Genomic DNA, 72089 nt, shown 5'->3' on the forward strand with positions numbered 1-72089 from the left:
GACTATAATTATTTCTAGCCTTTTTTCTAACCTTATTTCACATTCACATTTTGTCAGAGGAATTCAACACTCTGCTGTGAATATCCATGGGCTTAAGTCAAGGGAAGAGCTTATATTAATTATTTCCTGTTCTAACAGCATTCTATGCTATTCCTTTTTGTTCTCATTCCAATAAAGGTAAAATTCTAAGATTTCAGTGAGCCTTTTATCATTTGGACTTGTTTGACATCGCTGAGGATGTGCCACCTCAGGTGTGAAAAGAGAAAGGAGCCAGATACTTACTAGCTAGGAGAAATGAACAAATCGCAAGCCTGTAGTAATCAGAAGGCAAATTTTACTAGCCTAATACTACAGGGAGCTGTCTCAGATTTAAAGGGCCAGCAACCAGTGTAAACCCAAATGAGGAGCTCAGCGATGACATAGCACTCAGAACGCAGGTCATCTGTACATGAAAGGGGCAAAATTCCCATCTTTTGTGAGCTAGAGATCTCATATCCTAATATTTGAGGGCTAGGTATATTTTTCTTTGACATCACATAGAATTACTATTCCGATCCTTTGTGGATATCATTGATGTCTTACTTGAGGCTTATCACCATAGCATCAGACTTTTTTGTAAACAGTTTTGTCCAATATGAATTAGAGTAAGTGTTTTGTCAACAGTCCTCTCATCTGATGATTTCTATCTAGTACAGGTAGTGGTTGCAGTACAGGTAGTTTCAGTAGCATTCAAGCAGAGGTACCGATTACCACTGTCATGTTAAAAAAAGTGTCCCTAACATCTTAACTGCAGAGTCTACAGAAAAAAAGTTAGATCTTCATCCAAGACTATACCATGGCCAGCAATATCTTTAGATGTATATACATTTATATCCTCCTATTAGCATATTACATAGTGCTATTTATCACATCCCAGCTAATACAATTTTGATTCTTTACCATACAAAAACATATATAGACATATATTCCTTTGATAATCCCTATCGTGTGCAATACTATGTTTATTGAATAGCTGTTAGTCTCAAGTGTTATTATAATGCACATTGCAAAGATGTAGCTCACACTAGTATCTTAACTGTAGAATATTCCTTTTGTCTCCGAGTGTTGTCTCTTGTAAGATATCACATCTTGTAGAAAGGCCGAGAACTAGGTTACTACTTGTTCTCTTGGCATGCTGGAGATCACTTCTTATAGGAAGGCTGAGTGTCTTATCTTTGTAAAGTGTTCTGGCTACATACTGTAGATATATCTCAACTGGATCTTATTTTAGAGAATGTCATCTACTCTTACAGTTGCTAGCTCTTCACTGGGATCTCATTATCCATAATGTCACCTTTAAAAAAAGGTGAACAACAAATCAAAACAACATTCAGGTAGATTGATGCCATAAATGAACCTTGAAAAAGAAAATGCACCCTCATACTAGGAGGAAGGAAATTCAGCAGAATTTTTAGGTAATAAAAGTCACCTAAGCCCTGAGAGTGACATTTTTAATTGATTATTTGAAACCAAAGCTTCCAGCTTTATTTAATCTTAGCTGTACCCTCTGAGCTTTGACTGCTGGCACTGAGTATGCTTTAACTACATTTTAAAGTCATTCCTGGACAAAGGCTACCAAATCTAGTGATTACTACTACCACAAATAGGCCCACTGAAATCAGTAGTGAACAGTATACTCAGCAGCTATCTGCAAGATAGAAGATGGTTGAATAAGACATACTACAATGAAGACTAATCATCAGAAACAAAATTTCTGAGTATAAGGAAACAATCTGTGTTTTTAAATTGAATTTCATCTGAATTGCCATCCCTCAAAACAATTTTGTTTATTATTATTTTTAAACTAATTGAGTGTCAGGATCCCAACCGGGGCAGTTGGGGTCAAGGGTGAGAGCAGGTGCAAACCTCAGTCTGGCAGTAACTGTGGAGTTCATAGTCAGGTTCCTGGCTAGGGTCAATAACAAGGGTCAGAGTCAAAGTCAGGAGACAAAGTCCAAAATCAAGCTGAGGTCAAACCCAGGAATTCAGGAGCAAGGAGCAGATACGGTCACGGCAGCTACAGGAAATCCACACTGTTGCCTGGACACTTTATGGAATACCCCCTTAGGTTTATATAGGGTAGGGAGCCAATTAGGAGCCATTAAGCTGTTGTCTGTCAGACCCTTGAGGTGGAACTTCCCATGGTCTGTATCCAAGCAACTCATGGGAAGTGGAGCACAAGTTGCTGCAGCTGCCCCTGGGTGGCAGCCTAGAGATACTAGCTGCGTGGTGAAAAGAAAAGGAGTATTTGTGGCACCTTAGAGACTAACAAATTTATTTGAGCATAAGTTTTCGTGAGCTACAGCTCACTTCATCGGATGCATCTGATAGCTGCCTGGTGGCTCTATAGGCCTGGATTCTAGACCTGCAGGGCCTTACATTGAGTTTGATGCTTCCTACTGAATTTGTTAATGCCAAATCTCTGATTTACAACTGGAGACATTGTATGGTAGGTTCTTTTCTCTACTAATATTTTTGCAAGAGCTGTTTGTGTTAATATACACTAGACAAGAAATGTGGTTTCATTCCTAGGTAGTGGGAATTAGGGCATCAGCATGAATCCTTCTCTAATGTTTTCTTTGCTACTTTGTCTGCACATTTCCAAATATATCTGTGTGACTAGAGGCCCAATCAAGATCAACAGCTCCAGTCAATTTAAACTATTCACTGTAATGTATGATTTTAGGGCATCTCTCTTGTCTATTTATTTGGATTGCTAGCAGAGACCCAATAACATTCTGTAGGATTTTATCTGCTTACGTATAACTGCATCATGGGTAAATATTAACTAGCCATTTAAGGCTAGTATAATGTTCAGCTATACACACACGTGATCACCCAGATCATGCATCGTTCACGCTGGTGAAGACTTACATAAGTAATTCCATTGACTTCAGTGGGACCACTTGAATGAGTAAGTGCTCAAGCATGAGCAGAGGACATACAATTTGACCTTTCTGAACCTGCACAATTCAACTCAATGGAAGTTTTGCCATTGACTTCATGGTAACAAAAATGGACCCCTATTTAATGTATATTCTTTGACTACATATATATTGATAACAGTTATATTTCCAAAACTCCTGGCCCCATTCACATTAAACAACTATTCTGTTACTTTTTTCATGATTTAAAGTTACATATATTAATGTGTATATTATACACCCCAGCTATAATCTAAACACACAATAGACTACCATTACAACTGTGATAGTGCACTCACCTTTTGTGACTGAGAGTGCCTCCTGTTGGCTGGTGTGGTACTGCAATTTTCTTTTTCTCCTGGGAACTTTTATAGGTTGTTGACTTCATCAGGTGGGTCTTCAGTGGCTCAGCCCTCCAGCTAAGTCACACAGTCAACACTGCTGAATGAACCCTTCCAGGGTAATCAAGATCCAACAGGGCCTATCACTGTGCCCTGTTAGTGTCTTTAGCCCATCGCTAAGCTCAGGTCTCAACCCCTTCTGAGCTAGCTTTAAGTCCATCCCTGCTCTGTTATAGAGCTCTGACCCCAGGGCTTTCTCACAGAAGGAAAAAGAGTCCTGACCTGTTGCTGCCCCAGCTCTCCAGCCAGGTCATCTTTTAAATTCAGTCCCCTTTCAGGGTAGCAAAATTCAGTAAATGGTTGGCCATCTTCAGGGTCTTCAGCCCATCTCTGGGCCTGTTTAAACTCCAGGCCCTTTCTTGGGCTTTTAGTAAAGAGTCGTATCCCCTTCTCAGGGCTTAGGCCACTTCCCCTGTAGCCATGCCCACCCACTACTCCATGTAACAACCACAGGAACCCTACAAATAGCAGCCATGTGCTGCTTCCTTTAACTCCTTCAATTAGCTGTTACTGTTTTCCTTGTGCTTCTTCCTTTTCACCTGGTCCCTTTTCACCTACCGTTTCCAGGTCTGCTCTCTCCTTGCAAAATGCAGCCAGAACTCAACTTCTAGTTCTCTCTTAGGTACCTACGGCCAAGAGCAAAGCACCCTTCCTTGTCACTCAGATGAACTGCCACCACCCTTGAACTGCCCTATTAAGCCCCTACAGCTCCTTTTAACTGAGTCTGCGGGACTCTGATTGGCTGTTTCTTATGAGGCCCCTCTAGGAAGGCCTGGAGGACCCACCTTTGCTGCTGTTCTCCTGGGTGGGGTGTAATAGGGCCACAGGGCCTCCTCCAGGGGACCTCAAAGGCCAGATACATCCGTTACAACAACAAACGGAATTCTAACTGAATCTACTGTTTTTCCTCTTTTCACTCAAGAATTTAAAATTGTCACGTGCTTTTTGGAGTTTGTTCTATGTGGTCATTGCTACATCAGCTACTCAATAGTATACAATAAAATCATACTTATTTATAGCCAACTATTGGGAAACTTTGCATTACTTTAAAGAAAGTGATGCTAATGGGATGGGTATCTTATCAGTGTCCCATTTCTGAGCACACTCTGAGAATGGGCTCTAGATACTATAATATGTTTAGTGAAGATTTCTATAGGATTAACAATTAGCTTCATGCTGATGAAACTTTTAGTCATATTTGAATAACTTCCACTTCAGTTACTTAAAATTTCACCTTTACTTTTTTATCAATTACTGCTAACATATGCAGAAAAAATCCTTTAGGGAAATGATCAATTGCTAGTGGATCTTTTCATAAGACTCTCCAGTGTCACTTGTGAGCTAGGTCTGCTTAATACAATTCTACATCAATAAGATATAAATGGACATTAATTAAATTCATTCCTGATATGCTCAGCGTAGGTATCACTAAATTGAAGTAATTAATCAGATCCTCCAAACATTTATCATTATGGTCTAATTTTCAGCAATCACAGATTGGACTAAAATCATTAAACTCTACACTTACGACAAAATAGCTGTGAAATCATTTATGACTTCCCACTGTTTTTCTGATTGTAAGCACAGACAGAGGTAACACTGCACTGTATTCAGATTTACCAGGAATAGTTTAATTCCAAAATCAGTTACACCAGGCTGTATTCACTTGCAAGTTGAAGCTCCTTATAACACATTTTGACCTGATTGACTATTGCCTTGCACCTTATGCAGTCAGTTACAACAATGCCAAGTAGGTATAAAATGCTATCAGATCAGAAGGGGAGCATTTTGCATACACTTTGTACGTGAAATGGAGAATCAAGCCCTCTGTCTCTAATAAAGAAGCATGCACGGTGTCTTAATCATATCATTCTATTTTCCCTGATAACTTTAGAGCCTGGAATTTTATAATCTAAGCTTAGTTTTAACTATGTTTCTTGAACACTAATTACTTTAGGGTTTCATATTCTCATATGAATACACATATGAAAATGTGTGTGTGTGTGTGTGTGTGTGTGTGTGTATTTACCATTTGAGATTAAATTAAGAGCACTGAATAAATACAACCATTATAAAGTGTACTTGATGTAAGAAGCTTGTGTTAATTGTCACTGGAGAAGCAATTTAACAGTAAACGCATAGATGGCAAGCTATATGGGCCAGTGGTGCCCGTGCTCCACCAATATTCAGGAACGCGGGCCCAGCTCCACCAATGTTTGGGCTTATATTTTCAGAGCTCTCCTGTCCATAGGATGGACCGGGGCAACTGCCCCAGGCCCTGTGCTTCGGGAGGCCCCATGCTTCAGGGGGACACGGGGTCCAGGGTGGCCTGGGGAGTTAGTGGGGGGCCTTGCTGCTGCCAGCAGCAAGCAACCAGGCCCCAGCCCGCCCCACTCTGCCCCTTCCCACCCTGACCCGCCTCCACTCCATCGCTTCCCCCAAGCCTCCACCCCACCTCTTCCTGCCCCTGCTCCGTCCCCACCCTGGCTCCATTCCACACCTTCCCCCGTCTTCACCCCCGCCCCACCTCTTTCAGGCTTCCACCACCTCCCCCAAGCAACGCCAGGAGCCAGCGGGGTGGAGCAGAGCGGGGCAGGCTGGGGCTGGGTTGCTCACTGATGCCTGTACCAGGCCCCCCGCTTACCCTCCAGGCCACCATGGACCCCGCATCTCACTGAAGCATGGGCCCCCATAAAACATGGGGTCCGGGGGGTTGCCCTGCTCCGTCCTATGGATGCGACGGCTCTGCTCGGACCCGCTCTGGGCATCACCAAAAATTAGGCAAACCTGGCATCCATGACTAAATGGTTTTCTGCAGCTTTAGAGATAATTTTAAGACTCATTTTTTCTGGTGTCAGAGAGAACAGCAATAAGCTGGCTATTATAAACCAGCATGAGTTTCCACTATGTTTGCAATATTTATCAGGATACTTCTCCATGACTGCTGCTTCCCTTATTGGCCCATGTTTTATGGTTAGTATCACTTATTGTGCCAGAATTTTATTGCACCATCCTACTGTTACTGGTCCAGACCATTCTCTCCTGCAGCAAATCCTACGGGATGCATCTGAAAGGGAGGCAATCTGCATGAGGATATACTCTACATGATCACATCAGGGAGCAGAGTTTGCTCTAGCATGAAGTCACACTTTTCCCCCAAACCTGGCTGATGCCCAGATAATCACAGGGAGGCCAGGAGACAGTACACACAAGCACTGTGCCTCTGAAATGCCTCTGGCCCCTTGCCATCCTCTCCCACACGCACGCATCCTTATAGCAGTGCATCTGCATTTAAGCCACACTATCCAGGGCTACCTCTCAGAAGTCCTGGGAGGAGAGAGGAGCAGCACCCAGAAAAATGGTACAAACCCAGGTTATATTTATCCTTTTTTTGTTGGTTTAAATAACAGTCCCAGAAAATACTCAGATAAAATCTGATGGTGCCAAAAGGGGAGATTTTTGCATCCCACCAGTGTGGTGGCTACTGACACCTCCCAGTCGCCAGACAACTCTCCACCCCTCCCCTCCCCCAGTGCAGACCCCAGCCCACACAGAGGCCAAATTTGCATACAAATTTCAGAGGTGCATGCTCATGCAAAACAAACAGCTGAAAAATATGCACTAATTTTAATGAAAGTTTTTCACTACTTTTGCACATCTACCCTTTAAAATCACACTAGATGGTGAAGTGGTTTATGGAGAATGGGCTATAACAGGCCAAAAGCAGGAATTAGAGCAAAAAATAAGCTGCATTTTGATTCCTAGTTGATGTCTGCTAGGAAATTCCAACAGACACTTATTCTGAATCATACACAAGAACCAAAGGGGAGAGACACTTAGAAGTTGAAACCCACAATAACTAATAAAAAAAATTTAGTTTTATCAGCTTTGCATCAGTTACCTGTACACTGGGAGTTGGGGTGTGATTCCCAGCTTGCGTAGATGTACCCATGCACTCTCTGCTCAAAATTTGCATGCTAAAAAGAGCAGGGTGGCCAGGCTATCATAGGCAGCCTCTCGGGCTAGCTTTCCAAGTACATACGCGGGGGTCCAGGCAGGTACTTGCATGGAGTGACTAGCCTGAGCCATCACCTATGCTACCCCAGCTACATGCCACTTTTAGCTTAAGCAGAGCGAGTCTGGATATATCTACGCAAGCTTGGATTCACATCCCCAGCTCCAGTCTAGACATAACCATAGTGTCACATCTGTTTCGGTGGAAGGTATCCACATACATTGTTAATCTATTGCCAAGGGTGTCAAAGTCTATTGATAAAGGGTTAATGCAATTTAACCCAATTGCTAAATATGTTCCTGGGGAGAAATCTGGTAGTAACAGACACTCTGTCATGGAGCCCAGTATCGCACTCAACTACCCTGGAACTCAAAAGTGACATAAAGGCATATGTGGATGCATGCAGACCAGCATCAGAAAAGAGACTACAGCAGCCACAGAAAGCAACTTCAGCAGACACACCACTTCAGAGCTGGTGGAGGGAACAGCGGGGAGGGATGCCCCAGCTGGTCGTGGGGCCGGGGCATTGGGGGCAGCCCCTGCCATGGAGGGCCTGGTCTTTTTAGTGGGGCCCTTCCCCTTCTTCTTACCCGGCCCTTCCCGCTGGCTGCGGGGGGGGGTCCCCCAGAATCTGAGGGGGGGAAGGACGTGGCAGCAGCGGAGGTCACCCTGGTGCCCGTCGCTGCTGGCGCCCCAGCGGGGGTGGTGGCAGATGATTTGGCAGCGGCAGCAGAGGTAGAGGCGGGGGGGTGACGGAGGGGCTCCACCCGTCTTGTCCCCCGCCATCGTGAGCAGGGAGGGAAGGGGAGACACCAGAAGGAGGAGGGGAAAGGGGAAGCAGGTTGACCACTCCTCCCCGCTAGGCTGCAGGCAGGGGAGGAGGGCGCCAAAAGGGGTGGGCTGGACATGGGGGCAGTCAGGGGTTAGGGTCAGCCGCTGACACAGGGTGGAATTCCGGCTCCTCTAGCTGCACTAGGGGAGGGGGAGATACAACAACATTGGGGGTGCAGTGAAGAGGGTTGAAACTAAAATGGGGAGTTGCACAAGTGCATGGGAGGGGGCATGGGCACACAGAGCAAGGGGCTAAGCAGGCTGGAGTTGGGATAGGGAAACCAAGGGGCTAGCTTCAGAGGCTGGGGCAGGGCAAACAAACAGAGGCTTCAGAAGGAAATGGGCGGGGCAGGCAAACAAACTGAAGCTAGTAACAGGGGGCTGGGGCATAAGGGGGGGCAAAAGCTGCAAAGGGCAAATGGGGCAGGTTGCAAGGGCAAAGCTGTGAGGTAGGCAGTCCAGGGGGGGAGGCATGTGCACTCACGTGCGCTTGGACAAAGTCAATTTGGGCTGGTTACTGCTTCTGGCCCTCGGGTGGAATCAGGGCACGGCAGGCCAAGCAAGCAGCTGAGTCCAGAGGCAGGAGCCGAGGCAGATGGTATACAGCCAGTGGGGGTGGTGGAGGGGGCAGCAGTGGTGGTAATAGTGGTGGGGGTTGGGGGGGACACACAGATGGATTGGGGGGCAGCTCCACACCACACCCCGTGTCCCTATAACCACAAGAGCACAGTTTGAAAGTTACTCAGTCTTAAGGCCCCCTCCACGGTGGTCTGTAAAGTCTCTAGGTGCTCCCCCACTGGTAGATGGTCCCCTTCTCCTCTTTGGGGCTTCAGCAGCTCCAGGCAGCAGACTCTGTAGCAGCAGCAGTTCCAGGAACTCCAGGTGGTGGTCCAGGCAGGCAGAAAGTACCCTCTCAGGTGGTGGTGGTGGTGTCCACAGCAGCAACAGCTGGGGTCCCTCACTCTCGCCCTCTGGGGAGCAGGCCAGCAGGCCCACCCCCAAGGGGCTGCAGTTGGAGCAGTAGCAGCATCCAAGGGTGGGGAGTCCAGCAGCCAGCCAGCAACCAGGTAGCAGAGAAGGGGTGTGGGTGGTGTCTGGCCTCGCCAGGGGAGCAGCTAGAGCAGCAACAGCAGTAGGAGCAGGCAGAGTCCAGGGCCCAGCAGCAGCAGCAGCAGCACACTCACTCTCTCTCTCTCTCTCTCTCTCTCTCTCTCTCTCTCTTTCCAGACCAGAGGGATGCAGGAAAGTAATCAAAGAGATATCTTGGTCCCAAGTTAAGCTGGTCCCTTTTCCCAGGATAAGGGAACAGGGAAGGTTCCAGAACAATCAGGAACCTTCTGGAGACAATTAACACCTACAGCCAATCAAGAAGCTGCTAGACTTAATTAAGGCAGACTAATCAGGGCACCTGGGTTTAAACAGGAGCTCACTTCAGTTTGTGGTGCACGTGTAAGGAGCTGGGAGCAAGAGGTGCTAGGAGCTGAGAGTGAGAACATGGACTGTTGGAAGACTGAGGAGTACAAGCATTATCAGACACCAGAAGGAAGGTCCTATGACGAGGATAAAGAAGGTGTTGAGAGGAGGCCATGGGTAGCCCAGAGAGTTGTAGCTGTTGCACAGCTGTTCCAGGAGGCACTCTGGACAGCTGCATTCCACAGGGCCCTGGGCTGGAACCCGGAGTAGAGGGTGGGCCCAGGTTCCCCCCCAAATCCTCCCAACTCTTGGTTAAACACAGGAGGAGTCGACCTGGACTGTGGGTTCACGAAAATGGCCAAACTGAGGGCTGCCGTGAAGCTCCAAGGCGAGCAAATCTGCCAATAAGTGCAAGACCCACCAAGGTAGAGGAGGAACTTTGTCACATTATCTAAAGGACACTAAGAAAGTGACGAGACTACTTTGTGGTACACAGACAATTAAGCAAGTCAAATGGACTCATGATTAAAGATGATTACACTGTCATTCCAAATGAAATAAGAAGAGAAATACTAAACTTCATCCATGAAGGACACCAAGGATTAACTAAATGCCATGAGCAGGTCAGACACAAAGCCAGCCTCTTCCCAGTGTATGTGTTTGCAGGGGCTGAGGTGGGGCAGACAGAAAATTGGGATGGATGTGCTCCCTCCCCCACCCCGCACTGGCCATGAGGCTGCACCCTTAGGTTGGAAGCCAGAGCCAGGCAGCAGGGGATTCTGCCTGCTCACAGACAGTAAGAGCTGCCCTGGCAAGGGAACCTGGCTCCAGGGCTGGCAGAGCCTTTGGGAGCAGTGACTGTAGGAAGCAGGGCCCAGGAGCCTGGTCTGGAGTGGGTCAGTCAGGGCCACTGTGTGGAGCCACAGACTCTCCACCTATCCTGCGTGGTTTGCCCCAGTGGCCAGGGACACAGGCCACAGGCTTCTCTCAGGCACCCCGGCCTGGGCTTAATTCTCTACTGCTGCCAGCAGCCACTCTTTCTACTCTGTCTTCAGAGCTGGGTGGCTAGAGTGTGGCAGCTGCTATGGGGAGAGGGTGGGGAAGGGGGAGCCAAGGCAAATTTTGGGATGGCTACAGCCCCTGCAAGTCCTCTTCCCTCCCCACCCTCAACCCCAGTATCACCCCTGGTGGTGGCAGAGTATCAGCAAGGACATAAAGAATAAAGTATCTGCATCTGAACATTGCCAAACTAACAGACCAACAGCACCTCTACCACACAGAACTTGGACAAAACTAGCTTTATGTGAATTCAAAGGACATCATTGCCTGGTTGTAATGGACTATTTTTCCAAGTATATAGAAATAATATACTTAAGACATATTATATTGCAGTGTTAGAGGAGCAGAAGTGCATTTTTATTCATGTTGATATTCCAGAACGACTAGTGATGGACAACAGACCACAACTCACTGCAGCAGAATTTACTAATTCCAATGGGATATGATTTTGATCATATTACTGGCAGCCCAAGGTACCCACAAATGAATAGAGAGCCTGAAAGAGCTGCACAGAGGGTCAAGAAAATCCTACAGCAAGAAGATCCATTCCTTACTCTTCTGAGCTACAGATCAACACCACCAGCAGCTACTAGTCTAGCACAACTCCTGATGGGAAGACAACTCAGGTTCTTTTCCAAAGTTGAACACTAGTTCTGTCTCCAAAGTGGCCAGACATGAAGAGACTGGCCAAATTGGATAAAAAAGGAAAAAGATCTTAAACATTTTTACAACAGATGTCACTCAGTTGGAGAATTGCTGGGTCTAGAACCTGGTGACTGTGTTCATGTCGAGCTGGATGGAGAAAAAGGAGAACTCCAGCTGTCGCAGATCATGTGTGACTGAGACTGATAGTGGAGCGTTCAACATCTACAGTTTGTTCCTCAGAAAGAACAACTGACAGAGAAAACCCCACAGGAGGCAGATACAGAACAAGAAGAAGATTCAAGGGACTCCAAACCGACCATAGCTCGTCATTGCCACTAATGGCTAGCCAGATCACCGAGTTGTCACGCATTCAGGATGTGTAATTAGAAAACCAGTATAATTCAGAGAAGTTTGACAGACACTGAATTTCAAAGACAGTGTAAATTTTGTACATGTTAGGAATATAGGACTTAAAGGAGGAGATGTAATGGAAAGTTAAAGTATATTATGTAGTTCAGCCAATAGGTGGTGCCGTGTGCAACATATATTTAAGCTAACCTCAGTCATACCAGGCAGAACATTAAAGATCTTTAGTGAAGATGTCTGGTGTGGATTTCTCTAAGAAGGAAGCTCTGTAGCCACTCCATATGCAGTACAGAAGCCTGACCTGCTAGTAGAAGCACTGCAGCCCACCACGTACAAGAAATGAATCACACCCACCATCCTGGTAGATCATGGCTGGACAACTACAATACAGCATGAAGGCATCTGCCCTTAAGATACTCCAGCTAATTCAGAACAGTAATACATCTCCTCAGCCACACGGGCTACCGTGAGCACATCAAACCTATCCTCCTTTCTCTGCACTGATTTCCCATAGAAGATTTAGTCAAGTTCAGTCTCAGCCCTTAACCTGAAGGTTCTCAATCACCTGGGCCCAGCATATCTAACAGCTGCAGGACAAAGTTTCTGGTCAGCAGCTCTGCTTCTCTGCCGCAATGGAGCTTTCCACCACAAGAATAAAGCGTGTCTGTCCAAGAGACAGCTTTCTCGGAGGCTGCTCCTAGACTGTGGAACAAACTCCCATAGAAACTAAAATTACCATGAAACTCACCATCTTTGGTTCTAAGCACAAGACACACTTCTTTGACCCTGCCTTCTACAGTATAGACACATAACACTGTGTACGTGTTTTTTTTTTAAATCCTACCGAAGTGTTACACGGTACACAGAATTTTCCCCCGGGAAAGGATGAGAGAGAAAACAAAGCATGATTAACAGATGTTAGTCACATCGCTTAATGCCTACTGGAAAGTGCTAAGATACACTAGTGATGAGTGTGATACAGGAGCTTATATACAATACATAATAGAATCTGAAAATAAAATTTGTATGCATCTTTCTGCTGTTCTGAATTTTCTTTTTGTGGTTTTGAACTCGTTCTTTATGATAACTGATGGGAGTGTAGTTGGTTTCAATACTCTCCCTCACTCAGCAGTAGAATTGCAGGGAGAAGATAATTGATGGATTATTGGACAGTGTTACGAGAAGGTTTGCAATGCTCCTTGTCGCAGAGAAATGAATTATTTGCTTGTCCTTTCCCTTATTGTATTGTCTATGGTTTTCTTCGGAAGGTGAGCATGCTGGAAAGAGGGTAACCACTCTATCCTGACTTTTGTTTTCTGCATTCCCAGGTTCTCTTACAATTTGCCTGCTCTGAGTTGCTTTTGGTGGCCTTGATCACCCTCTTCCACCCAAAATCAGCACAAAGGGGCTCTCATGTATTCCCCTTCACACCTCTGCACATAAGGGCTGGCTCAGCAACCTTAGCAGCAACACCCTCTTCTCCCTCCACTTCCTGAGTCTGGGTTAACACTGGAGGAGGAAATTAAGTTGAAGCAGGCTAGGAGGAGGCATAGAGGGATGCACTTCGTATCCCTTCCTGTTGCTTTAATCAGAAAAGATAAAACCAATCTGTGGCTGTATATTTTTTTTTCCCCCCACAGAGCTCCCTTTGGTTCCACAGGGGCAGCCACAGGCAGGTAAAGTTCCTGGTTGAACAGCTTCAATTGAATCACATTGCCCAAGAGCTAGCGGGGACATAGACTACTGCTGGTGCAGAGTTCCTGGACTACTGTCTGGATAGCCCTGTCCTCATGCGGGTAACACAGAATTTGTGGATTCCCTGCGGGGAGGGGGTGTCCTGGAGCTTTTTCCTGCAAGATAGGGAAGCAGGATGATGGATGGGCAGTCTCAGTGAGACTAGTATTGTAGAAATGACCTCCGAAGAAGCCTCCCCTTTGGGTTTCACAATGGGCACGGATGAGCTAGCCCCCTCCGAAGACTGTTTGGGTCTGCCTGTATTCATGCTATTTTTAATTATGTATATGTATTACAGTTGCATCTAAAGGAGCCAGTCAAGGATCATTACTTCAGACAGATCTGTTTTTCCTCAAATAACTTCCTATGATGTTAATAGCAGATTGTTGACATAAGTGTGGCTTTGTAGGCGTCCATTCCCACAGGGGATGGTTCTATTCCCTAGTCCCTAATTTTGGTCACCAAAAAAAAAATTCTCACATTACTAAAATTAGTCCAGTGGGCGACTTCTCTTTCCTGGATCTAGTCATTCTGGTGCAGATGCCTCACAACTCCTTACGAGACCAATTTCATTTAGAGACTTGTGACTTCCTACCATGCTAAAAAAGAACAGGATGTGGGGGGAGGGGTCAAATTGATGTAATAAAGGAGACTGTATTAGAGCGATGCACATGCGGAAGAATATGTAACCACTCAGGATTTAACCTTAAGCACTAACAGGAAGTGTTTCAGGACATGATTATGAAATTAAATGCCTGATTGTAACAGAGACAGCAGTCAGTAAACAGGACTGCTGAGACTTTCCTGTAATGTGTCTCAATGTTTGAGCTTCTGAAACCATCATCTCCACCCAAATCCACTGCTTGAATTTTCTGGAATGTTCACCTTTTACCAAGTCCAAACACCATAGGTATTGATTCCACTGGGCAGGGGATAGAAGGTTAATGAATCTCCTAAAGCACTGGGCACAAGCTACCCTTCTTCTCATCATAAAAATAAAGATATACCTAGACTGCTTTCAGCACATTCCCAGGATATGGTGACCAGTCAAATATTGATTATGCTATCTTAAATTTTGCATCCTTGGCTATTCTTAAAGGACCTCTAATTCCCATCACATTGCAGTAGCTGTAAATCCTGCCTCCAGAAAAATGTATTTCATGTGAGTGGAATGTCAGATCAGAGCAAGAAGCAGGAAAGGCTGCACCTAAGGTAATGGGGCCAGACAGAGAACTTGGAAAGAATGAAATAAATCAAATAAAACAACTGAGAAGAAAAAGAGGGAAGAGAAAAGAAGAGTGGAGCAGAAGGTGGTGGATACTGTGAGGATAGGAAGATGGAGGGAAGAGGAAAAGGTGGGGAGAAGAGTTGTCAAGGGGAAAATGTGCATTAGAAAGTCAAGGTCAGACACAGGAGCTTTTGGGAGAAGAATGGAGTGGCACAACCCATCTCCTAGGAGTATACAGCAGAACATTTATACAAATGTACACTTCAATCCACGTTGAATGTGTGTCTGACCACTGATGAAATTTGAAAACTCAGCAAGTAACTTAGCAAGTATGGGCTTTTGAAGCTACTGAAGAACAATAGTTACAAGAAAAAATATTTCAAAATACTAGCTTCAGGAAGACAAGGCTTGCAACACTCGGGCTATGTATCTCTGTAGAGTTAACACAGGCAATAGGCACCTGGATCTGAGTACCTGAATTAGCTTAGTGCAGGTGTGAGCAGCCACACTACAGAGCCAGATTCAAGTTACTGCATCCTCACTGGTTCTGCACTCCCCATGTGTATTGCTAGGACCTCTGGGGACAAATGCCATGATTCTTTCCTAGTGAATTGTGGGTGAACGTGTTTGTCCTTATGGACACATAGGGGAAATCCTGGGAAGACATTGGAGAACGATCTGCGTTTGGGTGATTTAGCCTGGGTCCTCACTGCAAAATGGGTGGGTTACCTGCCTAAGGTGAAAGCAGAACCTGAGCTGTAGCCTGTACCCTTGCAATGCTTGCTAGACTGGGTTGAACAATGTCTATCTGCTTTCACTTGGGTTGGTAACCTGCCTACTTTGCAGTGAGAATGCAGGGAAAACCACTCCAGTGCGGATTGTCCTCCCAGGCCTCCCTACAATCCCACCCCCCACCCATGTCTCCAGAAGGACAGACAAATTCTTCCACAATTCACTGGGAAGAAAGACTCACAGGGCAGCACAAAGAACCATGGGATGCGTTCCCAGACATCACAGCAACACACCTGGGTGAGCGCAGCACCGGTGAGGTAGCTGTAACTCAGGTGGGTATGGCTTTGCAGTATTGCCGCTCACACCCAGGCTAGGCTAACCCAATTGCTCAGATATGGGTACCACTCACTCAGTCTAACGCACACATATTTTACCTCTATTTGGCACTGGAGCAACCATACTGGAATACTGTATTCAGTTCTGGTGCCCACAATTAAAGAAGGATGTTGATAAATTGGAAAAGGTTCAGAGAAGAACCACACGAATAATTAAATGATTAGAAATTATGCCTTGGTGATAAAGAGCTCAATTTAGTTTGCCTGAGTCTAACAAAGAGAAGGTTAAGGGGAGACTTGATCACAGTCTGTAAGTATCTACATAGGGAACAAATATTTAATCATGGGCTCTTCAACCTAACAGAGAAAAACTTAACATGATCCAATGGCTAGAAGTTGAAGCTAGACAGATTCAGACAGGGAAATAAAGGTGTAAGTTCTTGACAGTGAGGGTAATTAACCATTGAAACAATTTACAAAGGGACATAGGGGATTCTCCATCACTGACCATTTTTAAAATTGGGAATGGATGCTTTTCTAAGAGATCTGCTCTAGGAATTATTTTGGGGGAGTTCTTGTGTGTTATACATGATGATGATGGAGGATTATAATGGACCCTTCTGACCTTGAAATCTACAAACTCTGCAGTGAAGTACCACCATAACTGGGTTTCATTGTACTAATCCCTTTGGAATGCAGCAGCTGTGGTCTACTCGTCGGGGGATAATTGATGCGTTTCACTGGAATCATCACCTTCATCCTCTCCCTTTTAATCACAGCAGAGAAGTTGGCACATCCCCACTGGAGGAGGGGGCAAGGAGGAATCCCTAGTTCCCAACTTGCTACAGCTACTCCCCCGCTGTGAGAAAAGATGGGCCCTTTCAAAGAACATGTTCATAACCCTGCTTGCCATTGTCCTGAAACTGCAGGTCCTGGAGAGAGGCCTTGACATCACACTTGGGGTGTAATAGAGAAGGGGATCTTTTGTCAGACAGGTCCTTTCCTATCCTAGAGAAACTCAATTTATAGCAAATAATTTTTGTGACGAAAAACCATATCACTAAAGGAGGGTGTGACGTTCCCCTGGTGTTATCTGGACTGGTGATCTGTTAGGTCATTCCAATCCTCGACTCTGGGAGCCAGCCTTACCCTGCTCTGCTGTGAGAACCCGCACTCCTGGGCTGTTTACGCACAGCCTCTGGCATGTAAGCTGCTCACAGCTACGCGAGTGAGCACTTTTGGCCAAATGCTGCTTGGATTGTGCAACCGAACAACACTAGCCAATATCTCCGGTCCCAGACACAACCCTGGCAACCTCCGTCTTGTGTCCAGTTATGCCTGCTGGATGCTGCAAGCTTATATGAATTCGTCAATTTAACAAGAAATTGATATGCACCAGGCTTATTATCTCAAGGCGAGTCTCCGACATGCTTCAAACCAAAACGCACTGCTTCAGGTAGAACAAAAACAAAAGATAGATTTTAAGTGATTATAAGTCAAAGCAGAACAAGTCTGATTTGACCAACTGAAATAAAAGCAAAACGCATTCTAAGCTGATTTTAACACTTTCAGTGCCCTTACAAACTTAGATGCTTCTCACCACAGGCTGGCTGGTTGCCCTTCAGCCAGTCTCTCCCCTTTGATCAGTGCTTCAGTCACTTAGTAGTGGTGTCTGTATATGGAGATGGGGGAGAAAGAGAGAGAGCATGGCAAACGTCTCTCCCTTTCATCATGTTCTTTCTTCCCTCTTGGCTTTGTCCTCCCCCCCCTTCAGAGTCAGGTGAGCGTTACCTCATCGTGGTCCCAAACTGACCAAGTGAAGGGGGGGTGACTCACTCAAGAGTCCAACAGATCCTTTGTTGCTGCCTAGTCCAACAGATCCTTCCTTCCTGTGATGCTGGGCTGGGTTTGTCCCATACCTGCCCTGATGAGGTGTGAACTGACCCTCTGCTTCAGGAGAGTTTTGCCTGGACTTGTTTTAAGCTATGAGGACACATTTTCAGCTTCATAACTATATACATGAAATTACAACCTATCACTATAACAACAATGTTCAGTGCATCATGAGCCTTCTGAAGACACCCGACATGACAAACTTTGCATTGGATACCACACAATCATATTATAAGGATGAACATGGGGGTGCAGGGTGTTCCCCTGAGAGTTCCAATGTATATATTTTGAGAGAAATTCGTAATCCCTAAATCAACTAGCAAATAAAACATTTTGAGATCTACTAATGAATAGCACTAAATAAGAGCTAGATATTATTTACTTCACTGTTCTGGTAATCTGATCACTATATTTCATGTCTGAAAGGTCATAAACATTATTTTTAAGAGAACCCAGAACAACCTGTACAATATTTAACAATAGGGTTGCAGTATTCAAATGAACTTGTCATTTGTATGATAATTAGCTGAATCACCTCCAATGGCACAAACAAAGCAGTGAGTATCTGTCTTGAAATTGAACTGTAAACTTAAGAGAATAGTATTCCTCTAAATGTCCTGAATGTAATTTCAAAAAGTCAAAGGACAGTTTTGCATAACCATTTTAATAAACATGCATCTGTGACATAATTCAATTACACCACACACTAAACACAAAGAACCTGAAAGGTGACTTGACACATTTCAGAGGTCTGATGACATTAGAAACCACTCAAGCTCTATCCTGGAGCTTATCATGCTGTCATCAGAAGTTATTTACCCATCCAAGTATAGTTCATTTTGGTCTTAATATGCATAGTTATCTATGCATTACAATCTGTCTCTGCAATTAACTGTGCTATCACAAAAATGGCAAAGAGTCCTATGGCACCTTATAGACTAACAGACATATTGGAGCATAAGCTTTCGTGGGTGAATACCCACTTCTTCAGATGCATGTAGCAGAAATTTCCAGAGGCAGGTATAAATATACAAGCAAAAAATCAGCTAGGGATAACGAGGTTAGTTCAATCAGGGAGGATGAGGCCCTCTTCTAGCAGAAGGGAGAAGAAACTGCTTTTGTAGTTGGCTAGCCATTCACAGTCTTTGTTTAATCCTGAGCTGATCGTGTCAAATTTCCAAACAAATTGAAGCTCAGCAGTTTCTCTTTGAAGTCTGGTCCTGAAGTTTTTTTGCTGCAGGATGGCTATCCTTAAATCTGCTACTGTGTGTCCAGGGAGATTGAAGTGTTCTCCTACAGGTTTTTGCATATTGCCATTCCTAATATCTGATTTGTGTCCATTTATCCTTTTACGTAGGGACTGTCCAGTTTGGCCAACGTACATAGCAGAGGGGCATTGCTGGCACATATTACATTGGTGGATGTGCAGGTGAATGAACCAGTGATGGTGCGGCTGATCTGGTTAGGTCCTGTGATGGTGTCGCTGGTGTAGATGTGGGCAGAGTTGGCATTGAGGTTTGTTGCATGGATTGGTTCCCGAGTTAGAGTTACTATGGTGCGGTGTTTCGTTGCTGGTGAGAATATGCTTTAGGTTGGTGGGTTGTCTGTGGGCGAGGACTGGCTTGCCTCCCAAGGCCTGGGAAAGTGAGGGATCGTTGTCCAGGATGGGTTTTAGATCACTGACGATGCGTTTAAGAGGTTTAGCTGAGGACTGGATGTGATGGCCAATAGAGTTCTGTTGGTTTCTTTCTTGGGCTTGTCTCGCAGCAGGAGGCTTCTGGGTACATGTCTGGCTCTGTTGATCTGTTTCCTTATTTCCTCGTGTGGATATCGTAGTTTTGAGAATGCTTAGTGAAGATCTTGTAGGTGTTGGTCTCTATCTGAGGGGTTGGAGCAAATGCGGTAGTACCTCAGCGCTTGGCTGTAGACAATGGATCATGTGGTGTATCCAGGATGGAAGCTGGAGGCATGAAGGTAGGCATAGCGGTCGGTGGGTTTCAGTATAGGGTGGTGTTAACGTGACTATCCACTTATTTGCACCTTGGTGTCTAGGAAGTGGACCTCCTGTATAGATTGGTCCAGGCTGAGGTTGATGATTGGGTGGAAGCTGTTGAAATCATGGTGGAATTCTTCCAGGGTTTCCTTCCCATGGGTCCAGATGATGAAGATATCAGTGTAGCATAGGTAGAGAAGGGGCGTGAGTGGATGAGAGCTGAGGAAGCGTTGTTCCAGGTCAGCCATAAAAATGTTGGCATATTGTGGGGCCATGCGGGTGCCCATAGAGGTGCCACTGGTCTGGAGGTATATATTGTCACCAAATTTGAAATAATTGAGCATGAGGATAAAGTCACAGAGCTCAGCAACCAGTTGTGCTGTGGCATCATCAGGGATATTGTTCCTGACAGCTTGTATTCCATGTGTGTGTGGGATGTTTGTGTAGAGAGTCTCTATATCCATGGTGGCTAGGATGGTGTTTTCTGGAAGATCACCAATGCATTGTAGTTTTCTCAGGAAATTGGTGTCACGGAGATAGCCGGGAGTGCTGGTGGAGTAGGGTCTGAGTAGAGACTCCACATATCCAGACAGTCCTTCAGTGAGACACACAATAGCAGATTTAAAGGTAGCCATCCTGCAGCAAAAAAACCTTCAGGACCAGACTTCAAAGAGAAACTGCTGAGCTTCAGTTCATTTGCAAATTTGACATTATCAGCTCAGGATTAAACAAAGACTGGGAATGGCTAGCCAACTACAAAAGCAGTTTCCCCTCCCTTGGTGTTCATACCTCAACTGCTAGAAGAGGGCCTCATCCGCCCTGATTGAACTAACTTCGTTATCCCTAGTCTGATTCTTGCTTGTATATTTATACCTGCCTCTGGAAATTTCCACTACATGCATCTGAAGAAGTGGGTATTCACCCTCGAAAGCTTATGCTCCAATACATCTGTTAGTCTATAAGGTGCCACAGGACTCTTTGCTGCTTGTACAGATCCAGACTAACATGGCTACCCCTCTGATACTTATCACAAAGATATCATCATATACCTGTCCTATTGAAATTGACTAATGACATCAAAGGAATTACACTAGCATTGAATTTGACCCTATATCTTCATCTGTTCCTACTGCTTGTTCCTCAGTTGTTTAGAACAGTAAACAAAAGAAAGGGAAATGTAAAACATATGTGGTCTGAAGAACTGGCAACAGAATAGGATATTTTTCATGAAACTTCAGCCTTTAACTCCTTAGTATCAGAAGTTCCCAGCAAGAAGGCTAGTACTGAAAATGAATTTTCCAGGAGTCGATAGCAAGATAGATTACAAACAGTAAGCTAAATACTGTACTGTACATAATCAACAGATCTTTAGTTTGATTGCCTGGTCTGGTTTTCATTATATATCTTGTTCAAAATGTAATTAACTTTTTTTTTTTTTACTATAGCTTAAGTTCATTCACTACATTTTAGCTTCAAAGCTGCTAAATATACAACATAAAATATTAACTGTGGTTACTGCAGCAGAAATACACATTTGTGAGAACTTATACAGCACAAATATTGAGGGGGGGGGGAAAGTTGCCAAGTGGCCTCCTGCTCAAATATAATTAAGTCATAATACAGAAATTTAAAAATTTCTGTCCGATATCAGAGTCCTACCAAGTGAGCTGGTTTCAGAAAATTATTATGAAGAAACAGGCATAAAATCCACGGTGAGATGGTTGGCTTTCCACAAGACATCCCATAGTAACCCTGTCCAAACACAATAGTATTGCTTTGTGGAATTGACATAAATCCAAATAAAGGTATAAACAGGAGGAGAAAACACCAGCCTTGGCTCATGGACCTTGCTGAATAAACTTTAGGAAAAGGCCAGATTGATAGATATGTTAGGATAGTTTATGGCAGCGGGGCCACAGGTGGGCCACGAGGCTCCGCGCACCCTTTCAGGTGGGCCACGGGGCTCAGTGGCTAAAACCCAGAGGCCGAGTCCCAGCACCTCCCACGGGGCTGAAGCCAGGAGCCGTGGAATTGAAGCCCCGATCCCCAGTGCCCCCCGCAGGGCAGAAGCCCTGAGCTCATGGGAAGAATTGGGGGGACATGGGAGAGTATCCCCCCCAAACTACAATGCAAGAGCTTAGGTGAGTCAGGGGGTAGAGGTGACGCTCCCTCCCTGGACCCTGCTGTGCGGAGCTGGCTCAACCCCCATGGACTCCTGCCCACCCAGAATAGAAGTCAAACTACACCTATGCCTGAGCACCCCAGCCCAGAGTTCCCCTCCTCCCGTGCTAGGCCCTGGAGTTTTTATAGTACATTGTGGGGGGGCCTCAGAAAGAAAAAGGTTGTGAACCGCTGGTTTAGGGGACACCTCTAAGCAACTATTCAAGTCTGGTCTAGGCTGAGAGAAGCTGACAGAGTTTACTATCTGTTCAGAGGTCTTTATGAAATAAGTCAGCCAAATAGCCATTCTCATTCAGTCTCTCTATTCTGTTGGACATGCAGTCACAAAACAAAAATAATTTGCCTGAATCTGTGAGGTGCTCTGCACCCATTGCTGTCATTGTCCGGTGATGTTGCTCAGCAACTTCCAGAACAAAGCACTTACAGTGTCAGACACCATCACAACTACACAATAGCTCACATCCCATTGCAAAAAAATGTACCTTTCTGCACCACCAAGAGTAGGTCAAGCCTTCACAGCCTAACTCTGCCCCTGCCTATCATTTTAAGAATTTTTATCTATATTTTATGTCAATTATTTTCTTTCATTTGATCTCTTGGTGATGATGCTATTCTAGTGAAACTTCAGTTACAGGTATTTTGGTTTCCACCTGAGATTAAAAACACACACAACTTTAAAACTACCCATCAGACAAGATACATAACTACCATGAAATATAGGTTTCAGAGTAGCAGCCGTGTTAGTCTGTATTCGCAAAAAGAAAAGGAGTACTTGTGGCACCTTAGAGACTAACAAATTTATTAGAGCATAAGCTTTCGTGAGCTACAGCTCACTTCATCGGATCCACCAAATGCATCCGATGAAGTGAGCTGTAGCTCACGAAAGCTTATGCTCTAATAAATTTGTTAGTCTCTAAGGTGCCACAAGTACTCCTTTTCTTTTTACCATGAAATATAATTTCAGGGGGTTGGTAAAACCTAGAGATCACTTTTGTCTAGGGTGTCAGTTATTTTGATGAGGATGCTTTAGCATATTGGCAACCAATGTAGTCTGCAGAGGGCATATTCCAAGAAGCAAGAGAACACCCGTGTTCTCCAGTGTTGTAGCCTTGGAATAATTGTCAAGGAAAGACTAATCAGGAGCACAACAGTCAAGCCTGGATGTGACAAAAGTATGTATGATTATGGCAAGATCTACATCGCAAGAAACACTATTGGATTTTCAAGGTAAGACAGACTTATCAAGCATGACTTTTGCCTATGGTCACAACATAATCATATGCTGAAAGAGAAAGCAATGGTGATGACAAATTGCACAGCCGTTCCAACACTGGGAGACCTGACTTATGATTAAGGGGCAACCACCACCAATCAGTATCTCACACTGCAGCATCTCACAACACAGCAAAGACTATATAATGCCCCAATGGCCACTAGTTAGTCTTTGCTGCATTGAGTTTTAACCAATTGTCTTTAATGCCAATGAAAAAAAAAGTTGGCTGGCAAAGAAACAGCCTAATAGCCAAGAAACAGGCAATAATAGAATTGAAAGTGCTGCATGTAGTGCTGCATGTTGCCATCCACATACTGATATTATCGCAGATCAGTTTCATATGATCTCCTCCACTAGCCTTTATGTATGTTTAAGAGTAAGAGAATACTATGGCACTCTATAAGTACAGATGAACAAATGCCTATGAACACTCCTCCTTTCCAGGAATTATCAGAGTCATTCAAGAACAACCCACCCATTCCCACCAAGAACCACAGCCTCAGACAGACACTGTCAATGGCTGTTGGAAGATTTAGCCATCAGCAATGGCAGTTTATCAGTGTTGTTGTTGTAGTCCTGTTGGTCCCAGGATATTAGATAGACAAGGTGGATGAAGTAATATCTTTTACTGGAACAACTTCTGTTGGTAAAGTTGGTCCAGTAAAAGGTATTACCTCACCCACCTTGGCTCTCTAGTTCCTTTGCCCACAGTCTGCAATGTTTAGACTGTGTCCTGTTCCCCTTCCCAGCTCTCTAATTCGTTGTCTTGTGATTGGCATGAATCCCAAGGGAGCGAGTTTGGCATAGCATGCTGCTTCAAAGTACTTATTATAGCAAACAGGAAAGTACTCAGACATCATTGGTGTCCATTCCCTTACTGTGTCAGTTTGATTTTGACAAAAAAAAAAAAAAAGTGTCCCTCTTCTCTCCCCCTTACTTCTTAAATGCTGTACTTTCTCCAAAGAGAACAGTAACACCTTTTATGTTCTGGGTCAGTGACCAGGTTGGGCAAGACCAGTGATTTATTTAGAGGAAGGTAGCTGGAAAAGTCACCCCCTCTCTCCAAAAGAATGAGCTGTTCCCTGGCTTTTAACATTTGATAGCTCCCCACACTCTCTGTATATTAGTCTTGGCCTGCATTATCATTTGTTCGACACATTACAAAATGTTGTTTCCTTGGATCTGCAGCTTCAGGACATTTGCGTAACACAGCCACTCCAAACAGTTCCCATCTAGGAGTTTTACAAATAAATCATTGGGCAAGAAACAGACCAAAGCCAGCCAACTTTCTGGAGCTTGCACATAGTAGTAACTGGGAAATTCCAACAATATCGAAATCGCTGGTATGTGTTCACAAACCAAAGCCTCTATTCTGATAGAATGCCCCTGTGCTTTCTGGCAAGGCAGCTACAGAGAAGATTTGGAAGGCTTGGCCCCTACATGGGGGAATTATGGGCTAAAGCCCCCCCAGAAAACAAGCTGTTGCTCAAAGCCAGTCGACTAGCGGTTATCTTCCCACACTCTCCTGGCTCCATGGTGAGGCTTCCCAGCAAGGGGCTTGACAGGTGACTGCTGCTGCCTTCCAGCCAGGGTGGGCCACAGACACCTGCAGATCCTGCCACTGAAGGGCTCGAACTGAGGGTAGCTCCGCTGAGTTTGGGGAGGGTGCAAGGCCCCATCTCAGGGGGCCCACCCCTATTTTTAAAGGCTCAGGTTCCCACCGGGGCTGGGCCTGGCGCTGGGGGGGGGAGGGGCAGGGCTCAGGCCCTTTTGAAGCCGCCAAGTCACTTGCCCCTGTTCAGGACCCAGGCCGAGCCCGGGCACCAGTTAGGCCAGTTTCAGGGCCGCTCTCCTGCCCCAACGCTGGCGGGCAGCCGCGATCAGCCAGAGCAACACGCTGCCCCTCCCGGCCTGAGCCCAGAGCCAGCCCCGTGCCTAGGGCCCCGCCGCAGGGGCCGGAAGGCCTAGGGGGCCCCTGCCGCAGCCAGGCCCGGCTCGTGCAGCAGCCGCACCCCGCAGGTCAGCCAGACCCGGCCGGGCGCCAGGCGTGTGGCGGTGCCAGCATGGCCCATGCATCGCCCTGCACGGCCGCGGGGCTTTCCCGGGGGTGCTGCCGGGAAATGCTCACTGCACCGGGGACACACTTGCAAAATCCCTTCCTCCCCTCCCCCCATCGCCGCCGATTGATAAGTGCCTGGGACGCTCGCCAGTCCCAGAGCGCTTCCACTCCGCTCCAAGCTGCGACCCGATCCCGGCTGGGGAGGCGCGGGTTTGCCTGCCGCAGGCATCGTCCCTCACCGAGAGCCGCGCGCGGGGGAGGTAAGCAAGTGTCTCAGCTGTCCCTCGCCTCCTGCAGCTCCAGCGGAGGGGGGACTGCTCGCCAGATTGCTCCCTGCCCTCTCTCTCTGAGCCGAGGCAACTTATATTTTTGCCCAGCCTGCCCTATTCAGCTGGCCACGAACTCAAACTTCTACAGTGTCCCCTCAGAGCTTGCCCTGACTTTCCCCCGTGACATACCTAGAGACGGCTTGCTTCCTTTCTTCCTCCTCTGTTAATCACCTTTCACAAAAGGTGCCCCGCCAACAGGTGATGGAAAGGGGCAGCACCAGAGATTTGTTGGGACTTGTTTTGGGAGATAAAAATTAATGGGGAGGGGGGTAAGAATTCAGTTCAGTCTGTTACAGAGTGCATAGTTTTTTTTTTTAAAGACACAAAATCTGATCCCAAGTTTATTCAGCCTTGTAAAGGTATTCATCATATTTAAAGGAAGTAAGCAAAGCACCCAGAAATACTGCTTTTGTTAAAAAAATAATTACTGACTAGACTGAAAGGAAGAAATTCTGCTTAACTTAACCAGAAATTTTGGTTTTTAGCAATCAAAGCAAAGACAGTCCCATGCTATTTGATTTTCCTGATCCTGTAGTTATAACTCATCAGTTGTTGAAAGAAGAGCTAAATACTGCAAATTTCTTTTTCCTTCTGCAGATTCAGATATGGACATCATTGTTTCTATGCTCAGAAATCAGTGTTCCAATACTGTATTAGTGTTTAAAACGTATATTTTATAGGTTGATAAGCAAATGTCTCCATTGTTGCAGAAGGAAAAGGATTTTCCCTTAACAATGACTTGTACCAGACTGTTAATTCAGAGACCACTTGAGGCTCTCAGAAATATTCTTATCTTTGATATATGAAAAATTTCATATTCCCTGTAAACCTGCAATCATATAAAATATCACTCAAAGTACAGCAGATGTTTTTCAGATTCTTGTTTTTATAAAAAACACATTCATTTATTTTTTTGAGATATCAGTTTTCCAAAGTTCCTAGATTTGTTGGTAGTAATGATTCAGAATTGCATGAAATTATAACAACTAAAAAAAAAGTACTCTTCCTGCACCAAAATATTTCAATAGTCTGTGTGAAATCAAGTTTACTAGTACTTTTTTCTTCCAGAGTGAAAAGTACTTAACATGTTTGTATAGCAGTGGGCCAGACAGAATGTTCCAGTTACTTCCCTTCTTAGAAGACTGAAGGCACGTAGTTGGCTAAAGTAGCTCACTTAGTGATACACAGGAGAATTACAAAGTACATTAAGGATGATATCTTAGATCTGTACATTCTCAGCCTACTCTTTATCCAAATCCCTTTTCTTAGTTAATTTTGAGATTGTCTTAGGACAGAACGGAAGGCGAGAGCAGCTCCAAAACATACTAACAAATGGTAGAATGTGAATTTTTTCATTTGATTGTCAAGAGATTTTCTGGACGATATGATTTATCTCATTTTTATTTTTGAAAAATGAGCTTTCCTGTTTTAGGGCATCACTCCTCATAAACACTTTGTCTGCCTTTATTCTTTGTCACTGAATGCAATAAAAACAAACAATATCCAGGAACTTACCCTACTCCCACCCACACTCCTTTTCCACTCCAACTTTTCAGAACTTCTCCAACTTTGGAAAAGTTACCAAGGGTCAAACAGAAAAGTGAAATTCAAACTTTGCAAAAGTTATCAAGTTGGAGAAGCTCTGAAAAGTTAGGTTGGGGGGGAGGAGAGAAGGAAAAGGGGGAAAATGAAGACATATGGGAGGGTGTAGCACCTCTTGCTGGTCATCTTGGGAATTAGCTCTTCCAGCCCAGAGTCTCGTTTGCCACTGGCCCCCATGTCCATCACAGACCCCAGTGCCCTTTATCCTGGAGTGCTGCCCCAGCAGTACCCTCACACCCTGGGTCTCCCCACCCTGGGGAACCCCCAACCCTCTAAACCCACCTTGCCTCAGTGGCTACTGCCAGTCATCATCTAACCCTGCTCACTGGGGCAGACTTCAGTGTAATGGCCACTCATCATTGGCAAGGGGTTAGGACCTGCTACCTTTGCCTATCCCCAGGCTGCCCCTCTGCAGCCCCAGTACCTTTCTGGGCCTTTAACAAGGCCTGCAGCCTGGGGGTTTACCAGGCTGGAGCTCCCCAGCCCTATTCCCCAGTACTGCTCTGTCTCAGGTACCCTTCTCTCCCAGGCAGCCAGCTTCTTCTCTCTCCAGAGCTAAAGAAACACTGCACTAGGTACCTTGCTCCAAGGCAGCTCATCCTTCCTACTTCAGAGTTACAATAAGACTCCTTCAGCTCCTAGCCCCCAGCCTTCTTATAAGGGCCAGCTGGGCCCTGACTGAGCTGGCCACAGCTGTGGTCAACTATTCACTCAGCTTTTCCCAGCCGCAGCCCTCTCCAGGGCTGCTTTTAACCCCTTCAAGGTTGAAGCAGGGTGACCATCCCGCTACAAAGGGCAGCCTTTGACATTATTTGTATTATTGTACTCAGTCACTAAAAAGGAGGGGCAATGGAGATGGGGGGCAAAACTTTCAAATTCTTTTCATCTTTCAAAACTAAAACAAAATTTCAATTTGAAATGTCATTTCAAAATTTCCCCAGCAAAAATAGAAGAAAAAAAATAATCAAAAGTGATATTTTCCTACAGAAACACTTTGTTTTCAATGAAACCTCATTTTTCAACAGGAAAAGTTTCAGCCAAAAAATTTCAAGCTGTATTCACTAAACACACAGGAAAATCCTGCTCTCAAGTGAGGCCAGGGGTCTTTATGCAACAAAATCCATCTCAAAATTAACTATAACACTGGATTTAAAATCACACACACACACACACATCCTAGTTGTAGCTAGGCTTGAAAATCTGTTTTGTGGTAGAGGGCATGTAAGGAACAGCTTAAGATCAATTCCTGCATGGGAGACTCACTAGCATTTATCCACACCAGCCATAATAAAGTTTCTGAACCTTCAGTCATTTTACACATAAAACTCCCATTCAAACATTACTGTTTTTTACTTTGCATTGCAAATGAGAGTGAATTGGAATAATAAGAATATTGCACCTGATACCACTCCATGAGGTTGGCTAGTCATTCATCATGTTATCATGGAGAGGAGACCTAACTTTCAGAGTACTGTACCTCCAGAACTCCTGCAGGGCTTAGAGCTGCCACCAAAATGCTAAGAGCAGAACAAACCCAAATCAGCATTATGTCTTATGTATCATGTTCTAAAGTGCATGGAAAAAGGAAACGTGGTGTTTCTATAAATCTCTATTGCCTTAGCACCATTATTGGGCGGCAGCAGTCTTCAGAGGGAAGCCACCGTAGTTTCTATTATCTAATTTAAGTAACTCGTGGTCTCTGAGTAAGGCTCATCCCTGGTTTAATTCCACTTATTTCTTTCTACCTGAAATGTGAGAGATTGTGGGAGAGGTGATGCTTTTGGTCTTAGAAGGTTGAAGTTAGTTTATACCACACTAACAGGGGGCTTTAGGGGCTATGAGTACAGTTGTAATGAAGAAACAATGAATTATATTAGAGAATGACAGGGTGGCTGGAAAGCCTTGATTTATGTGCACAGACACCTTTGTGACTGACCTTATTTGGTCAGGAAAGGAGTAAGAACAAAAAGATTTCTTTTTGATACCTCTAGTCCTTCTGATTCACAACAGATTAAGAAGAAAAAAACCCACAAGCCTGCTGCAGGAAGTAATTGGTTGTTATTTTGATAGGCAATTTAGATCAGAATAATTTTATTTTAAATTAAACAATGGCATATTTAAGAGATTATTGTTTTTCTAAACACTCTTCTCAATCTGCATTTTATTAATCAACATGACCATTGACTGGGGCATTTCTCTTAATAAAACAGCTTGAATGGTAGTGCTTTACACTGTTGTGTCAGAGACCTGACTACAGTATCTAACAATGGTATTTAAGAGCAAAATTCTCTTTTCAGCTTTAAGTGATGGAAGTACTGACTGATATTCCGGTGTCCCTGCTGGAACAGACCTTCCATTAATGTTAATGGGAAAAGAGAATATCAGAATTTAGATTTGCTGTGTGTATTTTAGAAGAATTGTCCCCTAAACATCTGAGCAGTCAAGGTCTGAGAGCAATTCCAACTCATTGACGCAAATTCTGCCCAAACTGTTTATCTTCCCTGAAGTCAATTGAGATCCATTGGGTGTAAATCAGAGCAGAACTGAGCTTAGTCCAGCTGCCTGGAGGTAGAAAACAGTGTGCCACATTGCTTTGGGACTGTCCACCTGGACACAGAACTGGGTCACCCTCTGCTGCTGTTTTAACAAGGAGAGGCAGGAGGAAGTAAAGAACTGAGTTGTTGTCATAAACATGTTGTTAACATTATGTTACTGCTTGATTACCAACCAGATATGAATAGCCATGTCGTCAGCTCTTCTTGTTCCTATATTGTGGGACACCACCTTCAGAATATCCTAATTCCAGTGATGCCAGCAACTGTTTTGCTGTCCAGCATGTCCAGCAGACAACCTCTCCAATGTGTAGTGTCGTACAGCCAGACCTCTAAGGAACTTGTTCATAGTGTTGACATCACTAATGGACAGAAGAAGATAGATTGTAATAAAATACATAGGGAACTATTTACACCATTTATCAATCAGTTTTTAACAGGTGATCTCATTGGATCTAGTGTATTATAATTGCTGCCATATTTATATAAGTGGCATGGTTTGGGCTGTGAGGGGTCCAAAAGTATTTATTATTATTCTCTTCTTCTTGAGTATATTATGCTATTTTTGGAAATTGCACATTTTAAATAGTTTTTCTATACATGCAAAATATTTGCAAGTGTTGCTGTTCTGTTTTAGAAAATATATTCAGGGGAAATATCAAGAATTTCAAATAAGAATTGATTTAACCCTGCCACTTTCTAAATTGCAAAGTAATTCAGGAGTTCTGCAATTTCAGACATACAGATTAAGAGGCCCAGGTTATTCACTCCATTTTGTGTTTGTGCCTCCAGTGCAAAGTAGTCTGAAAACCAGCACGGTCAGTAACTGAAGGAGAAGCCAAAGGGCATTGAGCCTGCATAGAAATATAAAGGGTTGGGAAATGAGTGTGACCAAGATTTCCCTGCAGCACTGACCTCTCAGAGCCATTGGCAACTGCCATAATTTAGAGCAGTCTTCAGATGACCAGACCAGTACACAGTGTTAGAAACCTGGACATGGGCAGTCCTGCCTAGTTGTCAGAGCCGGGCTCATTTAATGATTGGAGCAAACATCCAGAGCAGGGAAACAGAAGCAAGGGTCAGCACCAGAGTCAGAAACCAGATGCTAAAGCCAAGGGTCAAGGTAGAGTCAGAGCCAGAAATCCAAGGCAAAGGTCAGAACTGGGTTACCTGGAATCAGGGAACACAGGAGCAGGGCTGGGAAAAGGCAGGAGCAGAAATTAACACATCCACAGGCAAATGCTTTGAGCAACCAGTGCCCTGCTGCTGGTTTTAAGAACATATCTGCTGATCCCCCCCAGCCAGTTGTGCTCAGGTGACTGTGCTCTTAAATTGCCTGGGGATTAAGCTAGCAGGTAAACAGACTAGCTGTGGCCTGACACCCAGGAACTCAGAGAAGGTAAAATGGCTTACACTAGCCACCTTTGCGTTGACACTATGAGCTCTTCAGACACATCCAGGGAGTACAGTCATACTATCACACTAGTAGCAGAAATCTTTACAGGTTAGTTTGTTAAACATTTCATTTCTGTAACAAAATATTGAGTAGTTACACAAGGGAAAAGTCTCCCTCTTCCACATTCCTTAAAATTATCATTAAATTTATGTTCATATTACACAATCAAGAATTATTACATAATTCCTTTATGGGCATTGCCTACGTTAGGTTAAAAGGTGTTGTAAATATGCATTACATTAAGAAATACCAAAAAGTTACAGTCTGCGCTGTCTGGGGAACTTTACAAGAAATGACTCTTATAGTGTGATCTGATTGAAACATCTGTTGACAGATCTTTAGTCAGGTCTGTTGGACCAGTGCATTCTCTAATGATTCTCCCCAGCAGGGATAATAAGCCAGAAGTATTGCAGCTGGATCAAACTGTCTCCCTCACTTTGTCACTTTGTGAAGTGCCTCAAATTTGCAAATGATTCAAAATCCCTGCTTTCAGCAATACTACCTGGAAAACATGGTTTACAAGGTGTCCCAAAATGCACTGATACAATCACAGTTGTTAGGTAAGACGGGTGTGTACATACCAAAATGGATTGTCAAGAATGATGTTACTATGTGGACACACAAAATTGCTGCAAGGCCAGGGATATATAAAACATCTCATCACTTTTTGATTTCATAAGTATAGCAGCATTTGTTCACGCAAGCTTTTCAGCAACTACTTGCAAGGCTGACTGCTAGCCACTGCTTGGGGCTTTTCTTCATTGGCAGTTATTTCCCAACTCTTCTGTTTGCAAGTATCACAAGTATAACTTGTACTTACTCAGGGGTGCCACCCATCACAAGGCATCTGGGACACTGTACACAAGTTGCAACTATAAGTTAGAAAGAATGTAAGCCAGAAGCTCGGGCGGGGTAAGAAAAAGAGAAAAATGAGCCAATCTGACAAATAGCAGAAAAGGAAATCCAGAAAAGAAAAGGTGATAAAGGGAGGCCAAAATGGGCAAAGCTGAACAGAGCTGCATAGGGAGGCTTCATATCAAGCTTTGAAAACTACAGAAGGTCTCTGCTGGACATAAACAGGGAAGGGGAGATCATAGGAGGGAATGCTGAATTGAGAAGGTGCAGCTCTTAGTCCATTCAGGACAGAACCTTAAAATGAATGGAAAACAGGGACAGCCCAGAGGATCTCAGTTGTCTTGGTTAGGAGGAGATGGCTAGATGGTGCCTCAGACCTCAGTTCAAATATTATATTGGGTGACAACATTTCAAGTTTACTTTGTTATTAATCTGGCCAGGTTTACATGTAAGTGCTAGAACCAGTCCTTCCTTAAGACTCTGGAAAGAGGAATGATCAGTTTCAGAACAGTCTTGGTAATATTTTCAATGTAGTGATCACTTCTTACAAAAGTTACAGCAGAACTGGGTCTTTGCCCCTCAATTTACCTTGAATCCAAAGTACCCTGAATCTAAGCACATGTTTTGTGGGTGCAACATGACTGTGATGCAGGCTCTAATGAGAGAGAAAGTGGATGAGTTCTTCAAGATTTGGTCAAGGACATAGAAAATAAGCAAGAGGGAAAGAAAGGATTATTTTTCTTAAAAATAGTATTTTATCAAAATATGGCAGTCCACAGGATTGTGCAAGCAAGAATGCAGATAAAATGAATGTACTGTAAAATCAGTTCTGGACCATATCCAATGTGTCTTTGATCCTGATCACGTATTCTGTTTGTTTTGGCAGGCAAAATTCTTGCTTGAGCTATTTCTCTTTTAATAATTCCAACTTGTTCTCCCTCTTTCTCTCACCCTGCAACTTTATATTTTGTAATGGAGAGCCAAGAAACCCTACTGAAGCCTTGCCACAACAGTAGGTAGCCTGCAGTTTAATTTAGTCTATTCATCTGCATTCCAGAAGCGGTAGATAGCAAAGTGGAATGGGCCTGATTTTCCTCTCAATTGCACCGGCACAGAAGCAAGAGTAACTCCACTGAAGTCAACAGTTATCCTCGTGTAGGTGCAAAGAGAATCAACCCCATAGTATGTTTCCATAGCTGAATGGGTTGTTTTCCGTGTATTGTTCAAAGTGACTGGTTTTGAACGAGCTGTGTGAGTAGTTATCTGGATGCAAGAGCACAGCCAGCTAGCTAGTTCATGGATATGTCTAGCAGTGACCTACTGATGGACTTTCCAAATATTCTACTACCTCATAGTTCTAAATCTTTGTAGAGACCAAAATAATATAAGAGGAACATAATTCAAACACGTTTGCTCACTTGCTCTCACTAACCTCCTTGTCTTTTGACAAGTAGAGAATATTATATACATATATAGAGCTATATGTACACCTTAGGCGCTTTTAGGATACCCATAATTATAATATTACTGAATATTAAGCACAGGTTGCCCTATTGGTTAGGTTAGCCCCACATTGAGGGAGTAAGCAGGAACTCCCAGAGGAATTGTTATCTGGTGCACAGGGGATTTGAAAATGTGGGTTTAGGTGACTTAGCCAAGATCCCAGAGCAAGTCATTGGTCTAGTTGTAATAGATCTCCCAACTCTCGGTCCTGTGCTTTAACTAGGCCTCAGACGTCTGGCGGAATCATTTTCTATTCTGTGTGCAGCTCACTGAATTAAATTAGTGCTTGATACTTTTAAAACTCTGAACAGTTTGATAACTCTGAAAGGGCAGAGGAAATAACTTGACTTTTAGCTGGGTCTTATGTATTTATGGGAACAGTCTGAGGCCGTGAGATTTGCAGCTTTCTCAGTACTGTGTTATGATTTAGACAACATTAAGCACACCTATTAAGGTCTATACTTCATATATTTGAAGATCCTTCAGACAGCTTTAGTGTTCTCCTAATAAAAAGCAGATGTGGGAAACAGAATACCTGTGTGTTGTCTGTAGTAGGATTTATCATCTCCAACAATTCGTTTGATCAGCTTTGTCAAACTCAGAGCTCTGGACCTTTTTCTGAGAGTAACTGCCCGGGAAAGGACCTCATTTACTTAAAAGTAAATTGGCCAATAATTGGTTGTAATATGTTTTTAAGCCTTTGATCCCTCACATTGTTTTGTTCTCTTCTGTGTGGGTTTTATATGAGAAACAGTGTAATTCATAGCATAATAATCCAGTTTAGTCACATATAAGTCTCCCAGTTGTACATGAATTAGAAGGCAGATTATATAATGTATAAATGAGGAGGGCAGGAACTGTTTTTACAATTGTGCACTAATAAAAAACTGAGCATATTGTATTTTTATTTGTGACAAAGCCATATATATTTCAAAATAGTAAAATAATTCTTTTTTACATAAATGAAACTAGCTGTGGGTATCGCATATATATTTTAAGTTGCTTTTTAAACCACATTATTCCGTTGTTCTCCAAAACGCATGAAGGTAGTTGATTAAAACACACACGGCAAAATACTTAAAGAAAAATACATTCAAAATAACGGTACTATTCAATATACATGTCATATAAAATTACTCAGTCTCTTTATCAAGTTGCTGGCAGAGAATTTAGTTTAAGTGCATTTGGTCAGACAGTTAGTCTAACTTGCATATCCATAGCTATCTTTTTCCCTTTGATAAAATTATTCAGGCCTCAGACATTCCATCACAAACCAAGCATCTCATTACAAGGAGCAGTCAGAGATTTCTTCTGCTTGTGAGCATATGCAGGAATCTGTCCAGGAAGTGATGAGGCAGGATTTACTTCTAGGGCAAGGGCATTTTGTCTGACTCTGTAGGGCATGGAGGGGGGAAAGACTGCCAACCAAGACAGGTGAATTCCTCAACAAAAATGTGTACTTGTTTATGCAGAAAAGATGGAGTCCGATTGTGCCCAGCCACTACACAGATGTGCCAGGAAGTACCCTCCACACAGAGGTCAGGCATAATCAGAGCCCCTGCTCTCCCGGGACCTGCAGACTGTTCTCTTACAGAGCTACGCTGGATGAAATAACCGCTAGAACCATTCAGGAGAGGCAGAGTGAAGGTGTTGATTTGCAAGGAAGGGCACAGTCCTCACATATGTTGGGGGGTGAAATTTATGTAGGTCGATGTGAATGGGGGGACAGTTGATGAACCAATCTGACTGAGAGCACGAGTTAAACATTGGACTCCATGTGAAGCTAATAGAGATCAGCAGCTGAGGGTCAACACAGGAGCAACACAATGGACTAAATTACTGGCCGGTCAGTGAGAGTACTTAGTTCCAAGGTCTCATGAGTTTTTCCCCATGCTGTTAGGTAACTATAAACAACTCTTTTTCAATTTGGAGGGGTAGATTTGGTTCACAAAGGTGAATCTAGAAAGCAGGTTTGATATGACATTTTTATCATGTCTCCTCTATGACTTTCTGTAAATTTATCCTGACAAACCTCAGGCCATGTCTACACTACAAAATGATGTAGGGTGCAGCTGGATCCACTGGTCACTCGTCCCCCACACTCCTCCTTCCTTGTCCACCTCCTCCCCCTCACTGTTCATGGTTGGGGTCTGTGACTTGGGCTCCTCCAAAGTATCCATGATGCTCTTGGGGATGGGGGTCTCTACCAAGGATGGCTGGCATGCAGCTTTTTTAAAAGCAGCAGGTCTCCAACTCCATACTAGATTGATTGTTGACCTCCCTTGCCTTCTGGTATGCCTGCCAGAGCTCCTTGGCTTTCACATGGCAACTGTTGCATGTTCCTGTTGTAGCCCTTCTCCCGCATCCCCCGAGCAATCTGCTCATAGAGGTCCACATTTCTACGGCTGGATCAGAGCTGTGCCTGCACAGCCTCTTCTCCCCACAGGCCCAGGAGATCCAAAACCTCTTGTGTACTTTAGGTAGAAGTGTATCTGCAGCATGTCACCGGCATGGTCAGCTAGGCAGTTACACTCAACAGTGGAGAGCTGCTAGGTGTGCTCACCTCACCAGGCAACCAGGAAAAGGAATTTCAAACATTCATGGGGCTTTAAAGGGGAAGGGCAGCTGACTCCTGGGCAGAGGAGTTCACAATGGTGACCAGAGCGATCAGTATGGGGCATTGTGGGACAGCTACTGGAGACCAGTAATAGTCAACATAAGTAATGCAGCGCTCACAGTGACACTGTGTTGTCCTAACTACATTGACCCTGAGTCTACGCCGCCCACAGAGGTGGTGTTAAGTCAGCATAGTGGGGCAGTTACGTCAGCAGGAGCATCTGTCCTCTGGTGTCCGTGCCTTGTCGTGGCAGGACAGCTTGCGTGCTCTAACGATCCCCAAAGTCTGTGTTGGTGGGGGCTTTTTGCTCCTGGTAGGTTCAACCATGCTGGATTGGTCTGTGGGGGAGGGCCCAGACAAAACAGACACCCTTGTCCTCCAGGTTGGGGGTCAGGCACAGGGCTAACAACCCTGTCCTGTAAAAAACAAAATATGTTACAGAAACAGCAACAGAGAAATTAACCATTACTGTGTGTGATGGCTTTCAGGAGTCAATGACCCGTATGATTGCCAGTGGTGAAAGCCGAAAGGAAGCCACTGGCATGAAGACTGAAGTGCTCAACACCAAGACAAAAACCAAACTTAGTTTTTGGAACATACGGACAATGTATGAAGCAAGGAAGCTAGCTCAGGTCAGAGCAGAGATGAGATGCTACAGCTTACATATCCTGAGTGTCAGTGAAAGCAGATGGATGGGATCAGGAAGATTAACAACAGCCTCGGGAGAAACTTTGCTGTTTTCTGGACAGGATGATGGACAACACCATGAGGGTGTTGCCATCCTTTTGAAGAAGGAAGTGGAGCATTCCCTGCTTGAATGGAAGGAAATCCATCAGCAGCAGAATTATGAGAGCCAGACTGAAAGGGAAACATAATAATATCACCCTGATTCAGTGTTATGCTCCAACAAATGACAGTGATGAAGACTTAAAGGACGAATTCTACCTTACACTACAGGCAGAGTTAGAGAAAGTACCACGCCATGACCTAACTATCACCATGGGAGACCTGAATGCCAAGGTCGGTAAGGACAACACAAACAACGACAGAGCAATGGGAAGACATGGGTGTGGCACTGTGAATGAAAACAGAGAAAGGCTTGTTGATTTCTGTAATATGAATGACCTAGTAATCGGTGGAACCCTATTTGAACATTGTGAAATTCACAATCTGACATGGTGTTCTCCAAATGCCAGAGATAAGAACCAGATTGACCATATCATGATCAATGGCAAATGGTGACACTCACTGACAGATGTGAAAGTGAGAAGGGGTGCGGATGTTGGCAGCGACCACCACTTTGTGACAGCCTCCATCAAGCTAAAACTGAGAAGTGTGGGTCCACCAAACAAGGGACATAGATGTTATGATATTAACAAGCTAAAGTCCCTTGAAATACTGAAGGCCTCTGTTCTGCAGTTAAATAACAGGTTTCAAGCACTTGCAGACCTTGATGAAGAGGAGGGGAATGCAGATGAGGAGATCAACAAGAAGTGGGACAAAGTAACAGCAATTTATAAACAGAGCAGTGAAGCCTGTTTAGGGTACAGGCAGAAGAGAAGGAAGGAGTGAATTACACTCAGCACATGAACGCCATAGAAACCAGACGAGCCCTGAAGAAAAAAGTTTTAGACACAAAATCCCAGAAGCTAAAGGCCAAATACCATGAGCAGTATAGCAAGGCACACTGAGAGGTCAAACGCCTTGTGAGAGCAGACAAACTGCATTATATTGATAATCTAGCAACACAAACAGAGGATGAAGCTGCTTGTGGTGAACAAGGAACCATTTATAAAATGACGCGGCTTATCAGTGGTAAGTGGCAGACACCAACAAACAATCTCATCAGGAACAAACAAGGACACCTACTAACAACCGAAAAAGAACAAGAAATGCACTGGACAGAGCATTTCAAAGAATAGCTGAACAGGGAGCCACCTAAAGAGGAAGCAAACATCCAGGAGGCAGAAGAAGATCTTGATATCAACACAGACACCCCAACTAAGGAAGAGATCATTCAAGCCATCAAATCCTTAAAAAATGGGAAAACTCCTGGCAAGGATAACTTGAATGCAGAATTGTTCAAGATAAATCCTAAATTAGCAGCATCTATCCTGGCCCCTCTATTTACATCAGTCTATGAAAGGGAAAAAGTGCCAGATGAGTGGACCAAAGGGATTATAGTGAAGATACCAAAGAAAGGAACTCTGTGATTGTAATAATTGGCATGGTATCACACTTTTATCTGTGCCAATCAAAGTATTGTGTAAGATCATAGACCCAGCATATATCAGAGGCAGTTGATAACGTTCTCAGAAAAGAGCAAGCTGGTTTTCGGAAAGGGCGTGGACGCACAGACCAGATCTTCAGTTGGCTAGGACTCTATATTAGGAAGCAAGCAACAATAACACTGCAGAGCAAAAAGCAGATAAGCAAATCGTTAAAGAACTTATATAAGGATTCTTTTCCAAAGAAGTCAATCTTTACCAAAAAAAAGAAAAAAAAATTTATGGTAGAAAAGTCAGATGCCATGTATTGATAAGCATTTCTTTGGCATTCATCCTATAGTATCTGAACACCTAAATAAAAAACTAAAAATAATTCTTGTATGTTTTCTCCCAAGCATTATGTACTGTCATCACATCATATCACCAGACTAACATCACAGAACAAAGCTAGGTTATGTTGCCATCTACTGGCTGAACAGAAGTATAGTGGCTCTCTAAATAAAATTTACAAACCCAAATCCAAAAATCATGCAAAATGACCATGGTTTGGAGTTTCATTACAAAAGGCAAATTCTCCAAGAAAGGCTCACAAACAGAGGCTAAAGATCCATAAGAACCTGAAGAGGAATCAGCTGTATTTTTCCCCCTTCCTCTCCTGTAACAGGACTCAGTCCACTTGCTTTTAGCTATTGCTGGATGAGCGAGAGGCAGTGGCTCACAATCACTTCCTCTTACAACATCTGTTCTTGGTCTCCCAAAGAAAGTGATGGAAGCCTTTTCCTTTGGAACACTGAGAATTAGACACGCATAAAGATTCCATTTGCTGCTGTGGATGTCAGGGAACTCCCTGATTCTCTGCACTAGGGACTTGGAAATTTCCACTCCCTTTGCATCAGAAGCAGACTACATTAGAAAATCTGTCTCAAATGCTGGAAACAATCCTATATTGGTAGAGAATTGGACTGTATAACATCAGAGGTTTCGTTCACTGTCTTACGTGAATCTGATTAATATTGTTTAAATCAAACTGATTCAGTTTTAGAACAGGTTGAAAATGGAAAACCATTTTTAGTGAAAAAAATTAAAAAATTGAAGTCACTTGCATTCTGCAGGTTTAGAAAGAATTTTTTAAAAATTTAAAATATTTTGTTTGGCAAAAGTTTATTTTCAATTTTTGGGGAGGTTCTTCACACTTTTCTTTTACTCCTCTCTCCCTTCATTCCCTTTGGCTACTGAAAAAGGGAAGTGCAGGAGACAAAGGGTGAAAATGAAAAAAACAAACTGAACACCTTCCCCATGCCACAAACACACACTTACTTTTCATTTTCTAGTTTGTTTGGTTTTGGGGGGGATGTGGAGAGTAATTGAAATTTTCTGAACAATTATTTTGAAACTTTAACTTCGTTCTCTTTTTTTCCCCTTCCCAAACATTTTAAGGAAAGACACCAAGGGATATTTCACATTCAGTTACTTTCCTTGGTGTTTTACAAATTATTTTCCTCTGAAGTTTCTCAAAGAAGCGGTGAGCGGACAAGTTATTGAATGACTGAATTGGAAATGGGGAATATATATGTGTCTAGATTCCAGGAAACAAAAGATTAGATTCCTCAAACGCCTGTAAAAGCACCAGCCCATGTAAACATAAGAGAAGTGTTTTAGAACAAGTGAATTACATCTTCACATTCATTGTACAAATACGACAAATAGTTATAAGAGAGTGTGAAGCATCCCAATATAGGGCACAATCCTGCAAAGTTTTGAACTCCCTCCTCAACTCCCAGAGCAGTGATTGGGAGACAAGTTCATTATATTAGTGTTCTTCTTGCTAAATGAATATTAACAGACATGAAATGCTGACTATTTTAAAATAGTAGGTAGTACACAAGCTTCCACCTTTCAGAAGACACTGAGCATCTCAGAGGATCAGGCCCTGGCTAACAGCATGAGAATCACTTTAAAATGTATTCAATGATTTTGCATCAAATGCAGACTGTAGAACAGTGATACTCAGACTCATGAGACTCATGAGCCGCAAGTGGCTCTTTAATGTGTCTGCTGCGGCTCTTGGCAGCACGTGATATTAAAATATTGTGTGATTTAATTATTAGCCAGTCTAAGTTTTAACCAATCAGGATGCTTATACTATATTGTTCATCATTGTAGTTGATAAAATAATAATACTTGGTCAGTCATTTTGTTGTGAGAATAAATGAAACAATGACTTCACACTCCTGTGGCTCTTTTAGGTAATGCTGATCACCAGTTTGGCTCCTGAATCACTGAGGTCGGAGTATCGCTACTATAGAACCAGAACAGCATGATAGCTCATGCTACAAAGTAGTTATTTAGCATTAGGTCACAATGTAACAGAATTCTCCCATAAAATATCTGTAATTTAGTGCCCAGCTTTTATTTATTTATTTATTTATTTATTTGTATATTTATAGATTTGTAATATATCTTAATGAATAACATTTAGAGGGGAAGTAACTAAATCTGTTTCCATGTGATTTTTTTTCATCGCTTCCCACTTTGCTGATCTATTTCATAAGGCTGCAACTCATTTTAATTGAAAGAGTAATAAAATATGCATATATCCAAACCACACAACTCCAGAGTTGTTCAAAAGAAGGCTAAATTTAAAGTGCATATTAATTTTTTCTATACATTTTTGGAATAAGTGGTAGGATGAAACTTGTGTCATTAACTGGATATTAATTATGGCTATTTTGAAAGATTCAGCATTAATATTCCCTTAAACACTGGTGTAAGACTTCATGTTCATCAGCACTTAGTTTTTTTTGTTTAGTTTTTTAGCTAATTACAACAGAATCTACAAGCTCCAGCAAAGATCAGAATCACATTGTGCAAGGTGCTGTGCACACATGCAGCATGAGACAGACCCTGCCTTTAAAATCTTACAGTCTAATAGACAAAACAGACAAAGGAAGTATTCCCATATGACAGCCTGGGAATTGAGGCACAGAGAGATTAAGTGACTCAGCCATGGTTACATAGGAAGTTTGTGACAGAGGTGAGAATTGAACCCAGTCCAAAGTCCCGGAGCTTGGTCCTGGAAGATACTGAGCATTCCGTCCCTCATCCAGCAAAGCACTTAAGCAAGGAACAATCAGTTGCATGCATACAAAATGGGAAATGACTGCCTAGGAAGGAGTACTGCAGAAAGGGATCTGGGAGTCATAGTGGACCACAAGCTAAATATAAGTCAACTGTAAGTCAGTGTAATACTGTTGGGGGAAAAAGCGAACATCATTCTGGGATGTATTAGCAGTAGTGTTGTGAGCAAGACACGAGAAGTAATTCTTCCACTTTACTCCATGCTGATTAGACCTCAACTGAAGTACAGTGTCCAGTTCTGAGCACCACATTTCAGGAAAGATGTGAACAAATTGGAGAAAGTCCAGAGAAGAGCAGCAAACACGATTAAAGGTCGAGAAAACATGTCCTATGAGGGAAGATTGAAAAAATTGGGTTTGCTTAGTCTGGAAAAGAGGAGAATGAGAGGGGACATGATAACAGTTTTCAAGTACATAAAAGATTGCTTCAAGGAAGAGGGAGAAGAATTGTTCTTCTTAACCTCTGAGGATAGGACAAGAGGCAATGGGCTTAAATTGCAGCAAGGGAGGTTTAGGTTGGATATTAGGAAAAAATTCCTAACTGTCAGGATCATTAAGCACTGGAATAAATGGCCTAGGGAGGTTGTGGAATCTCCATCATTGGAGATTTTTAAGAGCAGGTTAGATAAACACCTGTCAGGAATGGTCTAGATCAGTGTTTCCGAAACTTGTTCTGCCGCTTGTTCAGAGAAAGCCCCTGGCGGGCCAGGCCGGTTTGTTTACCTGCCACGTCCGCAGGTTCAGCTGATCGCGGCTCCCACTGGCTGCGGTTCACCACTCCAGGCCAATGGGGGCTGTGGGAAGCAGTGATCGGTACATCCCTCAGCCCACGCCGCTTCCCACAGCCCTATTGGCCTGCAGCGGTGAACCGCAGACAGTGGGAGCCGCAATCGGCCAAACCTGTGGACGCAGCAGGTAAACAAACCATCCCGTCCCTCCAGGAGCTTTCCCTGAACAAGCAGCGGAACAAGTTTCGGAAATACTGGTATAGATGATACTTAGTCCTGCCGTGAGTGCAGGGGACTGGACTAGATGACCTCTCGAGGTCCCGTCCAGTCCTATAATTCTATGATACTATGTGCTCAACTTTAATCATGTGAATTGTCCCATTAAGTCATGCTTAAAGCAAAGCATATGCCTAAAGCTGTTCTCAAACACTTCATGGGATTGAACCCTGAGCCGCAAAACGATATAGATGTTCTTCATGTAGAGTCCTTGATATTGATGTTGTATTAAAATACATCAGCTGATGTAGTAAAGTTAGTAGTAGGGATTACAGCTAAAGCTGTGGGAAACTCACTAGGTCTTTTGGTCATGACACTTGTTAGTTTTGATTTTCACACATTCATACCGATTGAGTTGCACTCTCAGTTTTAATTTTGAACCAAATGTGCACAGGAAAGCCAAAACTCAGAACAAAATCAGCATTGTCTGTAGGTTTCTGAGGTTTTGAGATACCCAGATGAACCACCCTATGAACTTATCACAGAAGATCCATTACAAATCATAAAGTAGGCCGGTACGGGCCAGTACTGCATACCGGTGAGAAGTGGCCACTGATACCGGGCCGTGGCAGTGCTTTAACATCGCTGATCCTTCTCCCCCTCTTCCCCCAGAGCCATCGAGGGTAGGCTCCCTACCGGCAGGGCCACCGACAGGGGGTGAGGGGAGCAAAAGGGGCAGCTGCCCCAGGGCCCGGTGATTTAAAAGGGCCAGGGACTCTCAGCTGCCGCTATCGTGGCAGCGGCCAGAGCCCCACGCCCTTTAAATCATCACCGGAGCCCCAGGCAGCATAAGCCAGGCAGTGTGAAAGGGCTGGCTGGGGGAGGCTGACCCTCAGCCCCACCCCTTCCACCTGAGGCCCCGCCCCTTCCGAGGACCTGGAGCCAGGCCCCTGTACTGGTAAGTAATTTATCTTACTTTCACCCCTACATAAACCTTAGTCTAGAAAAAAAATCGGGCCAATTCAGCAAGAGCTGGAAATTTTACTGAATTTTGACAAAAAGCTTGGGGGGATAATAGGACTGAAAAGGGGTTAGATGGAAGTCAGCTCATTTCATTTCCATATTTGTTCTTTTAACTAGGCAAGTTACAGATGGCTTGCAGCTTCAAAGCCAACTTTTTCCGTATCACTTAGTACAGTGCTGTATTCTTGGATTATGTCTTGCAGGAACAAATGTTAAGCTACACAAAGTTACTAAACAAGATTTTACAATGTATGATATTTATGAAGACATTAACTACTGACTAATTTATCTCTGGTATTTGTGTGCCACCAAATCACTAAGGTGATAATTATAAGCACTGTTATCGTTCATTCTGACACAGTGTCATGTCTGACACTCAGTACTTCCTAACAAAAAAAGCTGAATTCTCCTTACTTTATTCATGCAAGTGGTCTCACCGCATGAAATGGGACTAGTTGTGAGAGTGAAGCAAGCAGAATTTGGCCTATCAGCTCTAAGGACCCAATCCTACAAGGTACTGAGCAACTTCAGCTTTACTAGGAACTGAAGATGCTCAGATCCTTATAGGAGGCTGTCAGCACCTACTTGGATAGGGCCCTAAATAGTAAAGCAAAGGGGAAAAAAATTCTTCTGCAGACTTCTCTCTAGGAAAGAGGAATGGAGCATTCTAGAAAGGGATGAAAGAGAAAAGAGCCCAGTGTGCTATAGAGCAGGGGTGCCTAACCTGAGCCTGAGAAGGAGCCAGAATTTACCAATGTACATTGCCAAAGAGTCACAGTAATACGTCATCAGCCCCCCCTCAACGCCTCCCCCTCCCTCCGTGCACCTTCTGATCAGCTGTTTCGTGGCGTGCAGGAGGCTCTGCAGGGGGAGGGCGGAGGAGCGACGGCATGGCAAGCTCAGGGGAGAGGGTGGGAAGGGGTAGAGTGGGGGCAGAGCCTGTGGCAGAGCCAGGGGTTGAGCAGTGAGAACCCCCCGGCATATTGGAAAGTTGGCGCCTGTAGCTCCAGCCCAGGAGTCGGTGCCTATACAAGGAGCCGCATATTACCTTCTGAAGAGCTGCATGTGGCTCCGGAGCCACAGGTTGGCTACCCCTGCTATACAGGAAAAGGCATACAGACAGCCTTCTTCAAAGGCGTTTTTGGGACCTGAGCCTGCCACCACTGAAGTCAAAGACAGAATTACCATTGACTTCATTAGGAACAGGATGGGCCCTGAAATACAGTCATTTAATCATCATTGCTTTCTGACACAAGCCAGTGCAATATTTATAACTTTAAATAACTCTTATACTTTTGGCTCCTACAAAACTGTTTATTACCACTACACTATGCCATAGCCAGCCCAAGTGTGATTACTGTCACCCTGAAGAGCTGTAAAAGACTATGTTATCTGTCATTTGTTTCAGATGTGGGTGAATTCAGTTATGTAATCTCTCCTGCTCCAGTTCTCAAGAATCATATGGCAAGGCCTACATGGGGAACATTTAGTTTTGAGAGTGCTTGGCCTGTAATTGGAGGCATATAAACAGAAAACAATATTTAAGGTCTCTAGAGGTCAGAACATTGCTTGCTGGATTGTTTGGGCAAGTGCTTAGCCCCAAACAATCATCAGCAAATTAAATGTTTGGTATTCTATTTTAAAGAACACTAGAGACACTTTGTAAATTTGTTTCTTATTGCTGTAGCTTTCATTAAATAAAATGTTTATGATATTAGTTAATTCTGCATGTCACATAGAAACAGCCATTTGATTTCCATTCAAATCTCAGTTAGGAGAGGGCATGACTGCCACACAGTTCATTCAGTGCCAGCTTTCTGACTTCTTACGGTTGGAGGCACTGGAAGATTTGAGCGGGATACTGCCATATTTCAAACAAGGTCGATCATCCATTTTATAGTACAGAATATGTTAAAAAAGGAATGTTGCATTTTACTATATAGTGGCTCAGAGCAATTATTCAGTATTACACATGCTGCTATTCTGCTTTGAAATATAAGAATATCCACAAGAGGGAATTTTACAGTCTTCCTCCCCTTTGAATCTCCGTAAAGGGGTTCACTCATCACAGTTGCACTTCCTTAGCAGTATCTGGGAATTAGCTTTCACCCTGTCTTGTACCCCCTTCTATCAGTTGCTCATATTGTGGCCCCTTTCTCTCTGTGACTCAGGGTACTCCCTCTTTGTGACTTGTCCCTCCAGCCAGGTCACTATATAGTCCTCTATATAGTTTCAAGGTAACAAAGTCCCATCAGACAAGCTGTCCAAATGCCCACCTCAGACAGTCTTTCATTTCACATCGCTAGGTCCTGTGCCACTTTCCCAGTGGCTGGTAGGGAAACTCAGGCCCTCTTTCTACACTGGGTTCCAGCTCAGGAACCCCATAACCAGCAGTCACAGTCTGTGCAATCCCACTCGTTGCTGCTGTTTCCCTGGGCGTCTTTCAACCCAGCCTCTCTCAGGCTTTCTTCCTCGTAACTTCTCTGGGTAGACCCTTCTTTCAGGGCTAGGATCAAGGGTCTATTCTCCTCCCTGGGTGTCTTCTTCACCACCTCTCTGTACCGAGAGAGGAACTGAAGACTCCCTCCCTTTAGCCCTCTTCTGCTCTCATCTTCCTGGCTTTATGCTAACCAGCCTGCTCCTGCCCAGCTGGGCTTCATGATCCATTAAGCCTGGCTCTCCCTCCAGGTGCAGCCAGGTACCATAACTGACCTCTCAGGCTCACATTAACCCTTTCAGGGCCTGTGGGTTACACAGCACATCACAGTCTCCCAGGACATCAGCAAACCCAACAGAAAGTGATTTTTAAACATGTCCAAAGGAAGCACAATGTAGTATCACATGACAGAACATACAAATAGTAGCTTCTTAGAACTTTTCACTTATGGGTCCTTTTGAATAGGTTTCCTTTGTGAAATATGTATAGATACATAGAGAAAGGATGGTGGTGTGTTTGAACGCTACCAGGGACTCAGGAGACCTGGTGTCAATTCCCTGTACTGCCACAGACTTCTTGCATGACCTTGGGCAATTCACTTGGTCTCTCTGTGCTTCAGTCCACCATCGGTAAAATGAGAATAATAGTCCTTTCCTATCTCACAGATGTGTTGAGAGGATACATAGACTGTCTTTTTGTCCTGTATTTGTAGAACATCTAACACAGTGGGGTCCTGGTCACTGGGGATCCTAGGTGATACCACAATGCAAATAAAGATAAAAAAAGATTGTGAGGCACTTAGATATTACAGAGAAGTGTGTCATATAAGTACCTACTAGATCAATATTTATACGTTGCTTATAATAGAATTATTATAAATAAAGGAAATACACTCTAATAGCCCAGTACCTCAGTAGTCCCTTCTCCTGGGTTCTTTCCTAATCAAACACATTGGCATTGAAGAGCAATAACAATAAAACACTTGAGTATGGGAGGTGAGCTCCCAGCTTGCTCCTTTTGTAATGTCTCTTCTTTGAGTTTTCCTGCAAAGAGCCTCCAGGTTCTGATTTCTGTTGGTATGTTCCCCTTTAACTTGTTTTTGTCAACAAAGTAAGCAGAAATGACCCAGAAACGTGGGGCAGATGCTATTCCTTCCTCTCTCTTTATCCTGCCCTCTCTCCCCCTTATCCCCTCAGAGAAGAGAACCGTAACAGTTCTTCCGCATCTAGGGTCTGCATCTATCAGCTGGGGGCAAAATAGGGCACTATTAGCCCCTGGAGAGAAATTAACTTTACTTTTCTATATAAAATGGCACAGTAAGTCTTCTGACAATGTGTGTTAATTGTTAGACTTTCCTGCGAAATAGTTCAAGAAACAAAGAGAACTTTAATATACATTTTGGTATAATCAAAGCACCATGCTAGTTTGTCCTTTTCAAAGTATTCCTGTTTTTCATATTCCTGTTTTTTAGATATGGAGAAAAATTCTTCCAACATGATCCCTCTTGCTGAAAATTCTCCTAATAAACAAGAGACTGTGTGTATTTTTGGAACAGGAGATTTTGGAAGATCTCTGGGGTATAAAATGCTCCAGTGTGGCTACTCAATAGTGTTCGGAAGCCGAAATGCACAGACTTCCAGTCTGATTCCCAAATGCACAGAGGTGCTGAGCCATGGAGAGGCTGTTCAGAAGGCTGACATTATTATTGTAGCAATTCAGAGACAACATTACAACTTTCTCACAGACTTAACTGAAGTTCTTCATGGAAAAGTATTGGTGGATGTAAGCAACAACCTCAAAATAAACCAATATCCTGAATCCAATGCAGAATACCTTGCTCAACTGGTGCCAGGCACTAAGGTAGTGAAAGCATTTAACACTGTGTCAGCATGGGCCTTGCAATCAGGCACGTTGGATGCAAGCAGACAGGTAAGATGAAAGAACAAGAGCTTCATGTAAATTATATCATATGGCAATTTCTGAACAAAACAGCAAAATACATGTAAATAATAGAGAAAAGTATCAGACAAGGTTCAGATGCAACTTTCATTATGATCCCCTGTGTTCAGTCAAATAACTAAGCCAAAAAAATCCTTTCATGCTCAAATATGATTGTTTGATCTTAGCCTAGAAATAAATCTCTATCCCCAACATTTAAAAAACATTGATTTTCCCTGCCTTTTGATCGTTAAGCACATGTCCCCGACCCCCAAACCACAGGAAGATGTTAACAGAGATCAAAGAAGGGAGCTGCTATTATGGATCTACAGTGTTGGGAGGATTTTAAACTAATCTAAAAATGTTAGTAAGTTACAAAAGAGGAACGTTAAAAAGAGGGAGAAGACCAGGATGAAATGAGGGTTTTAGGAAGCTGAAAATGGGAAAGACTAAGGAAAGGAATTGAGAAGAAAGAACCAAAGAATCAAGAGAAGAGGGAAAGAAGAGAGAAAGAAGCATAATGAGGGCACTTGGACAAAGCAGGAGGAGAACTGAGACAGAAAGGAATATAAGGTGGAGAGGAAATATCAAGTTGAATAAATCATGCTTCCATTCTGGTTACTTTCAGGTAGTGGATAAGCGTGGAAGCAGATATGTACCTTCCCACAGAGTTCAGAAGCAAGGTTGGACTTATCCAGAGTTCAGACATGTTGGGGAGAGGGGGAGGGGGCAAGAAGGGCATGGAGATTCTGATACTTAGGCAGCTTGGGATGGCTGGAGGAACTATGGAGTTTGTTAGCCGTCTTCATGGTTCTCTGACCCTTGGTCCACTGTGTGCTGGGATAGGCCTGAGAAGCAGCTTATTGCAACTTCAGGGGTTACTTTAAGCTGCTCCAGGTGCAACTCTCCCCAAGGGACTGCTCTGGCAGCCAGGAACCATGAGAATTCCCTTATGCCATGTGCTGCCTCAACTAGTCACTTAAGCCATCATTAAACCTGCTTTGTGCTGCCAGGGCAGAGCCAAGGATCTAGTGCCTTGTACTCCTGTCCAGGCTTATCTCTGCACAGATGTAGCTCCCTTCAAACTGCACTATGGTCAGAAGCTCCAAAAATCCCCATTATTGTGGGTCTGAATGAGAGCAGATTGCCTTTTTTCTCCAGACTCCAAGATGAGTACTGTCTTTCCCAAAACACCCCCCGCCCATCCTTCTGCTGCTGCCCTGTGCACATGATAATTGGCTGGTAAGGGTACGCTTTTCTATTACCCTGCATACTCATATGAGAGAGGCTCCCTCTACATTGTTCTCAGAATCCTTGAAGAGAAATATTTATTTTAATGACAGGTAATCTATATTCCTATTACCTGTATCCTGATTGCTCTGGGCCCCTTGGGAATCACTGCTTTTTATGTGTGGGGCAAAAGTGGAAGATTGTGACCATTTGTATAAAATCCTAGAGAACTCTTTGCCAGTAAGATGCAATTGTGTTTACAAATTGCTTGACAAAGTTGTCTTCCAAAGCGTGTGCTAAAATCCAACAGTTCTAGCTAAATGTCATTGTTAAATGTATTATATTTTGCTATTTTCATATATATGATTGTTTCACTTTAAATCTCCCACTTCCCCAATGAAAAGGTTTTGCCTCTGATTCTGATTCTCAGTAGCAGAGCATGTTATTGTTTGATCCTTGCATCAAAGACTAGCAAGAAAGCCAATGATTTCTAGAAAGTCTGGAAATACAATAAACTTTAAGGTCTTATTTTACAAGTCAATAGTAAAAAGTCTGTCCCAAAGATTTGTCAAAATAAAGCCCATTCTTTTTATTGCAGGTGTTTGTCTGTGGAGATGACAACAAAGCCAAACAAATGGTGATGGATATTGTTCGGACTCTTGGTCTTACACCATTGGATCAAGGCTCTCTCTTGGCAGCCAAAGAGATAGAAAATTACCCACTGCAGCTCTTTCCAATGTGGAAGTTTCCCATCTACTTGGCTATTGGCCTAAGTGCATTTTTTTTCATCTACAGTTTGATCCATGATGTAATCTACCCCTACATATATGAAAACAAAGATTTATCATTTTTTATTGCAATTTCCATTCCAAATCGGGTCTGCCCCATAGTGGCACTCATCCTTCTTGCTTTGGTTTACCTTCCTGGCATAATTGCTGCAATTCTCCAGTTACACAGAGGTACAAAATACAGTCGTTTCCCAGATTGGCTAGACAAATGGATGCTCTGTAGAAAACAGCTTGGATTAGTAGCCTTGGGTTTTGCTTTTCTACATGTTTTGTACACTCTTGTTATCCCTATTCGCTATTATGTAAGATGGAGATTAAATGTTTACGTCATATCTCAGGTAAGTTTCTGTTCATTTCTCCCCGCAACCCATGTATGCTACTATTTTGTAGGTTGAGTTTCAGAATTTCATGTCAAAAGTCATATTTGTGTTGATTTTATGCTAGTGAATTTGTTTGTATCGTTGGTGTTTCCTCTAGGTATCTGTATTTCCAAAGATCACTGGTGCTGTGGTTAAATGGGGGACTTCTGATCTCAATCTTCCTTCTGGCTAGTGTAGTGATTAACAACAGGTGCAGGAAAATATTAATTATAAATAATTTTGAGGTACATGTTCCATATTTCTGCATATCCCTTTGAGAGTGGCACATTTACTGACATTCAGAAAGTCATGCCTTATTTTTAAAAATAACCATATTCCCTCAATCATCAATAGGTCTATCGAAATGTACTGTTCACGTTACAAAGCTATATTAATGCTACACTAAGGCTGTATGCAACACTGTATCTGCTGCCTCTGAGTGGCACATGCTATGGAAGGTCCTGCATGCTGGCAGTTCAGAACACCCCACTCTGTTCATGAGACAATCTGATCTGCTATTTCAGATTGTTTTAATCTATTTACAAAAACCTTTTCACTTCATCTTAAAGGAAACCTCATGTTAAAGGGCATTTTTCTGTCATTGGAGCTGCAGCTACTGTACTATTAAAGTATATGTGATTTTTTTTGCTTCTTCAGATAAAGGACAACAGAACAGATCCATTTAACAACACTAGCGGCTGGATTAGTGACTCTTACGTGGCTTTAGGCATCCTGGGATTTTTTCTGTTTGTCTTGCTGGGAATAACTTCCTTGCCCTCTGTCAGCAACAGCATCAACTGGAGAGAATTTCGATTTGTACAAGTGAGAAATATACCTTCTTTCAACTAAAAAACTAAGTTCATGTCCTTTCTCTCTGCTGCATTCCCTGCACTCTGCTGTCAACTTTCGTGTTTCCGTGGTAGCTCATGATGGTGGCATTGCAGCCACCACCTACATAAAGTAAAATTAGGAAAACTGAACTTCCAAACAACAAATGAGAAGTTGCAATGACAAATGTGTTGCTTTCAGAAGACGGTTGTACAAAACAGAGTGATCAGTTACATCGAGTAAACCCCTGAAATATTCAGCCACTGATTAAAAACCCAGGTTCTTTCACTAATTATTTTGACTCATGAAGTATTTACTCCATGTTGAAATTTCAGTTAACATTAGTCTGGAAATTCACTGTGTTGAATAAATTGACAGTTATTGTCACTGTGAAGTGCCAACAATATTCAGGCAACATACAAGCAACTATACGATCACTTTTTGACATTTCATAAAAGAAAAGTCAATATTAACAATCCATTTTCCCCTCTCAACACTGGAAAAATGTGGTGATTTTTTAAGTGATTGTCATGAAATGATGCACTCTATCTGACAGGAGGTAGCTTTTCTTTAGACACTCCATATAAGCAACCCAGCCTTCCCCCCATCTTTGTGAGATCATAAGCATCTCTTAAAAGGAATTGGGCAAAACATGCCCCATCGCCCAGAACAATCAGAAGTATTAGCCAAAAATATGTTTATGTGGGTGAGGGTGAGAGAGTTAGCTCGTATTTCACCGCCGCATTTACCTCATTTTCAAACATAGCAAATGGACATCGTTCAGAGGTCCCGGGGTTTGAAAATCAGGACTTACATATTTGTAGTAGTACTGATTCTATTGTGCATCTGTAAAGGAATGGAGTGTATGATTAAAAGGGTACTGTTCCTTTAAGGGGACAGGCTGGAGCCTAAAGCCTAGGAATAATCAAAGAGGCCCTGGCAGGGCTGAGTTCTGTAAAAGGAACAGGAAGCACAGGGAGAAGTAGGTGTCAGGTAGGCTGATGTGAATGACAGTTGCTCTCATAGGCACTAGGAGACAGACTTGGAACTGATTCAGAGACGGGTGTGGACTTTAAGTTTGGGCAGCTTGAACCAGGGCCCTACAAGCTGTTTGTTGTGATGGTTCCTGGGTTGAAGCCTGTTTAAAAGGGGAGATGGTATTTTGTTTAAAAAAAAATTTACTTCTTCTTGCCTGGGCTGTTAAACTGAAATCTACTGCTGCTCCGCTTAGGGCAATCAAGGTGGGGCACTCCAGCAGTGTCGCGCTGGGCTGCAAGGGGGTGCTCCTCAGCTGCCTGCACCTTTATAGCATTCTAGTCAGATGAGAAGTTTATGCTCCATTTATGGAAAAGAATTTAAGGCTACAAAATGGTTTTAATCTATAAACTGTAAAATGGTTAGTCCACTGAGGGGGTCAGTGACGGACAACTTTTTGGAGCATAAAGTATCAACATTTAATTCGGTATAGTGCCATCAAGTGCCAGTCTTAGTCAGGCTGAAATTGCCCCTGCTCATGTGTACTTGTTCTTTCTGCCTCCTCTTCAGCCCCTTTATGCCTCTGCTTCATCTTTGACCCTTTTCCTCTCTTTCTTGTAAGTTTGTCAATGGCACTCGACTGCATCATTTGCCCCTTCTGCTCACTCGTCCTGACACTGCTTGTCCCACCTACAAAGATGTGGGCCATCCACACTGCTAAACCTACCTCACCAGATATCAGAGAGCCAGTGGGGCATGTCACAGTTTGTTTGGCTGCATTAGCAACCATCCCTGCTGCTACAAATCCTGCCTCCCCACTCCGTTTTGGACACCTATAGGGAGCCTGCCTTTCCTCTAGTGAGTCACCTGTTCTAAGGTCCAGCTCATGTGCAAGCAAAACTGGAAAACTCATGGCACATGATATCATGTGGGTATAAATAGTACAACCCTGGTGACAGTGCAACACTGATTACTGTTAGCTTCCTGGTTCATAGGAAGTATTGCAGCCACTGGTTGGCTTCAATGCACCCATTCTGGGTAACGGGGGGGAAAGTCTCCTGTCAAGAAAGCTTTGGTGTATTGAAGAAACCTGAATGATATGAAAACTCTTGTTGGATTATCATTATGGCTCTAAAGAGCTAGGGCCTCTGGATTAATTTTCACCAATTTTCATGAAAATTACAACCAGATGGACATAGGTGGGATCTGGCAAAAATTATCAGAATTGGCAAGCAAACATTTTGAGAAGTAAAAAGCTTTGGTTAAGAATATAAAGCAATTTCACCTAAACAGTCTCAGTTCAGTCCCAATTTTGGTTCTATCCCAATAGTTATATAGTTTGTAAATAGCATTTACTGTAGAGTTTATTTTACAATCTTAACTGATGCTCTTTTTTTCCCTCCCAATAGTCCAAACTGGGATACCTGACACTGATTTTGTGCACTGCACATACGCTGGTCTACGGTGGGAAGAGATTCTTGAACCCTTCAATGTATAGATGGTATCTTCCTGCAGCATATATGCTTTCTCTCATTGTTCCTTGCATTGTCCTGGCCATTAAATTTGTTCTGATATTCCCATGTATAGACCGACCACTCACACATATTCGACAGGGCTGGGAGAGGAACGCCAAAGGTTCAAAACAAGCAAATTACAATGATAGCAAGTTAGCAGTATAATCACTTAGTAAACACCGAATCTATATATCATTGCAATATCTCAAAAACTTAAACTTTTATATTAAAGTAATGTCCTTTCCCAGTTTTATGTGCAGGAAAAGGCAAAAAGGAGGAAGCTTTGCCAGGTCTGAGCAATTTATCGATATAAAAAATGACATAGGGCCAGTCTTAAACACAAATAAAGCCAGAAGCCACTGGGAATGCTCTGTGACCCAGGAGCTGGTTTCATCTCCCTCTCATTCACTTTATAAACTCACTGCCCAGTCTGACCCTTCCCACTCATCTGGCATCAAGACAGGAGGAAGAAACTCTGCCTGATTTCCATCCTTTTATTAGTATGGAATCCCACTCTGGACAGGGCACCACCAATTGTTAGGCTGGCCCTGCCTCCACCATGGGCAAAGAAGAGCTTAGCTCTTTGATGGCTTTGCTTGCTCTCCATTAACCTCTGTTTCAGAAGAGGTATATAGCTACACGCCATATATACCTTAAAGATAGCTGGCCAAGATTTGTTTGGTTTATGTACAGAAATGTTATTGTTGGAAGTGGGTGGACCAGTGGGCCTTGCCACACTGAACTACTGCAAACTCAGGTATGATGGCTGCTGGGAAGCGGGGAAGAGAGAGACTTTTCAAAATCATTGGATAAGGAAAGTGGTGTCAGGAAAAGACATACCTTAGTTATGGTGATTACAAATGTGTGATTCTCCATATAGTGCAAATGAAGAGTGACCACTGATTGAGATTGTGATTATGCTGCATTCTCAAGTTAAATCAATTAGTCATTTTGCTTAATATGAATTTGTGGCCAGATTTATTTAGTCTATGCTTGTAATGAGTTATAATCGTTGGTGTAATATGCTGGTTTATTGGAATTTTTTGTTATAAATTCAATAAAGAGGAGGTCTTTTGCTTTCCAAAATCCTGGGGTTCAATATGACCAACTGTTGCTCAGCAGCAGTTATACTGTGCAATGAAGAAACAATGATGAAATGACAATGAAGAAAATTCTCAAAATAATTGATTTCTGAGAGTAATTTTGGAGATCTTGCAACACAGAAGGAGTGTAAATGCTCTATAGATTTATGCTTAGCCACCAAGTCACCTATGTGTGACCATGCTGCTGATAAACAGAGAGCAGATGATGAATGATGACTTGGTACTAGAACTGAGGTGATTAGAGAAACCACCAGACCTCTTTGCACTGGAAGGGAAAAGAAAAGAATGAATAATGGGTTTTAACAGGAACAGACTTGCTCACCAACTCTTCTGTCGTATGGCCACTGTTTCAGAGACAAGATCAACACAGACAAATGGGTAATTGTAATCATGAAACGACTAATTGAAATTTCAAATGGGTACTATCAACCAGGCCAGAATAAACAAAAAATCATTATCGGACGCTTTCCAAAACCTTTACAATATGGGAGTAATTTTACTCCACTACATCCACCATAAAGAAAAAAGTACTTAGCATGTACTTGACTCCTAAAAAAGTGTAGGCCTGATGGTGGAATGATAAACGAGACAAATGTATTAGTGACTGGCCCAGCCAGATTCCTTATGTCTAGTCTAACACCAGTGTTATCGACCTGCTAACTACAGCCACTAGTCACTGGTGCAAACTTCATACCTCAAGGTGTATTAAGCTGTACGTACCATTGGTGCAATTAAGAAGTTTTCTTTCCCCTTTTAACTGATAGGTGAGGGTCCACAGAGAGTCCATTTAAAGTTGTTTCAAATTAATGTTAAGAAATCATTGACTGAAGAAAGTGCAAAAGTCACAGTCCTACCTCAGTGTCCTTTTGGCTAAGTAAAAACACAGACAAGATTATCCTTAAAATTCAACCCTCTAACACGCCAAGGGTAAAGTGGCTGGCTGTTGGGAGAAGAAAAGCTGAAAATAAAAAAATAATGGATAGGTAGAAATCTTACAGACTTGCAGTCTAGGGGCAAATTCTGCCTTCAGTAAAACCTGTGCCAACAGAGTTACCTCAGAATAACAGAGGACAGAAATATTTCCAGATACACCAATTGCTTGTGTTGCTTGTAACTTCAGGAAATTACTGTTAAGAGCTCTGCAAATATAGGTGCAATTTCAGGAATTCCCCTTTCTACCTATCACTGCAAAACTCCTAGGAAATTATCTCTGGGCTAGAGTATAAACTTCATTAATGAGTGCCAAGTAACGTACGTCCAGTAGCTTTGATTTACCAAATACAAATATAGTGTGTACTTCATTGCCCCTTGTTTTAGAGAACAGGGCTTCACAGGTGCCAATTTTCCATTGTGCCAGAGGGTGCTTGACCCCCGGCTCTGCCCCAGGTCCTGCCCCCGCTCCACCCTTTCCCTAAAGGCCCCACCCCACCTCTTCCCAACCCCGCTCCACCTCTTCCCATCCTGTTCCGCCCCCCCTTCCCCAAGCACGCCACGTCCTTACTCCTCCCCCCTTCCTCCCAGCCTCCTGCATGCTGTGAAACAGCTGATTGCGGTGGGTGGGAGGTGCAGGGAGGGAGAGAGAAGCGCTGATTGGCAGGGCCGCTGGCGGGCACGAGGCGCTGGGGGAGGAGGAGGCACTGATAGGGGGGCTGACAGTAGGTGCTCAGCACCCACCATTTTTTCCCCATGGATGCTCCAGCCCCGAAGCACCGACAGAGTCGGTGCCTATGCAGGATTCTATGTACAGGGTTCTTTGTGTCAGGGTACTCAATACAAGGCCAAACCCTGTAGTCTTTACTCAGGCAAAACTCCCACTGCAAAGTAGTCCCTCTTAGTACAAAATTACAGCTGCATGATTTCATACAATCATTGTACTCAGTAAGGGTGGTCACAGATCCACAGGATCAGTGCTATGGCCCCAGCTTTGGAACAGTCTCTGGGAGGACCCCACTCTTTCTTCAGGGTAAGCCGCGCAGCTTCATTGCCTCCTTAGGCCTTCAGCACTCCTGTTTCACATCATGAGTGCCATTCAGCAAGTCCCACTGAGGCAGGCCCCTGAGGGAAACTTGTATAGTCTTAAGGAACAACGCATCTCCGCAAGCACCTGCAGTCACACTCCACCAGCATTGTGAAACAGTAGGGTTTATGAGCTGAATGGAACACAGCATAGGAAGACTTTGGTTAGTTTAGAGAAATTAAGGTTATAGAGCAATCCATTCTGGGTAGCCAGAGCCCACTCAAGCTGCAGTGAGCCCCCATTATTCAAGCTCTGTCTGTCCCTCTGTCTGATCTCCTATGTCAGACTCCTACATGTGCCCACAACTGCTTCCCACAGCTGGCCCTTAAATTCCACCTCATCCCAGTTCTTTGACCCCAAGCTCGAGAGATTCAGCTTGAAGTCCATATCTCTCTGGATCATTGGTTCCTAGGTGTCCAGGTCCAGGCAATTGAATTTGACAGTGTCTTTTCAAGAGCTCCATTGGTATGGAATCTAAGGCTCCAGAAAGTGAGTCACCCTTTGCACCTGTGTCTTAGTTTGCCCCAGGAACAAACAGTCCCTTTTCACCCACTAGGTCAAAATGCAGCATATAGGGGACACGGAGGCACATATAGGCTTCATTAAAATATTTTTTAAAATTCCCACTTCATCACACGGGCTAAATAGTACCACCAAATGAAGTAAAACCATGGAATATATACTTTGCCTCATGGAAGACTGAGGGTAGGGGGCCCTTTCTGTAAAGATTGATATCAAATTTGTTTTGTGACTAGTATATGAATTAAAATGATTCGATTTTTTAAAGTGAGACATATTTTTACTAAGGGTTTGTCTATATGAGGAAGTTAGTCCAGAGTTGCTAGTATGCTTTAAATTCACACCCTAATGTGAATTCCCCCTGTGAATGTTCTTACTGCACACTACAAGTGTGCTTGAGTAGTTTAGCTTAATGTGCTTCCAAAGTGCACTAACTACTGCACACAAAGGCACTCTCAATGGTCAGTAAGCGTGTCCACATGGGGAATTAGTGCGGAGTACCTCCCGCACATTACCTGCTGTGGCCTTTTTCTGCATGTAGACAAGTCCCATGATGTTTCATAGCTGTAGACTGCAAATTTTTCTTTAGTCTGAGTTCTTTTGCATTACTCCAGCTGGAATCAGACTAAAGCCCTAGAATCTGATGTGGTCAACCCAATAAAGAATGACATCTTGTTTAGTGTTGGGGATGGTGAAAAGGAGTGTGGGTGCAGGCAGCTCTACGGAATTGATCCAAAGACTGTTAGGGAATGGTCCAGGGATGTTTCCAGTAAAAGTTTTTTCAAGTCTCCGGAATGGCCCCGAGTGGTGGAACTTCCCTCCAACAGGACACATTTTTCTCTCTGAGCTGGAATGATTTCATATCCTGTTGTCCTGGGGCAGAATTATTGTAACTATTTATTACCAGAACATTTTAACAGAAATCGTAATGTGTAAGTATATTTATTTTTCTGTAGTAATCTTTACATATTTGAACTATTCCACAACAACTTTAAAACAATAATGGTCAGCTGTGTAAAACAGCACCTGCACATTGTACATATGGTTACTGGCTGAGTTTTAAATATGCCAAGTATGTTAGAAGTGTTATTAAATTAAGAGCATATAGATTTTGAATTGGGTGTGTGCTGTTCATTTCTCAGAAGCCTAGAGAAGCCTTTGTGTGTGTAAGTGTCTAATGCCATCTTATGACTCCCTACTTTAACAGCACATTAGCTTTCTGACTACCCTGTTAAATCCAAATCAATGAATAGGTGCTTTAGAAAATGTGAAATGCAGCCCTTTAAGCAATCGTTAAAATACAATAGGATACTGGTGAAATTTACAGACTACATGGAGATCAGCACCACAAGCCAGGCTTAGGGTTCATAGCATGGGAATGCTTTACTCTGATGAACAGGGACCAGCATAAGATCTTTTAAAAAAATCTACATACAGAACAGTAGGTGTGACTTAGATTTGCTTTTGTCTTTTTACCAGTAAATGTTATGAAAATGTTTAGGGAATATTTGTTGGAACCAATAAAATAATACTTTTCCTATTAGTAACAAAACCTGAAAACATTTTAATTGCATCCAACTGTATGTGGGGCTTGAGACATTTTGGGGTGTCATGTATGCACCAGCATCCAGTGCTATAGCTGGCACATGGATAATAGTATTGTTGGGACTATAGAGAATTTGGCTGGGTTGATCATTAGTTACATTTGGTTCCACTACCATTACACCAAGAGTCCCACAGTTTGCACCCTATTTTATCCTCAAGCAAGATCTTATGCAGACTGTAAATTGACAAATCTGAAATTCTTCCTAGCATCTGAATTCCTTGGCCAGAGCTTTCTAACCCTTGCTTCTAGGCTCAATCCCAAATCCAAATTGTGACTTCTCAGGATTCTTTCTATAAAGAACCCCCTTCTCCTGCTTGTCATGATTTTCTCCGGGCCTCATTATTGTCACCATCTATTAGACAAGGTGAATTAGAAAAGTGTACCGTGTCCCAAATACAGTGACCTCTTCAGATCCAGCAACCCAGATACTAGAGTGATGAGTGGTATAAATAGGTAGATGGAACAATTTTTCTTAACATGCTGCCCCAATCAGAAACATCTTATTTTTAAGCCCTCTCAGCTGCTGTTTGCTAAAATTAGCATGTTATTAAGTCTTTAACATGCAAGCAATAGCCTCTGTTCATTTTCCTTTTCACACACTCCTAAAGCGTTTCTTTAGTTCAACTTTTTTTCCATTTTATTTGCTTTTGCCCTGATCTGCACTTGTTTCTAATTCTGCTTGGTAAACTGAGCAGTTATTTCATTAAAAGGAAATCTACAACTCCCAACAGGTACTTGGGTATCACGTCAGTTGGACAAATAGCACATATCTCACTGTTATGGCTTGTCTAACAATGTTCTCGATTTTGAGGGCCCAGAATTGCCCTAAATATGTGGTATAGACATCTTCACATAAATGATGGCCCAGACAAGACTAGAGCCATTGAACTATTGATTTCTGAGGAGGAAATTTATAAAACACAGCATTACAGAGCCCAGAAAAGATACAATTAATCACTTGTGCTGACCACAGGGGTGTGTGAACCTAATAACTTCTTAGAAGCATGCAAACCCAAACTGACATTTTTAGTTCATATGTGTTCACAGTCTACCAAGTTTGCTTAGCTTGGGGCTCATTCAGACACAATCCCTCTAAGCACACCTTGTTGAAACTTAATATCTGAGTCTCCTCTCACTTACATGGATTTAAATCAGGAATAATTCTACTGAAATCAATAGTCACATCTATGTAAAACTGGTGCAAAACAAACCATTACCCTTTAGCATTTTACTATGCCCTTCTTTTCCTACAGTTTTCATGAGTGACCAGCTGCCCCTTTCTCTATATCCAGCTCATCAGAGAGTTCACCAAGTTCACCTCTGCCTTCCTGCCTTGACTGACTGGAGGAGAAGAACTTCATGATAACAGGGGATGGACCAAACCTGAAATAAAAAATACCCCAAACTAGATCCAGATTTGAGAACCTGTAATAATATTAGAGTCTCTCATTACATATGAAACAAATCAAATGTCTCCCATTTTCATGTTTTATTATCAGAGAATCATAAAAAAGAAGGTCTGGAAGGGACCTTGAGAAATGACCTAACCCTTCCCATTGCACTGAGATAGGACCAAGTATATCTAGACCATCCCTGACAGGTACTAAAGGGGTCTTTAATTTAGCAGAGAAAGGCATAACAAGAACCAGTGGATGGAAGTTAAAGCCAAATAAATTCAAATGAGAAATAAGACCCAGATTTTTAACAGGAAGGTTGATTAGCCCTTGGAATAAACTAACAAGCGAAATAATGAATTCAACGTCTCTGATGTCTTCAGTTTTAGATTGGATATCTTTCTGGAAGATATTCCTTATTCGAAGACAAGTTATTGAGCTCCATACAGTGGTAACTGGGTGAAGTTTTATGGCCTGTGTTATACAGCAGATCAGACAAGATGAGCTAATGGTCACTTCTGACCTTAAAAATCTATGAATTAGTCTATGACTGAACTGTGAATATGTAAAGCCCTGTATAAATGCTGAGTATTCTACAAATTAACATACCCTTCATGTACTGTTCAGGGAGATCCTTAAATGGAAAATGGAGATGAGAAAATAGGCCACCTTGTAATATGTATCCAATATTTGTAAACTAAAGAAAAATGGATTTTCCTCTGAGCCATTTAGAAGGAAAAGTTTCAACGATCAGTCCAAATTACACTCTTGCTGCTAGAGCTATACTAATATTAATACTTAGTCAAAATAAGCTTTTTTGGCAAATGCAGTATGTGAAAGGACACAATCGAGTGTAAACTAAGCAGCTGTTACAAAATAACACAGGAAGTAATTCGATTTCTCCTCTATGAATGAAGGAGGAAGTAAAAGGAAATAAGGAATGTGGAAAGATCAGTCAGTTAAAAACATGATCTTATCCCAAATGTAATAAGAGTTAAAAACAAAACACACACACACAGTGGCAATTCAGAGTCATTGGGCCCTCTTCTGTAATGTGGGACACCCGTGTTCAAATCACTCTTTCATGTCTGGCAGAGGGGGGTACTGAACTCAGGTGTCCCACATCCCAGGGAGTGCTTTAAGCACTTGGTTAAAGATGTAAATGTAAGCGGGGGAATAGTCCCGCTATTGTGGGGAACTTCCCTAGCTTCTGCACTACCCTGGTGAAGTGGGCTAGCGAAAGGATCTGAGTCCTCGCTCCCACTTCCTTCACCCAGTGGCTTCCCTGCCCTTGAGGACTCCCCTTCCACTCTCCTGTCTGGCAGAGTCATCGTAACCCCAACAAGGCTGGGCCCAGGATTCCTGGGGGGCTCAACCCCCAACCCTGATGTGGTCACCTAGGACAGGGGCTAGGGTGTCCCCACTCCGGGGTACTCTCTCTGCACTGGGCACTTCTCTGACCCACTGACCATTACATGCAAGTTAAAGCATATGCAAGTTATTTAATCAACAATTAATTTAAAAAAAAATAAGGACAAATGGGAAAGGTTAAAGGAAACATGTCACCCTGCTCTGTGGCAGGGAACATCACAAACAGTGTCTCTGGAATGTCCGGGCAGTTCACAGGCTGTTCCTTGTAAGTCCCAGGCCTCCTTCTCAGGCCCTGGCTGTGCTGCAGGGATGCTGTGGGTTGGACACTTGCTCTGGTGGTGGCTACATGCTCTTAGGCTCTAAGTGGTAGGACCCTTCCTCCCAGTGTCGCCCCCGCCCTGTCGGGGTTACGATCCAAGCCTGGCCTGCAGAGCCTCTTGGCTGAGGTGTCTCCCTGTGCTGGGCCCGCTGCCAGGGTCCCCCTTGCTCTCCCCAGCTGCTCACCACGCCCAGTTCTGGACTGCTCCAGCCCCAGCTCCACCGCTCTGTCTCAGCACTGCTGCTGCTGCTCTGCCTCCAGCTCCCTGGGCTCCTTCTCTGGTCCCTCTGCCTCTGGTTGCTGCAGCTCTGCTCCCAGGACAGGTCTGCTCTGCAGGCTACTTCTGTGACTCTGCTCCCAGCACTGACCTGCTTCGTGGGCTGCTTTTCTGGCCCCTCTGGCTCTGGTTGCTGCAGCTCTGCTCCCAGGACAGGGTCTGCTTTCTCTGGGCTGCTTTTCTGGTCCCTCTGGATCTGGCATAGCTCTGCTCCCCAGCTCAGCTTGGGCCCCTGCTTTCCCCTTAGCTCAGCCCCACTCTGTCTGGCCTAGCTCACACGGAGGACGGGACCCCCCTGGCCTCCTGACTCCCTGATTAGCCTGTCCACCCTGTCATGCAGGCTGACCTGGAATATTGGCCTCTCCCCATTGTTCTTGGGGGCTGTCAGTCTCAGGGTCCTGATTCCCCATCGACCCTTCCCCCTTTTTAGTACTGGGTGCTAGCAATTAAAACACCCCCACTGAATGTTAGTAAGGGGCAACAGTCCCCTTACATAAAGATGGCCTCCTCCTCCCCTGCCCCTTACCAATTCTCCCCATCACCACCAAAAAAAAAAATCCATTTTGGGTCCAACAAAACATGTGTCATTTGACCTGAAATAGATTTCTTTGATTTAACCATTTAATCCTCCCCCCCGTTTTTTTAACAATTTTTGGATTTGGTTCAACTCAAACTGATTTTTTTAAAAATTGGAACTGCCAGAGAACTGAAAAATTGATTATTCAACCAGCTCTAGTTATCAGAGCTCAATAGGTGCTGAGCACTCTTGTCCAGATTTTACCAAGTATTTAAGCCATGGTTAAAGTTAAGCACATTTTGCTGGATTGGAACTAGAGTGCTTGAATTAAATTCCAAAAATCCATGCTATATATTGGGGAAGGACACTATAACTGGAAAAGGGGGACAAAAACCCAGGAAGAAGACAAGGATACAAAAATTGTGAAGGAAAAGAAGATCAAAGCAGCAGGGAGTGGAGAGGAGGAGGAAAAATGTTTGAATGATGATTTCCGTAATTAAAAGTATTAACTGATGTTTGTTTATTATAGAAAGAGCTTATGGTTTTTAAATTATTAGATTATTCAAATATGTTTGGTGTAGTCATCAATATTTTTGTCTCAGTGATCAAGGATGGATGAGAATGTGCTATAACCAAGTAAAAAAGTTTATGGCTGGGGTGCTTGCAGCAAATAAAAGTGCACAGAATTGGAATATACATGTATATTTTTTAACTTTCTTGTAAATCTGTGTGCAAAATGAAGTAAACATGATGGACAATATGCCCCCTTGTGGTGGATGTTCATCATTTCATTTGATGAGGGAAATTTTTAATAGAACAGTTACAAATACAGTCTGGAGTTCTTCTGCAGATGGGGAACTTAGTTGGTGTAATCATGGAAATCCTAGACAGTGAGGTTTGTTATCATCATAAAACATGTATATCATCAATGTAATATAATTTTCAAGTGTCCCTACAAAAAGCAGTTGTGGGAATAAGACAGAACTTGTACATTCTGTCTGCTCCAGTACTTCCCCCCTCTTCCCCGCCACAAACTGCATGGCATGTCTCACCCAACTCCCATTCTTCTTCTTAGTATATCATTATCACAAACTGGTTCAAGCACTGGCTTTGTTATATTTAAAGCCAGCATCCATTTTGTTTTCACTGTTAAGACACATGCTTCCCGCTGTGGCCCAAATAACTCACCTGTTTTCTTTTACATTGAAAAATTGTGATAAGCTCTCAACTCTATTTAAAAGCTAAAATGTAAAAAACCCTCAGGCTATGGAAGCCCTTGAGGAAACTTGCTCCCATCGCAATGTGGCAGATGAGAAAGTTTCTTTTTTTGTTTGAATAATCTTTTATCTTTTAAGTGAAAACAAAATAATCCTTACACACTTCTGCACAAAATCCTGAAATTGTTAGTGTGCCCACACAGAAGCCTCGTTGACTTCATTGCCACTCTGTGCAGGCACAGGAGTGCACACATGTATTATCAGTTGCAGGATCAGGATCTTAAGTTTGAAAGCTGCTCTTAAGTTCAGAGCACTTTTCCGAAGTGCTTGCTACCATCATCTGAGTGCCTTGTAATTCAGGGTACTGTAAAACAGAATGAGGCCAACAAGTCTCTGCTCCTAGCTCTCTACAATCTAAAGACATGAGCAGGTGCAATACAGAATACAAAGCTGCATATGGTTATTATACACTAGCTGTAAAGATTCCTGGAGCAGGTGAGTTGCATAAAAATGTATATCATTTTATAATACTATACACAAATAATTATCAGAACAATTGCTAATATCAGAACTATTGCTACAATAGGAGTAATATCCTTGAACTGCTTGTAAAAATGCCAGAGCTGAACTTTACAAGGCATATGATAACAGACAGGCCATATGATAGCCTCTCTTTGATTTCTGTTTCATCCTATGCATATTTTCAACCACCTGTTGAAAAGAAGGAGAGAAAATAATCAACTATAGGGTAAGTATTAGTGAAGTATAAAAAGGATTCAGCTACAAAGAAATGGATAAGAAATGAACATCAATTTGACAGTGAATGAGAGTATATCTAACAAATATTATATAAGAAAAATCCATTTAAATAAACTTCATCTGTCCCTGAAATTCATATGACCAGATTTTAGAGGTGAATCAAATTATAATTTACCCAAATATTGGCTATATTTGTCCATCTGAATATGTCTGGATTGCATCCCAAATGAAATGAAATGATCAGAGAACGCAGTGGTGTGAAAGATATTGTTATGGAAAGCAGACGTAATAAGATGCGATAGGCGGGCCACACAGCGTGGCTCATGAACAATAGGTGAGTGGTACCCATGAGAACAGAAAAGACCACCTGGCCAGCCTCCAAGAAGATGGGAAGATGATATTGTTAAACATTTCGGATGAATGTGGAGAAGAAAGGTGAGAGTGTGAGAAGAATGGTGGACGTGTTGTGATCGGCACAGTCTTAACGACAGCGGAAGACCAATCGATCCAAGTGATCCAGGTGACATTGCCTGCTAATGACACTCTTTAATTTGCCCATCTCTATAAGCAGTGCTGCCTCTCTGCCTGGCCTGGACATAAATTATCTATCCCTTGCCACACACCCTTCCTCCCAGTAGAGAGAAGATTCTTGTGATTCATATGCCAGTAAGCAGAAAGGAAAATCTGGGCTTGGGGATGGGTGTGACTATCTGGGTGGGGAGGTGGCCAAAACAATTAAAATTGGTGTGATTATAGAGTAGTATTTTGACAAATAAAATTTGCAGAATTTTAAAATATTGTGCGCAGAATTTTTAATTTTTTGGTGCAGAATTCCCCCAGGAGTATACAGAAGTGGGGATTTCATTTTATATCTGTGAGATCATAGGCTGACTGGAATCAGTATCTGAAGATGAATCATTAAATAATCTTAATTTTTTTTGTGTTTGAATTCAGGAAATGATATCATTTTTTTAAAAAAATGAAAGAGCTAGCAGTAAATGACCAAAAATGGCTGTATTAAATATACTAGTGTGACACCTAGTGGACACTTTATTGGAAAGTGATAGTCACATTCTGTAAAGTTTTAGAAATTCACAAAAATGAGAAATATGAGACACAAACAGTTGAAGACAGGAAGCAAGGGGATCAACATAAGGAAAGGGGGCTTAAAAAATAGTGGAGAACTGCAATTATACGTGGGAGAGAAACTGAGTTATTACAAAAGCTTTAGACAGAAGGGATAATTCTGTTCACTAGAATTGTAGTAAGAGGGTACTGAAGAGTAAGTTACATGACAGAAGTTATAAACAAATCTAATGTTACCATGTTTAGGGGGCTTTTTTAGCATAGCTAGCAATTTCAGTAATAAAAGTATTCATAAACATGCAAAATTTGTTTTCTAGAGTGTACTATCCAATCAATTGCATGCACACAACTTCCACTGAAGTCAATAAGTTACATGCGCTAAGAATGGGATAAATGAGCCCTCAGACATTTTTCAAAACTACTCCGCATTTCTATTATCCCTATTTCCCAAGGGAAATTTAAAATCAGCAGAGAAAGGATTAACCATTGTGACTTGCAGTTGTTCCAGGCCTTAGCTTAGGTAGGCTCTTAGCAAGGTAGGCTCTTAGCTTAACTACCACAGGGGAGGAGCATAAACAACATGGAGCCAGATTTTCAAAAGACCTTAGTGCATGCTGAGTGCTGAGCACTTAGAAAATTTGGCCCCAACTGTGTATGTGTTGGAGGTAAGCCCTTATGAAATTCTGGCCTGTAGACATCAAGCTATTTTCATGTTTGTTAGAAAAGGAGCAGGAGCATCTATGAAGAAGGCTACCAAGTTTCTTTATGGAACATTTTTGTCTTTTTTATTTTAATTCCGTCAGTTAAAGAAATATGCAAAGCCAGAAGTGATTTGAGGTTTAATATTACAACTAGTATAGCACCTTCCATTGGAGGATCTCAAAGTGTATATCAAACAATGAAGCTCACAGTATCCCTGGGAGGTAGGTATTTTCTCCATGTTAGACATGTGGAAAGTGAGTCACAGGTATACAATGCAGTAACTTATCAAAGGTCATAGGTCTGTGGCAGAGCCAGGAATAGAAATCAGGGGCCCAGTTCCCTGTGGCCCTGCATTTTTTTTTGTATAATCATTTACAGTAAATGCGAAGTGCTACCGAATCTGAAAGGTACTCCCTTGCACTGATGTAAATGACTACACAAAGAGCAAGGCAAGAGAGACTCAGACTCCACCTCTTCTATCTACCATTCCTATGCTTTAACCACTAGACAAAGCTCTCCTACTTTTATAAACTGCCTCTCACTTTAGTTTTGCACAGAGTTGGCAAGGATCCTGGTCCCATTTAATCTAACCAAAAGTGTAAGCCCTGGTCTACACTAGGCGTTGAGGTCAAATTTAGCAGCGTTAAATCGATGTAACCCTGCACCCGTCCACATGACGAAGCCCTTTTTTTCGACTTAAAGGGCTCTTAAAATTGATTTCCTTACTCCACCCCCAACAAGGGGATTAGCGCTGAAATCGGGTTTGCTGGGTCGAATTTGGGGTACTGTGGACGCAATTATATGGTATTGGCCTCCGGGAAGTATCCCAGAGTGCTCCATTGTGACCGTTCTGGACAGCACTCTCAACTCAAATGCACTGACCAGGTAGACAGGAAAAGGCCCACGAACTTTTGAATTTCAATTTCCTGTTTGGCCAGTGTGGCAAGCTGCAGGTGACCATGCAGAGCTCATCAGCAGAGGTGACCATGATGGAGTCCCAGAATCGCAAAAGAGCTCCAGCATGGACCAAACGGGAGGTACGGAATCTGATCGCAGTATAGGGAGAGGAATCCGTGCTATCAGAACTATGTTCCAGTTTTCGAAATGCCAAAACATTTGTGAAAATCTACCAGGGCATGAAGGACAGAGGCCATAACAGGGACCCGAAGCAGTGCCGCATGAAACTTAAGGAGCTGAGGCAAGCCTACCAGAAGACCAGAGAGGCAAATGGCCACTCCAGGTCAGAGCCCCAAACATGCCACTTCTATGATGAGCTGCATGCCATTTTAGGGGGTTCAGCCACCACTACCCCAGCCGTGTTGTTTGACTCCTTCAGTGGAGATGGAGGCAACACGGAAGCAGGTTTTGGGGATGAGGAAGACGATGATGAGGAGGCTGAAAATAGCTCACAGCAAACAAGTGGAGAAACCGGTTTTTCCGACAGCCAGGAACTGTTTCTCACCCTGGACCTGGAGCCAGTACCCCCCAAACCCACCCAAGGCTGCCTCCCAGACCCACCAGGCACAGAAGGGACCTCTGGTGAGTGTACCTTTTAAAATACTATACAAGGTTTAAAAGCCAGCATGTTTAATGATTAATTTGTCCTGGCATTCATGGCTCTCCTGGATATACTCTCAAAGCCTTTGCAAAAGGTTTCTGGGGAGGGCAGCCTTATTCCATCCACCATGCTAGGACACTTTGCCACTCCAGGCCAGTAGCACGTACTTGGGAATCATTGGTTTCTGCCACAAGTACTCCTTTTCTTTTTTGGGGAGAACAAAGCATTGTAGGGTATGTTTGCTGGCATTCAAACAACATCCGTTCTTTATCTCTCTGTATTATCCTCAGGAGAGTGATATCATTCATGGTCACCTGGTTGAAATAGGGTGCTTTTCTTCAGGGGACATTCAGAGGTGCCCATTCCTGCTGGGCTGTTTGCCTATGGCTGAACAGAAATGTTCCCTGCTGTTAGCCACGCGGTGGGGGGAAGCAAAATGCGACCTTGTAACGAAAGCACATGTGCTATGTATGTAATATTAACAGCAAGGTTTACTGTGAAAGAGTGTACCCATTGTTCTATAAAATGTGTCTTTTCAAATACCACTGTCCCTTTTTTTTTCTCCACCAGCTGCATGTGTTTCAAGGATCACAGGATCTTCTCCTTCCCAGAGGCTAGCGAAGATTAGAAGGCGAAAAAAACGCACTCACGATGAAATGTTCTCTGAGCTCATGCTGTCCTCCCACACTGACAGAGCACTGACAAATGCATGGAGGCAGACAATGTCAGAGTGGGGGAAAGCACAAAATGACCGGGAGGAGAGGTGGCAGGCTGAAGAGAGGGCTGAAGCTGAAAGGTGGCAGCAACGTGATGAGAGGAGGCAGAATGCAATGCTGAGGCTGCTGGAGGATCAAACTAATATGCTGCAGCATATGGTTGAGCTGCAGGAAAAGCAGCAGGAGCACAGACCGCTGCTACAGCCCCGTGTAACCAACAGCCCTCCTCCCCAAGTTCCATAGCTTCCTCACCCAGACGCCCAAGAACACGATGGGGGGGGCCTCTGGCTACCCAGCCACTCCACCCCAGAGGATTGCCCAAGTAACAGAAGGCTGGCATTCAATAAGTTTTAAACTTTTAAAGTGATCTGTGGCCTTGTCCTTCCCTCCTCCACCACCCCTCCTGGGCTACCTTGGTAATTATCCCCCTATTTGTGTGATGAATTAATAAAGAATGCATGAATGTGAAGCAACAATGACTTTATTGCCTCTGCAAGCGGTGATCGAAGGGAGGTGGGGAGGGTGGTTAGCTTACAGGGAAGTAGAGTGAACCAAGGGGCGGGGGATTTCATCAAGGAGAAACAAACAGAACGTTCACACCGTAGCCTGGCCAGTCATAAAACTGGTTTTCAAAGCTTCTCTGATGCGCACCGCACCCTCCTGTGCTCTTCTAACCGCCCTGGTGTCTGGCTGTGCGTAACCAGCAGCCAGGCGATTTGCCTCAACCTCCCACCCCGCCATAAACGTCTCCCCCTTACTCTCACAGATATTGTGGAGCGCACAGCAAGCAGTAATAACAGTGGGAATATTGTTTTTGCTGAGGTCTAACCGAGTCAGTAAACTGTGCCAGTGTGCTTTTAAACATCCAAATGCACATTCTACCACCATTCTGCACTTGCTCAGCCTGTAGTTGAACAGCTCCTGACTACTCTCCAGGCTGCCTGTGTATGGCTTCATGAGCCATGGCATTAAGGGGTAGGCTGGGTCCCCAAGGATAACTATAGGCATTTCAACATCCTCAACGGTTATTTTCTGGTCTGGGAAGAAAGTCCCTTCCTGCAGCTTTTGAAACAGACCAGAGTTCCTGAAGATGCGAGCATCATGTACCTTTCCCAGCCATCCCATGCTGATGTTGGTGAAACGTCTCTTGTGATCCACCAGTGCTTGCAGCACTACTGAAAAGTACCCCTTGCAGTTTATGTACTCGCTGGCTTGGTGCTCCGGTGCCAAGATAGGGATATGGGTTCCGTCTATGGCCCCACCACAGTTAGGGAATCCCATTGCAGCAAAACCATCCACTATGACCTGCACATTTCCCAGGGTCACTACCCTTGATATCAGCAGATCTTTGATTGTGTTGGCTACTTGCATCACAGCAGCCCCCACAGTAGATTTGCCCACTCCAAATTGATTCCCGACTGATAGGTAGCTGTCTGGCGTTGCAAGCTTCCACAGGGCTATTGCCACTCGCTTCTCAACTGTGAGGGCTGCTCTTATCTTGGTATTCTTGCACTTCAGGTCACAAAGTTCCATGAAAGTGCCCTTACGCATGCGTAGAAAGTTTCGCAGCCACTGGGAATCGTCCCAGACCTGCAACACTATGCAGTCCTACCATTCTGTGCTTGTTTCCCAAGCCCAGAATCGGCGTTCCGCCGCATGAACCTGCCCCATTAGCACCATGATGCCGACATTGGCAGGGCCCGTGCTTTGAGAGAAGTCTGTGTCCATGTACTCATCACTCTCGTCACTGCACTGATGTTGCCTACTCGCCCGGTTTCGCTTTGCCGGGTTCTGGTGCTGCATATACTGCTGGATAATGCGGGTGTTGTTTAATGTGCTCTTAATTGCCAAAGTGATCTGAGCGGGCTCCATGCTTGCCATGGTATGGCGTCTGCACAGAAAAAAGGCGCGGAATGATTGTCTGCTGTTGCCCTGACGGAGGGAGGGGCGACTGATGACATGGCTTACAGGGTTGGCTTACAGGGAATTAAAATCAACAAAGGGGGTGGCTTTGCGAGAAACTGAATGGCCGCCTCAAGGATAGAACTCAAAACTGGGTTTAGCAGGCCGTCGATTTCACAGAGGGAGGAAGGAGAAAATGAATACAAAACAAATCTGGTCTATTTCTTGTTTTGAGCCACTTCATCTATCTTTATACATCATGCTGGCAGCAGACTGTGCAGTACGACCACTAGCCATCGTCACCTCCTGGATGCTCGGCAGAAGAGGGTGCAGTATGACTACTGGCCATCGTCTTCTGCTAGCTGCAGATTAAAAGACAGTGCACTGCTGGTAGGACTCAATCGCCATGAGACGAAACAAGGGAAATGACCTGGCTGAGTCACTCCCATGTTTGCCCAGGCACCCGGTTAAAAGAGCACCCAGGACTACGTCAACGACGGCTACCAGTCATACTGCACTGTCTGCTGCCAAAAGGCAATAAACTGCTGCTGTGTAGCAATGCAGTACCATGTCTGCCAGCACCCAGGAGACATACGGTGACGGTTAGCTGAGTGGGCTCCATGCTTGCCGTGGTATGGCGTCTGCACAGGTAACTCAAGAAAAAAGGCGCAAAACAATTGTCTGCCCTTGCTTTTACGGAGAGAGGGAGGGAACGGGGGCCTGACGATATGTACCCAGAACCACCGGCGACAATGTTTTAGCCCCATCAGGCACTGGGATTTCTATCCAGAATTCAAATGGGTGGTGGAGACTGCGGGAACTGTGGGATAGCTACCCACAGTGCAAAGCTCCGGAAGTCGACTGTTGCCTCGGTACTGTGGACACAGTCCACCGACTACATGCACTTAGAGCATTTGTGTCGGGACACACACACTCGACTGTATAAAAACGCTTTCTACAATACCGACTTCTATAAATTCGACCTAATTTCGTAGTGTAGACATACCCTAAGGGAGTTTGGGTAAATGATTGCAATTTTGGCCCTGTTTAAAATCCTCCAAACTTCCAGTAATAATTGAAGGTTCCTCCCTTTCCCCTAGGAAAATAAACTAGGAAGGAATACACAGTGCAAAATAAGTAGACAGGAAAATTGTCTTGGCCCAAAATATATAACTCCTCAGTTTTCCTTATTTATTTTTTAAAGATGCAGTACAACATCCTTTGGAACCATTAACCTGCAAAGTTACTGGGACTCAGAAACTAACTTTTCTGCCTTGTGACTGAAACAATACTTTAGCTTTAATTCAGTTATCTTTGTATAAGGTTGACACTGACCCCAGAGGAGTTTGAAAAGTTATTTAATGAGTGTACAGTGCTTTGAACATGTAAAGCACAAGATACATGCTAACTGTTATTATTTCAGGAATAGCTGATTGTACCTGCTGGCTCCTAAGTCAACAAGGGATAACAATACCACATTATAGGCAGGGCTAGCTATGCCTCCTATTATTAAGGTTCACATCATTCCCATTATCAGACCCTGTTTTCAGTTGCTTATAACTTTGCCAAACATCAACCATTCAGGGTGAA

General features: G+C 43.5%; 1 protein-coding gene and 1 long non-coding RNA gene across 2 annotated transcripts in view; one reads left to right on the forward strand and one right to left on the reverse strand.

Annotated features, from left to right (window-relative positions):
• Positions 1 to 8832, reverse strand: part of LOC119851135 — a 24749-nt gene extending 15917 nt beyond the window's left edge. The window contains exon 1 of the long non-coding RNA XR_005291151.1: positions 8695 to 8832. This is a non-coding gene — a long non-coding RNA (uncharacterized LOC119851135). The remainder of the gene's footprint in view (positions 1 to 8694) is intronic.
• A 15965-nt stretch (positions 8833 to 24797) lies between these two features.
• On the forward strand, positions 24798 to 54522 carry STEAP4 (STEAP4 metalloreductase). The gene is made up of 5 exons (XM_038390452.2): positions 24798 to 25381; positions 47276 to 47733; positions 49571 to 50098; positions 50777 to 50941; positions 53332 to 54522. Exons 1-5 carry the CDS (start codon positions 25126 to 25128, stop codon positions 53599 to 53601), a joined length of 1677 nt encoding a protein of 558 aa, XP_038246380.1. The 5' UTR covers positions 24798 to 25125; the 3' UTR covers positions 53602 to 54522.
• The last annotated feature ends 17567 nt before the right edge of the window (positions 54523 to 72089 follow it).

Source organism: Dermochelys coriacea, chromosome 2 (assembly GCF_009764565.3).
Source record: "Dermochelys coriacea isolate rDerCor1 chromosome 2, rDerCor1.pri.v4, whole genome shotgun sequence".
NCBI lineage: Eukaryota > Metazoa > Chordata > Testudines > Dermochelyidae > Dermochelys > Dermochelys coriacea.

What these genes read in the sequence shown, in the direction of transcription:
- STEAP4 (XM_038390452.2), top strand. Translation starts at nt 25,126, where the DNA reads ATGGCCCATGCATCGCCCTGCACGGCCGCGGGGCTTTCCCGGGGGTGC. An exon ending in ATGTTTACGTCATATCTCAG is followed by an intron (nt 50,099 to 50,776) that starts GTAAGTTTCTGT and finishes TTGCTTCTTCAG; the next exon opens with ATAAAGGACAACAGAACAGA. An exon ending in GAGAATTTCGATTTGTACAA is followed by an intron (nt 50,942 to 53,331) that starts GTGAGAAATATA and finishes CCCTCCCAATAG; the next exon opens with TCCAAACTGGGATACCTGAC.